The sequence below is a fragment of the Populus nigra genome, chromosome 7 (assembly GCF_951802175.1).
Source record: "Populus nigra chromosome 7, ddPopNigr1.1, whole genome shotgun sequence".
In the NCBI taxonomy this organism is placed as follows: domain Eukaryota; kingdom Viridiplantae; phylum Streptophyta; class Magnoliopsida; order Malpighiales; family Salicaceae; genus Populus; species Populus nigra.
In genome coordinates, this window is record NC_084858.1 from 16,904,151 (window position 1) to 16,976,239 (window position 72,089).

The 72,089-nt window shown below is 34.1% G+C and overlaps 5 protein-coding genes and 1 pseudogene across 8 annotated transcripts; all 6 read left to right on the forward strand.

Annotated features, from left to right (window-relative positions):
* Positions 1-2,929: 2,929 nt before the first annotated feature.
* Positions 2,930-6,867, forward strand: LOC133699654 (DELLA protein GAIP-like). Of its 4 annotated transcripts, XM_062122999.1 has the most exons (8): positions 2,932-4,846; positions 4,962-5,182; positions 5,348-5,430; positions 5,518-5,638; positions 5,739-5,831; positions 5,919-5,999; positions 6,088-6,311; positions 6,395-6,867. In XM_062122999.1, the coding sequence occupies exons 1-8, from the start codon at positions 3,730-3,732 to the stop codon at positions 6,576-6,578; spliced, it is 2,124 nt and encodes a 707-aa protein (XP_061978983.1). In that variant the 5' UTR covers positions 2,932-3,729; the 3' UTR covers positions 6,579-6,867. The 4 variants fall into 4 exon arrangements, with proteins under 4 accessions (XP_061978982.1, XP_061978981.1, XP_061978980.1 ...); XM_062122998.1 differs by having other exon boundaries at positions 2,930-4,846; positions 4,980-5,182; positions 5,739-5,999; XM_062122997.1 differs by having other exon boundaries at positions 2,930-4,843; positions 5,739-5,999.
* A 14,740-nt stretch (positions 6,868-21,607) lies between these two features.
* On the forward strand, positions 21,608-24,143 carry LOC133700127 (uncharacterized). Its single transcript, XM_062123681.1, has 5 exons — positions 21,608-21,788; positions 22,146-22,237; positions 22,435-22,593; positions 23,125-23,593; positions 23,747-24,143. The coding sequence occupies exons 1-5, from the start codon at positions 21,608-21,610 to the stop codon at positions 23,971-23,973; spliced, it is 1,128 nt and encodes a 375-aa protein (XP_061979665.1). The 3' UTR covers positions 23,974-24,143.
* A 2,272-nt stretch (positions 24,144-26,415) lies between these two features.
* Positions 26,416-30,094, forward strand: LOC133700003 (protein SGT1 homolog). The gene is made up of 10 exons (XM_062123554.1): positions 26,416-26,703; positions 27,012-27,081; positions 27,503-27,627; positions 27,784-27,904; positions 28,096-28,192; positions 28,286-28,351; positions 28,584-28,725; positions 29,317-29,399; positions 29,478-29,582; positions 29,683-30,094. The coding sequence occupies exons 1-10, from the start codon at positions 26,547-26,549 to the stop codon at positions 29,788-29,790; spliced, it is 1,074 nt and encodes a 357-aa protein (XP_061979538.1). The 5' UTR covers positions 26,416-26,546; the 3' UTR covers positions 29,791-30,094.
* A 14,848-nt stretch (positions 30,095-44,942) lies between these two features.
* On the forward strand, positions 44,943-46,899 carry LOC133698871 (UDP-glycosyltransferase 88A1-like). Its single transcript, XM_062121970.1, has one exon. The coding sequence runs from the start codon at positions 45,106-45,108 to the stop codon at positions 46,549-46,551; it is 1,446 nt and encodes a 481-aa protein (XP_061977954.1). The 5' UTR covers positions 44,943-45,105; the 3' UTR covers positions 46,552-46,899.
* Positions 46,900-55,258: 8,359 nt separating this feature from the next.
* On the forward strand, positions 55,259-57,263 carry LOC133699039 (UDP-glycosyltransferase 88A1-like). Its single transcript, XM_062122164.1, has one exon. The coding sequence runs from the start codon at positions 55,376-55,378 to the stop codon at positions 56,804-56,806; it is 1,431 nt and encodes a 476-aa protein (XP_061978148.1). The 5' UTR covers positions 55,259-55,375; the 3' UTR covers positions 56,807-57,263.
* Positions 57,264-69,679: 12,416 nt separating this feature from the next.
* On the forward strand, positions 69,680-71,552 carry LOC133698290 (UDP-glycosyltransferase 88A1-like; annotated as a pseudogene).
* Positions 71,553-72,089: the final 537 nt, after the last annotated feature.

The following is a 72,089-nucleotide window of genomic DNA, read 5'->3' on the forward strand; positions in this document are numbered from 1 at the left end:
TTTTAATTTTATTCTCATTCAACTTTTTAATTTGTAAGATATGTTTCTCATTATTTTAATAAACTTGACAAAAATATTAACAATTTATTTTTCAGCTCATTTTTCATGATATAGTTAAACATTGAAAAATATTTTTCAACTTATTTTTCATAATAGTGTCAAACATAAAAAAATAATCACTTTTCAAGAATTTATTTTTCAACAGAATTATTTTTTAAAAAAAACTACTTTTCAACAAATAAATGGGATCTAAATTTGTATATTTAATATTATGTGGATTTGGGTTTGCATGTGTATGGGCTTACTTTGGTTGGACCATCTATGATAGGCTGCTGTCACATGGGCTATGTTCTTGATAGTTGGGTTGTGTTTGCATTGGGTTAGTTTTTGTGTGCTTCAATATACATTGTGCTGGTCTTAGACTTTCGTTAATAAAAATTAATTGGTTTTGGGTTATGGCTTTATTAACATGGGTTAAATTCTTTGGGTTGTATTTATTGGGTTTGATGGGTTTGGGTTAAATATATCCATATTCCATGCACAAGAATTAAAAAAAATAAAAAAATAGAAATAACATCAAATTTATGTGAATATATATTTTGTGCGCATTAGGACGGGGTCTTTCTAAAAAAAAATCATTTTTGCATATATATGTGTGTGTGTGTGTGTGTGTATATATATATATATATACACATATATATGAAAGTCAATAATTTAGAAAGCTAACTTGAAAAATAACACAGCAATTGTTTTTATAATAGTTAAATTGTCTTAATCTATAGGAAGAAATAAACCGAAACTTGCTAGGGAAAATAAAGAAGAAAATAAAAAAAAAAATTAACTAAACAAATTAAAAAAAATTAAAATGACATCTTCTAATTTGAATTTGGACATGAAAATGACTGTAATTGATTATGAAAAAGTAACAAAACACTAAAAGAGATTATGCTTTTATTGTAAATCACCTATCAAAATACCATTCATTTTAATAATATTTTTTTGTTTGTTTTTTCAATTTCATTTTATATTATTTGGTTTACTGTGGATTGAATACCATAATTTATTTCAATTTTTTTTATGAGGTCATCTCAGCCTCATGAATCAAATCGTAAATTTAACGAGTTAACATGGCTGACTCGTTTTTTTTTTTCAATTTCATCATTTGATGTTTTATTGATCATGAATTAGGCTTCACAGTTTGTTTTGATTTATTTTTTATGAGGTTATTCCTGTCTCATGACCTGAGTTATAGGTTTAGTGGGTTAACCTAAGTTAACTCAGAGCGAGTTTTTTGGTTTTTTCTTTTAATTTTTTTTTTAATTTTATCCTTCAATCTTATGTTAATTGATATTTGTGCTTCATAATTTTTTTATGTCATCTTTCAATATTAGGTTGATTGAAAATAATGCTTTATAATTTATTTCAGTTTGCTTTCTATGGGGTTATTCTAGTTTTATGACCTAGATCACAGATTTGGCAGGTTAACCTGAGTTATCTCGGGTTATTTTGTATGAATTCATACCAGTCTCATGACCCAACATATGAATTTAACGTGTTAACCCGTGTTGACGCGATTATTTTTTTATATTATTTTTTTAATTTATTTTTTTAAAAATTTTATCCTTCAACATTGAGTTGATTGAGAATTGAGTTTTATAATTTATTTTTTATTTGCTTTTTATAAGATTATCTTGATCTCATGTCCCGAGTCACAATTTTTATAGGTTAACCTAAATTAACTCAAATTGTCTTTTTGTCTTTTTTTTAACCAATTTGTTTTTTTAATTTCATCTTTTAACATAAGATTGATTAAAAATTGTGCTTCATAATTTATTTTGATTTGTTTTTCATTGGGTTATCTCAACTTCATGACTTAGATTATAGATTTGACAGGTTAACTTAGGTTATTTTTTGGTTTGCTTTCTATGAGATGATTTTAGTTTCATGATTAAGGTCACAAGTTTGACATATTAACTCAAGTTGACTCATATTGTTTTTTATGTCTTTATTTTATTTTATTTTTAAAAAATTTCATCATTTAATATTTGGTTGATTATGAATTGAGTTTTATAATTTTTTTTATTTTTTTCTCGAGAATTATCCTGATTTCATGACCCGAGTCACTAGTTTGACAAGTTAACTTAGGTTGATTATGAAATTTTCTTAATCTATTTTGTAATCTATTTTTTTTTCATTTTCATTCTTTAATATTAGGTTAATTGAGAATTATACTTTATAATTTATTTAAATTTGCTTTTGTAAAGTTATCATAGTGTTATGACCATGGTTGTAAATTTGATAAGTTAACATGGGTTGTTTTAGTCGATCTAATATGTTGTCATTTCAATATATATATTTTAAAAAATATCGTCTTGAATTTTTATTTAATAAAACTATATTTTTACTAGTTGTTCGGGTTGTCTTCGTACCCACCGAGTTTATCAGGTCATATCGGATTAACCTCTACATGGTTTTATTTTTTTTGCTAGAAAAAAACCTTAGCAATGTCTGAATTTTTTTTATTTTAAGTGAAATATTTTTTTTAATTCAATCCGCAATAATATAAGTAAACCATCTAGTTAACTCTATAAAAAACATGACACATAAAACATTTAATAAAATTTTAATTTAATCTAATGATAAAAAAAATATAAAGTTTTTCATTAAAAAAATTAATTGATGCGTCTCAACTTCTTCTTTTTATAAACATACATACTAGACATTCCATGTAAAAAAAGACCAAGTTGTTAACGAATTTGAAATTATAAGAATAAAATATGAAATACTTGGAAATAAAGGGATTAATTATTTGTTCTGTAAGAATATAGGGATGGGGTTGAAATTGACTAAAAGAAAATTCAACGAAAACTACGCACGTGTAGTGATGAACAGAACACTGATTGAAGTACTTATCTTGTCCAAATAAACTATATCCTTTTTCTAATTAATTTTGTTTCGTCTTTTTCAAAAGACACTGCCCTCTCTCTTGTTCATATCAGATCATATTCCAATTTCTTGAATCTTTTCATAGAATTTCTTTCTTGAATCTTGATATATAAATTTAGAGATTATAGCTTCCTCCATCTTTCTGTCTTTCTGTTCATTCTTGATTTGAAACAGGTGAAGCCAGTGCTGTAAATTATCTCAAGAAAATCTGAAGCTTCGATAAGAAATCCAGGTTAGAGCTAGTGACAATTTTTTAATGCCCTAATGACAGATTTCTTAATGGCATCACATCTTTCATGAGTTGCAACTAGCTTAACATGGATTCCTCACATGATCTTTATTCGAATTCAAACAAGCTGAACGAACACAACACTTTATGCATCGGCATGGCATGTGGGGCTGCCTGGATCTTGAGGAATAAAGGGTCAGGCACCTGTTGCTGGAAAAATATCAGCTCTTTAATTAATCAACTTGTCATGTTGGTATGCTGCAACTTAGATTTTCTTGCTTTGAATGGTTCAGTTGTTGAGGTTTTAAGGGTAGAAGTTTGTTGAAGGAGTGAAAAGAAAACTCTTCAAAAAAAATTAGGATGACAGGGAAATATAGGATAGGACCTACTTAGTCATTGACGTTGTTGAAAGAAAATGTCAAAAATGTAAAGGAAGAAACAAGGAAAGAGGTAGAAAAAATGAGAGTGCATGTGAGATAGATCTTAACAGTTGGTGCTAAAGAAAGGGTTTGTATATAAGATCACAGACCTTCATTTGCCAGCTAATTCCAGGAATGGGCTCTCCTCTTGTCATAAAATTGATGGATTGTGCTAAGGCAATTGCAGATGGTGACCTGAAATTTGCAGATCAGCTTTTTAGCGATATGGAAGCCCTGTCAGCTGCGGAAACCAACCGAGTGACGAAAAAAGTCGTCGAGTATTTTGCTGAAGCTCTAGCCCGGAGAGTCCATGGAGTGCATCCTCGAAATCCTTTCCCATTACTTCCTTCCTCAAATTTAAAGAAGATCAGCTATGAACCTTCTCCTCTTGAATGGTTTGCTTGCATGTCCACCGACTATGCCATTCGTGATGTCTTAAATGTTAAAAAAAATAAGCTCCACCTTATTGAGATTTCCAGCTTGGTAGACTGCTGGCAGCGGCATAGTTTGGAGGAGTACCTCTTACACGGGCAGCATGGCATGCCCTTGTCATTCCAGTACACCAGTATTAGACCAAAACTGTCAAAAAATGATGATTATCTTCAAGAAAACCGACGGATGATCACTGAAGTAGCCCAGAGGTCTCCGGTTGATTTCAAGTATAGAGCATTGTTTGCTGATAGTGTACCTGATATAGTAGAGTCTGTGTTGAGACTTGAAAGAACAAGCGAGGATGAGATAATAATTGTGAGATGGGTGTTTCAACTCCACAAATTGCTTGCACTTGAAGGAGCAGTTGATACAGTGCTGTCAAAACTGAAAGACCTAAAGCCAGATATCATGGTAATTGTTGAACAGGAAGCTGACAATAACACTGACGATTTCTTTTACCGCTTTGCCTCATCATTCAAATACTACCTCAACCTTTTTGAATCTCTAGAGCTCTATGCAACCAACTTAAGCTCCCTGATTTGGGAAAGACATTTGAGGTGGCAAATATGCAATGTGGTTGCAAGTGAAGGCATTGACCGGATTGAACGGCATGAGACATTGGCTCGCTGGCAACAACGACTGTATGGTGCTAGGTTCTGTTCAGTTTCCTTATGTTCCGACCACTTTGCTGATTTTTTATATGATTTCTCAGCTTATAAAATAGAAGAAAATAGCGGATTTCCTGTGCTGTTGGCAGCAGGTCAACCGCTAATCTTCGCATCAGTTTGGAAACCTGCTAATGCAACTCATTCAAGTGGTGGTGAATGATCTCATTTCACTCCCTCTTCTTTTGCTATATATTCAATCACCAAGCATATGTTCATTTGTGTTTTCTTGTTTTCTGAACTCTCAATCACATGGGTCAATGAGCACAGAAAATATTGGCAATTCAGATGACACAATGAGAGGGACTGACCTTAATCATCCTATCACAATACTAGAAGAAAGTACATCTCCAGTAGTTGAGACAGAGGCAGTAAGCTCTTCAGAGTTCGCTGAGCCAGAGGTAGTGAGCTCTTCAGAGTCTGATGACGACAATGAGTATGTTTATAATAGAATAAGGAGATTGACTCACGGAAAGATATGGTCTGTAGAGGTAACGTTCTATATTTGTGAGATTTTGGTCAATTTGTTGATTCATTCCTTATGGTTAGTCTAAAGATGAACGCCCAAACCCTCAATTTCCTAAATATTTATCCTCGTTTTATCGCCTTACTGATGACAAACTATAATGTAGCTTACAATGTGATAATATTTCTAGGAGGTACGAGAATATTTGGTTTCTCCTTTTACAGAGAAGGAATCAAAAAGACTCAGCAGGTGGAAGTCTCGTAAACTTACCAGGTATCTGCACGAAAATCATGCTTGATCTTAACAATTACATGGCCCATCAAGTAGGTCAATTATGAAAATTGACCTGAAAGCTTATAGGAATGTTGCTGGACGGGATAAGCAATTGAATGTTCCCGATACATCACTAGCAAGTCTGCTTAGGATTCCTCCATCAAGCACCCCAATCCTCGAGGAGAAACAATATTATGTTGACGATTCGGTATGTATAGTTCTGTTTCTCCTTCCCCTCTTATTTTCAACTTCGGTTTTGCAATTAAAAATGCATAAACTATTGTTTATATATGTGTCTTTATAACAAGGTTATAAATGCATTTTTCGACTTGCTGAAGAAGAGACAGGAGAAGTTTCCAGACTGGTACAAGAGGAACTCCTCATTGCCAACCTGGACAATGGTAAGGAAGATTAAAACTTGGCCGTCTTTTGCTTCTCTTTATTCATTGTCGTTAACCTGTGTTCAATGTAATGGCCAAATTTACAAGACCTTCTTGCTTTCTGGAAAATGGACCATGACAAAACTACTATCTTGCATAAACATTGAAGAGATAGCAGGCACAGCAAAGGTATCCCTGAATGTTTTAGCTCCCATAGTTATTTCAATGGCTGCATGCAACTTGTTTAACTCTTTCTCTAACTCGCCTTCATATTTAGTTGTTCATACCGTTGTGCTTGGAAAATCATTGGATCCTCATTTGCGTTGACATGGAGAAACGGGAATTTCTTTGGTTAGATTCATTAAATTCTCCTCCTGATGCTCATCATACGGAAAAGACAACAATTTCGGAGTGGCTTGAAAAGCACCTACTACCAGTGTTGGGCTATCGTAATTCACAGCAATTGAAATTAATGCAACTCAATATTCCATACCAAACAAAGTAAGTAGCTAACGATATTGATATGAACATGTTTCAAAATGATACCGACTCTAAAAAGTTTTAACTTTTTGTTGCACAAACAGTCGAATAGACTGTGGCATATTTGTGATGAAGTATGCTGATTGTCTTGCACATTGCGATCACTTCCCTTTTACACAACAAGACATGCCTCACTTTCGGCTTCGAGTCTTTCTTGACATATATCGTGGGAGACTACCTGTGCCACCCAGCCATGTTAGATTCTTAAGAGCCTTGTATAACATATAGGATTCTCTGTTGATGGATGATCCTTCCACTTGTTATGTGGAGAGAGATGCAGGAAGCTGTATTATAACAAAGGTACTAACGCAGGGCCTTTTTGCCATTGTTCCTACTTGTGTGATAGAAGGCTGAGGGAGTGGGGGTGAAATGGAGCAAGTTGTTTCAATCAAGATAGTCATGGATTAATATTTAATAAGAACAAATAATAAATTATGTTTCTCTATCAGAATTTCTATCTGGTGGAAATCTGTAATTGACTTGAGTGAACAAAATTCCAATTTCCAGATTTTGAAAATCCTTTATGGGGAATCAGTTTGTTCTGCCTGCATGCGGGGAAATCACAAAAAAGTTATTTTTGAGTTGAATTCATGACTTTAAACAGTGTGGGTATGGATATGAAAAACAATTGGGGTGAAGTTGAAAATAAAACAACAATTGAAAGAGTGGATACATAATTAAAAAATCTTGAGGGTGCGAAATACATATCTCTACAGAAAAAGATTTTAATTTTAAGGGTATGATTAGAAATTTGTTAAGATTTCATGGTCCATTGAGGGAAAAGATATGACTCATTGTCGCACGCAAATCAAGCACCAATAAGAGATTGTGATGATCAACAATTACTAGGATTTCATTGGCGCACACAAATCAAGTACTCAATAAGAGATTTTTAATTTTTAACATCAATATATTAAAAAATCAATTAGATATATGTTTTTTTTTTTAAAATTCTTCTAACGAAATAAATGTCTTTGTTAAAAGAAAAGGAAATACATTAATAAAGAAATATAATTTAGATTGAAGAGATACATCTTTTTTCTACTTATTTTAAATTTTACAAAAAAATATTTTAATTTCTTTTATTATGTATTCAAGAAACATGCTACTAATAAGAAAGAATAATTTATTTAATAAAGTATTTTAAATTGTAACATTTTATATAGATATCTATTTCAATTACAAAAAAATTAAATAAAAAGAACTATCTAGCGCGGGTAAAACACTAGTTTTCTACAAAAGATAAATATGTGCATGGTGGCCCGAAATGGATTAATTAAGACTTCAGCAAGTGGGGAGGATCTCATGGTCTTTAAGGTACGCATGATTTGATTACAACAACGTTGAAAGTGTCAACCACTTTTTCGTAGCTTAAAGACCATGAGATCTTCCGGTTTCTCTCTCATTTCCACGAAAATCGCTTTGGCCTATTTTTTTTATTTGTTTATTATATTAAATTTAATTATTATTTTTTTAATTTCCCAAGTAACATTTGATTTTTATATTATATTTGATTTTTAATTTTTTGATTGATATTTATTTTTCTATTATTTTATTAAATGAATTTATTTTTCAATTTCATCCCCCAACATTTTATTTCATTTTATTTTTATGTTAAATTTGATCCTTATTCTTTTTAATTGATATTTTTTTTGCTTTAGATCTTTTTTTAAATTAAATTAATTTTTTTTATTTTATCTTTTAACATTGGGTTAGTTAGAAATTACTCTTCATAATTTTTTTAATGCGGTGATGTTAGTCTCATGATCCAGATCACGAGTATAAAACATTAACTCGGATTGATATCAATCTTGCTTTTAGATGTTATTAATGATTTTTTCAGTGATTTATTAACGCGTATTTGTAGTTTCTATTCACTGAACTAGGAGCATTATATGTGCTGCAAAAACCCTGTGGCAACCACACAAAGACTCCTAGAAAGGGTAATTAATTACGTCAATTGTTGTTCAACTCTCTACTGTAACCTTATCAACCTACAATTTTATCAACAACATAAGCCTTATCTAGGAGTTCAAAAGCAATTGTATATACATGGACACTGCTTACACTGCCTAGCAACGCATGGAGGGATGAAAGCAAAACAAAAGGTATCCAACTACCTTTTGTTTTGAACGCATAGAGGGATATTGAAAGCAAAACAAAAGGTAGTTGGATAGCACCTTTAGTATTTGCATTTGCTAATTTTCATCCCTCGATATATATTTTTATTTGTATTCACTAATTTTTTAATAGTGTCTGTTCATTAAATTATATTTGAGTCATTAACTACTTCTTAACTAGCAAAGTACCACTACAGATTGAATATGGAAACATTGCTTCAAAATAGTACTATAGTGTTGATTCTGGATTAGAGAAGGCAAAAATCCACTTAACTTAATCGGGTAGAGCTTTGTGGCCCGCTTGTGGGATTAAATCAGATGGAGAGACCCAGCATGGAATGAATTTTTTGCACTATACAAAATTAAACTCGTAGTTCAAGTGGAAAATATCCTTATCCTTTACCTCCATTAACAAATTTCATGTCCATAATGGCATTTTTTACTTGCTTAATGGTACTACGGAAATGGGCATATATGATTCTTTGATCTCTTCATTACATCACCCAGTTAGTTCCAAGGAAATATGCAAATGAGAGGATTAGATTATGTGCACTTTATACCCCTCGTTAATTCACTCAAATACCTAGCACCATTAATTGAAAAAAAAAAAATAGTAGATATATTCGAATTTTTACTCTTTCCTTTACATGAACATGGGATCTTGTATATATCATGGAAATTATTCATAAATCTTACTTTTTATTTGAGAGAAAGAAGTACAAATTCAGATGTATTAATTCCTCCCATGCGTATGCCATAACCAAGTTAAGCACTAGTTGAAGGGATTTGACCAACAAAACAAGGAAGTTTAATGAAGGATAAAATCACTACGAATGTTTAACAATATCATCGTACAAATTCTTATTCATGACCAAGTTCATCAAGTGACGTACATAACAAGGTACACCATTATATATTTATCCCCAATGGCCATTGCCTAAAACACCATCATCATCACTCTTTCTTTTGCATACATAAGACGACATTGGACGCAATACTAACATACAGATCACTATAGGGAGCTAGTAGAGATCTGGAATAGGTACGTATCCTTGCTAGGTAGCATAGTTGAGCTGGCTCATGGTCATCAATGGAGATGCGATGATGATGAAAAACGAAGTGACACCAAGGCCGACGGCAACTTTCCCTAACATTCTGGATGCAACAGGGAACTTTTTGCTAATAAGCTGTGAAACAATGAGAGAAACAAAGGTAAGTGTGATACAGACAAAGCGCAAGCAGAACTTAAGATTGGGTTTTGAATGTTGATTATTTTTTTCATATGCAAGATCAATTTCCAGAGCTGAAGCGAAACAGAAAGCCACGAGTATCTTTTCCCATGGCACCCTCTTATTAACACCACTCTCTGTATTGGTTGGTTGCTCGTTGATTGTAATGGAAAGCTCTTGCTCTTGCGGTTGCTGTTGCTGTGCACCCTCTTGGTTGACGGCAGGAGAGAGTACTTGTGGTTGTGTACTTTCTGGTAACTGCGACTCCGGACTCGTAGCCGGAGAAGAAGGCTGTAAATTTGATGTTTGTGATGTTTCTTGGTTGACGGTAAGAGAGAGTATTGGCGGTTGTATTTCTGCTAGCTGCGAATTCAAAGTAACCACCGAAGAAGAAGAAGTTAGTGGAGCATCTCTACCACATACCAGCTGGGACAGGTATGTTGCTGCTGAAACATAGATACTTTGTGCTATGCCCATGACTGTGTCCTAGAATATGTTTCAAATAGGATCGGAGCAAGCCAATGCAGATGTTATAGTGATCCGTGGTTTGGCGTTACAGTCTCTGTTTTTTTTTTGTTCCTGGACAAAGTAGTTGTCTGTTCCCTCTTCTACCACTTGCTTGCTAACTAGGATTTCTCTTTTCCCGCTTCTACTACCACTTTGGCACTTGCTTTTGTGCCAGCAAGGATGTTCTCTTTTGCTACTTCTACTACTTTTGTGCTAGAATGCTCATAGTAATTTAACCTCTTTTTTTTTTTTTTTTTTTTTTTATCCTTATAACAAGAATAGTTTAACCTTTTGTGCTAGAATTCTCATTGTAGTTTAAACTTTTGTGCTAGAATGTAGGTATTTATATAAGACGGTATTGGATTCATCAGACTAAGCCAACGAACTCTTTTTTTTTTCTTATAACAAGAATAGTTTTGGATTAACTTATTATAAGTCAACTAAAATTAAATCTTTTCCGGATAATTTGAAAGATGCCAACACTTATATCTAAATAATCTATATATAATGGTTGGTTAGTTATTTTTTCTTTCAGCCAGTTTCTATGAAGACTTTCTTTTAAGACTTTTCCATCCGATTGTCAATTACGAATTAACTTATTAAAGAATTATTAAGGCCCTGAAGTCCTGGGAAAAGAGGTAAATTATAGTCAATCTATCTCTAAATATTTAATTGCATCCATTTATCTTTTATATATTTTCAATCTATACCTTCATCCAAACTAATAAACTATAATATTCGACTTGCAACTATTTATAAAGTTAAGTTTTTATGCGTGCAAAATACCTCTCACCTTGAACTCATTACAATAAGTTGTCTGCATTCCGGTAATGGTATGAATTTAAGGTGTTATGAACAGATTTGTGAGTTTTTTTTTTGTAAACAAATAATGTAAACCTATAAACTATAAGGTTGAACCGATCGAAACCGTACGATAAAAAAAATATTATAACTCGATGATGTTTAAATTCCATCGATCATGAAAAAAAAAAGTTTGTGGCATGGAGCTCATTGACAGTGTAAGAAAATCAAGGCCAGCGACTGAGCCTTGAAAAACCTCAATCCGATTTTGATGATTTAAACATTAGGGAAGCTGCTTGGTATACGAATGATTCGTCGATGCAAGATTATGTCATAGCATGCATAAGAAATCCTCTCAAGAAAGGACAAAATGTTGCAGGCAAAACATATTGAATTCTGTGTGTGAGTTTCATAACTTGGGCTTCGAGCTGCTATGGCAGTCAGGCTAAGGTGTAAGTCTGTTGGTGAAATTGAGTATGTGGCAGAAGTTTTTCAAAACTTGAAAGATAGTGTGGAACAGAATAATTTGATCAATGACATCATATCGAGTTTGCATTCGAAGTGCGAGAATTCAGGGACCGTGGAGTTGCAGATACAGGTGTGCCTCTTTATTTGTGTCGTGCTCTTTCTTATGAAAGCACTCCTGTACTAAAATTTGGCCTGCTAGAAGAACTTCAGTGACCTTTGTGTTTTGTACGCTGCCTGTGCTTTAGCATTTGGTCCAGGTTCAATCTGCAGGTGGATTCATCTTCATTTCTAAATTCTTATATTGGTGTGATTACTTTGTTGTAATTCAGGCGGATCCAAAGCTCAACCTGTCTGAGGAAGTTGAAGCATCACAAATTCCATCAGTGGCTTTTTCTAAGAGCTCCTTTTCAGCCTTTACAAATGTTGGTTTAAATTTAAAAGAAAAGATCCAAAATAACAGGGTAGAAACAGATGAGCCTCATGAACAGGTATGCTTCGTCACTGCATCTTTGTTGTTTTGGTGCTAAAATAATTCTCGTTCTTTCAGAAATCAGTTTGTAATTTGTCAGCTCTCCATCATTTCGTTTCTGGTTCGTTAGGCAACAGTGACGGAATGTTTATTATTTGAACCTGAGACCCTGTCCTCTGTAGGGTCTCATGAAGCAGAGTTGCCAAACATCTCACCTTTGGCTGTTTTTGAGAGCCCTTCACCATATTCAAACAGAATGATAACAAATGAGCCTAATGAACACTTTAGAAATCAGTTTGTGAAAAATTGTGACATATGTGCGGATCTCTGGCTCTAGCTAATAACTATACTCAATTGACTCTTGATTGCTACTGGGAAAATGTGCAGAGAAGTTAACATGGCTTCTAACACATTTGTTCTCGGTCATAATTCTACCAATTATGGGATGTTTTGCTTTAACATGGGAAGATGTCCTCTGCCTTATCTACATCTCTACTGCCTGTTCCGCGATGGTGTATACATTCCACGAAGCTTGCATGAACTATCACTTGATTGTTTCTTGATAGGAAGTCAGGGAAAAAAATGCTACAGTAGAATTTGATGTTGATGGCAACAAGCAGGTGGGAGAAACGGACGATACGCAGCAGAGCAAGAGGATTAATAAAACAAGAAAAAATGAATCTTCAGCTTGGGAGTTTTACATTAAGGTTTCAGAAAATGGTAAGACATCATATGCCATATGCCCAGTTTGCAACATAAAGCTCGGTGCCAAAGTAAGGAATGGAACTACAACCCTACTCATACACGGTTGTTTTAAAGAATGGAAGAAAAATGAAAAACAACAGTCAGTTTCTAATGTCAAGTCTAGTGCTAAAGCAAACCCAAAAAACAAGGCTTCACAAAAGATTGGAGCTGGTGCTCCTCCACAAGCAAAGAGGAGAAAGCTGGTTGCAAAAGTAGGAGAGGAAAGAGGAAGAAGAAACTTCTAGTGCTTGTATGTTACGTTATCTGTAAATTGTCAATAGTCTTTATCTTGTCTTTCTTAGTCTTACTATGCCCTTTATGAATTACTTTATGTTCTGTATCTTCTTGTTGATGAAGCTACAAATGCTATTGTTATGGCTGAGGAGCAATATCCTATTGTTTCAGGCATCGGTCAAGCAGCAGTTTCTGGTCTCGCTCATGACCAAGAACAAGAAGATTGTACTGCAAAAGAAACACCTGGAAGAGGTCTCAATGATCAGGAGCATCATCTCGTATCTAGCAGTAATATTGAGGTATTGTTGATACCATCTTTCTCTTTCAACTTTGTTTATGTTTTTTTTCTTGCGATAGTGGTTGTTGAAGCAATCTTTCTGTAGCCGCTACCATCTGAAACTCTGAGTTCTCGCCAACAAGCCAATAATATGGCCATTGATGGTACTGGAGGTGTTCCTCAAGTTGAATGCACTAATATGGAGCTTACTGCAGAAGGTAACTCCATCCAGCACAAGCCTTGTACAACTCTTCTTTCAAACTGGTACCATGTTAAAGTTTCTTCTGTTTTCCATGTTCCAGATGGTAATCTGGCTACAAGCACAACTTCTTCTATCAACTACTTCTGATTTTGCAGTTATTTCTGCTGCATCTGAACTTCAGAGCTTTTTGTCTCAGTCACCCCGAGTGTTGCTTTCTCCTACTGAAAATGATAGGTTCTGCTCCCTTTTAAATGCTGAAATCAAGGCCGCCAGTTACGAATGGGAGAAGCATCCCATGAGAGAGCTCTTGGCTGAAGTACATAGGCTCAAGGAGGCAATTTCTAGTTGCCCTTTTAGTTCACGACCAGAAACAGTGCCCCTGCAAGGACACGAGAATTTGGACTGAGAAATCTCCCAATCTGCTATATTACGCTCTAACTTAGAAGCGGAAATTACCTCAATGAAAGATCAAGCTGCCCAACTGGAAGAGCAACTGAAGGCCATAAATGAACAGAGAACACAAAAAGAACTAGAGCTTTCTACATTAGAAAAAGATGATGCTGTTATGCAGACTCGTGCACTGCAAAGCTGTCAAGCCACTACTCAGAGGCTTAATATTGACAATATAGTAGCTGGAATGACTGGTTTGTTTGATTTTGTAAAATCAGTACTTCCGAAGCCCTGATTTTACATTTGCACTCCACGACTTTATGTTAATAACAAATTCACTTGAGACCATTTGTAAGCAAATCTTCATTTGATCTTGAGTTGAGTTTACCAAGATATGATCGACTGCTAGATGAACACATTCTTGATCGATGGAATATTTATTGATAAGTAGTAAATGTTATGCTATTATGTTGTTCAGTCGACTCCTGTGAGATGCTAAGCTGACTGGTGATCTACTGATAGCATGTTAACTGGAGAGCTAGTGATGTAGCAGGCAGCTAAAGACAACCAAGATTCGTTATGAGTCAAATAACGAATAATTACCAGCAAAAGTGACCACCTAAACTTCAGTTTTTTAAAAGTAGAGTGGGACAACTTAGAAGTGAGAGTTTTTTTGGAAAAATTGGATCATTGAGACATATTAAACACAATAAAAACAATGCTGCTTTTACCTATAGAATTTCTCAGAAATAATTTCTTAAATTATGACATGACACCCGTCTTTCAGGAAAATTAGTAATGATTTTGCATATTTTGCTTGGAATCAAAGACAAGAAATGTTGTAAGAAATGCACAAAAGAAAATTGAAATTAAAAATGTAGGGAGAGATCAACGCATTACAAAGCTACTGACTTGCTGGTTGGCTTCTTTCACCCAGCAAGAAAACTTCCTTCTGGCTCGATCTCCTACTATCGCAGGTAGTGAATTTCTCTTACAGTTTTTCAAAGTTTCTCGTAAGAATTCCTTTATTGGCTTTAGCTCCTCCATTATTGCTGCTGGTTAAGGGTTTGATCATTAGAATGGATGAGGCAGCTCTGAAATAAGAGATATACAGCATGCTAGAAAACATATGGCATGTTTCATTTTAACATGGATGGATGCCTCTCTTATCCTACCTTACCTTTCTAAGTGTATATGAGACAGCAATCAAATATAATTTTCTCTTAAAAACAACAACTATCACAATACAAATCGCTACCTGTCTCCGAGGAGTTCTGCTCAAGCCTCCAAAGTTAGACGGAGCCTATATTTTAAAAAATCCGCCATGCAAGTTCCATATTCTACTAATGAAGTTGATTAGCCTCTAAAATGTACTGTTGCCCGGCTATTTCTTTACAGGAAATTGGAAAACAAAATGATGCAATCGAAGTTGCTCAAGATGCTGACATTCAGTTGGCAATGGTGAATGGTTCACGACTAACCGATGGAAATAGTAAACGAAGGAGGAGATCTGCTGAAGTCTAGAAAGCCTTCAATAAAGCTCGAGAAGATGGATGGATGCCGCTTGGCCTGTGTAAAGTTTGTAAAATGAAGTATCCTGGAGGAAGTAAGAACGGGGACTTCAAATCTTCGCAAACATATGAGAAATTGTTTCAGAGATAGGCAGCATACAGAACAACAGCCTGATTTTGTTGACATAAATAATCTAATGCCTCGTGTGGTCGGCTGCAATTCTGCATTTAACCAAGAAAGGCTTTTTTAAAATAAAAAATATTTTAATATATTTTTAATTAAAAAATATTTTAAAAAAACACCATCCAGCGTATCACTAAGTACAATAATTATGAACATGATGAGAGATTATTTTTTCATTTTTAATTTTGTGATTTTGTGCATGTCCCATCAATGGTGTCATGAAAAATCAAATTTAGGATACACATGAAAAAAAAAAAGTTTAATAATTATTTCCTTCTTAGTATCATTGTAGTTTTTGTTTTTTTATTTTATTTTATAAAGTTTAACAAGATCTTAACAACCAGAAAAATAGCTTTAAACGAATTATCAATCGGAGACATTAAAAACAATATTAAGATTGTGATAATAGAATTTATTTTTAAAAATATTTTTTAAATTATTTTTTATTTGATTGAATAAATTAAAGAGTTTATTTGTTATCAAATCAATTGATTGAATAAATTTTTAATTTTGGAAAATAGTACCTAACTGATCGAATTGATAACAAAGAGGTTTTTGTGGTTAATAACAGGCTTTAGCTATATTTTATTCTAATATTTTAGTCAAAGTAAAATGATCCTAGTCAACAAGGGAACCATGGATGACATCATCAATTTCCTGTCTAGGACTAAGAGCGTGTTTGACAATGTGGTTGCAGGTATTTTTCAAATAATTTTTCGTGCTAAAATGCATGTCAATAATATTTTTTTATTTTTTAAAAATTATTTTTGATATTAGCACATTAAAACAATTCAAAACATACAAACCATATTAAATTTTAACAAAAAAAATTTAAATATTTTAAAAACACAGCCGCGTTTCCAAACAAACCTAAAGCACAAATTAATTTGTTCTCGCTCATTAATACATGTTTAGATTCTATCACAAGTCTAAACAAAAGCAAAATAAAAGAAATACTGAGACAAGACTAATTGTAATGCAAAAAGACACGATTATTTATTTGAATAATTTTACATGACTTTCCAGCTTATAAAATAAATAATCACCAGTCTTGTCTTATAAATATGATATTGTAATGCAAACAGACATGATAAAATAATTTATTTAATAGGCAATATCATAAAATAAATAATTCCATCGTTAATTCCTTCAGTATATATAGCATATCACCAACATAATAACCATATATAATTTCATTAGTGAGTTGCAGTAGCTTTTGCATTAATTCTTTTCAAACTCTTTGAAATATACCGCTATACTTATTCTGTTAGGTAGTTAATAGTTGCATTGATATTTGTCATAATTCTTTTCTATCTCTCTAGAATATATTAATGGAATAAGTCCGTCGGTAATCCCGTCAGTAATAATTTAAAGATATATATTTTTTTAAAAAATCTATTAAACAAAAATATAAAATAATTTAAAAAATTACATTGATATAAAATTCAAAAATTTATTAAAAATAAATTATCTTAATATAAAAATCAAATATTTATTAAAAATTTTTATATTCAAATACAATGAAACTAGAATAGAGACGGCGCTGGAGGAGGGGGCTGGTCGTCCTTGGGATCGTGGGGCCAATAAAAGGATGCACATGTATCATCTATCTGTGATCTTGAAACCCGGTCTAGCCCAGCGGGTCGACCCGGGGTTAAAACCGGGCCGGGTTGAAGAAAAAATAGAGGAAGGAAAAACCCAATGTGACTCGGCTAACTTGGCGGGTTGACCCGGCGACCTGGTTGACCCGGCAAGACCCGGTTAAAAACTCGGTTGCAACTTATTAACCTTTTTTTTTTTACTAAAACAATGTCATTTTGATTAAAAAAAATTAACCTATACAACCTGGTTAAAATCTAAAACCCGGGTCTTAAACTGGATCGGGTCTATAAACTATGATTTGAACCGGTCAATTAAGGCATCACGTACATGTAAATGCATTGGTCTTAACATTGGTAAATATTTATGCATTCACAGGTAGCTTTATCAAACCCCACTCTTTGTTAACTTCAAACAAAAGTACGAATGGTGGAATAGTCTAGTATTTGAAGTTGATTAAGGAAATACTCAAAGTCTAGCAATCATTTGGAAGCCCCACTCCCAGCTATTAAAATTAACGCACATGACTAATTCCTATTTACGAGGCTACAATTCTTTAGCGTGTGCAATAGTTGGATATGGCACAGTTCAAACCTCTTTCATTTTAGTTTATGTACTTAGTATGTTGATCTGTGCTTCGCAACAGAAAAAATATTAAATTTTTTATTCCATTGACTTGGTATTGTTTTTTAACCCTATGTTTTATTTTCTTTTCTGTTTTTTCTTTTAAAGCAAGGTAGAAAGCAACACCAAACGGCCTTCAAAACAAGATTAGTCGTTACGCCTGTGCGCTGCTGTGGGCTTATGGTATATTTGTGTGTTGTCATAAATTTATAGAAAAAATCATAAAAAAAATTAAAAAATTATATGGAGAAACACTATTGCAATCCATAATGTTTTTTAAAAAAATTAAACTATAAAGCTAAATTTTTAACCAGCTTAATATTAAAAAAATAAAATAGACAAAGATAATTTTGAAAAAAATCATAAAAAAACAAAAGGAAAAAAAATCATGTAGGAAAACACTACAGCAATCTATAGTGTTTTGTGAGAAAATATACAATTGTAATTCTCAACTAAATCAATATTAAAAAAATAAAATCAATAAAGATAATTTTGAAAAAAATCATAAAAAAACAAAAGGAAAAAAAACTATATAGGAAAACACTGTAGCAATCGAGTGTTTCATGAGAAAATCTACAGTTGTAATTGTCAACCAGCTCAATATTAAAAACAATAAAATCGATAAAGATAATTTTGAAAAAAATAATAACAAAAAAATAATGTGGGAAACACTTTAGCAATCAACAGTGTTTTAAAGAAAAAAACTACAAAGCTAAATTTTCAACTAACTCAATATGCACGTCACGATCACAAGATCACTACTAGTTCTTCTAGCAGCGATAATGATAACCACAAGTCATTAGGTACCGATCAAGAAGAGACACATGCATTGACTCATGATGTTGCCTTATCGAGTGTGATGCCGCAATGTAAAGGAGGGACCATTCACAACGGGATCCATTCATCCACAAATATAAGACACATTGGAAGGATGACCTTTCAATGTAAGTTTGTTTTGTTTTGAGTTGGTTTATGTTTAATAATATATGAACAAAAAATATTTCATTAAATTTATCAAATTTCAAGTTCACAAACATTGAGACTGCCCGAATAATAACATCAACATCGTTGATGGAAATTCCATTGTTTTAATGGAGTTAGGTTTCCAAACATCCAGAATAAAAACCACAAGTCGATACATTATTTTCAAGGTTGAAGTTTAGTATTAACTTAAAAAAATTATGTTAATTTGTTTACTTTATTGATATTACTGAAATTCTCCTTTTTATAATTTTTTACTACAAGACAAAATTTGAGTGAGATAAAACAAATGATAATGTTGCGAGGAGGGTTTGGGAAAATCACGTTGCAATTAGGTAACATCGAAATCATAATAAATTTTTTATTCCAAATATTAAAAATTTATTTATCATTTACTTATAGATAATTCATTTGTACCATATAAGTTGTATGCTTTTTTATATGAGACACAAAAAATATCTATAAAATACGTTAAAGAAAGCACTCTACTAGGCTGGAATAACATGACAATTTGAAAGGATTTTAGGTTGCTATATATCCCAGAGACTATATGGGTGGAATACATTCAACATGTGACATTGACTTTCACGCGACGATCACAGTTTGTTGCGGGGAATTGTAGCCAACAAATTCATGGTTTTGTTACAACGTACACTAACAGCTTTGTTCGTTTTGCATGTGAAGCGGATAGTAGGTTTTTTTTTAATTGCATCCATTTTTTTAATTTGTTGTTTTTTATAAATATATTAGTTACAACATTTGTATCTTGTATGCTACAGTTTTTGGATGTGAGCTAAGCCCAATAAAGCTTTTTTGTGAAAACGCACGTGTGGAGTAATGGTTGTCAAAAAGGGATGCAACAGTTCGTTGATAGCTGAGATAAACACTTTGTGGTATATTGGTTTTCAACAATGTTTTTATTAAGTTATTATTTACTTGAATTTGATGATTTTATCATTTTATTTTCAAGAGACATATAACAGTTGGTTGAATGAGAGATACAAGGACGATCCTTCGACCCACCTGGATTTCAATCCGAATTTGTGGTTAAAGGCAGGATCATCTGATGGACCTAATAGAATTTAGGTATATGGACTTTCTAACACTATAACAGAAAACTTGTGGATGACTCATATTGTTTAAATCATTGGGTGCTCATAATCAGTCTCAAGCACTCAGTCTCTAGAGTTCACGGCCTTGTTAGATCAAGAAGTACAAGAACATACAACTCATCCAAAAGAAAAATATGAACAACTTTATGTGGGTTATAAAGAACTCCACCGAATGATCATAGATATGAATTCTTATTCATTCAGCAATTCTGTCGTAACCAGGCTCACTCAATCCATGTCCTGACTTAATGGTGACCACGTGCAACGACCGATGATTTATTGTGATTTGTGCAACCATCCCATAATGGTTAGTCAGAATCTTTTAAAAAATCAATAAACCTGGTTGCATCTACATTAAGCTCTTTATCTATGTTTGAGCATTGATTTGCATTACCCTGATTCATTCTTATCACTTCCATAACCATATTACTATAAGGATTACTATTGTCATGTACAACTCCATGTACTTTGCTAGTACTAGAAGTTGACACAATCATCCTCTCTATCATGGTTTAATGAGGAACATATGATTTTCCATGTGTGTACACATGTATTACTCAATGAATCTTTTTGTAGAAAATGTATTGTTACAACATCTGGATTGAGAAACTTTTTATTTTTACACCTCTTGCATGAAAATCTAATATTACCTCCACTAATATTTCTCGGATTATATATTGCGTGATTTATAAAACCCTGAACCCTATTATAATAATTCATCCCTTGTAATTTTTGGGGTGATTCTTGATATATCCATGAATGATCATCCCTCATTTCTATCAAACCTATAGAAATGCAAATTTATACAAAAAATGATGATAACATATATTAATTAATTATGGTGATTAAATAAATTTATAAAAATATTGATTTAGCTTAAATATATTTAATCTATTTTAATAATTTATTATTAATTATCTAAATAAATACAAATTTATATATATTTATCAGAAATTACAACAATAAAATTAATAAAATATAAAATGTACGTTATATCCCCATTGGGCATTGCCTAAAACACCATCATCATCCCTCTTTCTTTTGCATGTATAAGACGACATATTGGAAGCAATACTAATCACTGTAGGGAGTAGGGATTTGGAGTAGGTACATATCCTTGCTAGGTAGCATCGTTGAGCTGGCTCATGGTCATCAATGGAGATGCGATGATGATGAAGAACGCAGTGACACCAAGGCCGATGGCAACTTTCCCTAACATTCTGGATGCAACAGGGAACTTTTTTCGCATAAGCTGCGAAACAATGAGAGAAACAAAGGTAAGTGTGATACTGACAAGGCGCAAGCAGAACTTAAGATTGGGTTTTGAATGTTGATTATTTTTTTCATATGCAAGATCAATTTCCAGAGCTGCAGCCAAACAGAAAGCCAGGAGTATCTTTTCCCATGGCACCCTCTTATTAACAACACTCTCTGTATTGGTTGGTTTCTCGTTGATTGCAATGGAAAGCTCTTGCTCTTGCGGTTGCTGTGTACCTTCTTGGTTGACAGCAGGAGAGAGTACTTGTGGTGGTGTTTCTGGTAACTGCGACTCCGGATCCGTAGCCGGAGAAGAAGGCTGTAAATTTGATGGTTGTGAGGTTTCTTGGTTGACGGTAACAGAGAGTTGTATTTCTGCTAGCTGCGAATTCAAAGTAACCACCGAAGAAGAAAATGGCGGTGCATGTCTACCACGTACCAGCTGGGACAGATATGTTGCTGCTGAAGCATAGATACTTTGTGCTGTGCCCATGACTGTGTACTAGAAAATATGTTTGGCAGAATCATGTAGTGTTTAATTTATAGAGATGTGTACTGTTTGGACTTGGAAGGGGGGCGGGGCTTGGAAACGCGGGTTGTTGTGGGTCGGGACGGGACGGGACGGGACGGAACGGGACGAGACGGGACGGGGCCGGGGACGGGACGGGACGGGACGAGACGGGACCGGGGACGGGACGGGACGGGACGGAACGGGGGACTGGGAATCATGTAGGTATTTTATATAAGACCGTATTGGAATCATCAGACTAAGCCAACGAACTCTTTTTTTTTTTTTTTCCTTATAAGAAGAATAGTTTTGGATTAACTTATTATAAGTCAACTAAAATTAAAACTTTTTCCGGATAATTTGAAAGATGCTAACACTTATATCTAAATAATCTATATATAATGGTTAGTTATTTTTTCTTTCAGCCAGTTTCCATGAAGACTTTCTTTTAAGACTTTTCCATCCGATTGTCAATTATGAATTTACTTAATAAAGAATTATTAAGGCCCTGAAGTCCTGGGAAAGTAGATAAATTATTAATGAATTTACTTCTTTAAGACTTTTTCAAAACTTGAAAGATACTGTGGAACAGAATAATTTGATCAATGACATCTTATCGAGTTTGCGTACGAAGTGCGAGAATTCTGGGACCGTGGAGTTGCAGATACAGGTGTGCCTCTTTATTTGTGTCATGCTCTTTCTTATGAAAGCACTCTTGTACTAAAATTTAGCCTGCTAGAAGAACTTCAGTGACATTTGTGTTTGTATGCTGCCTGTGCTTTAGCATTTGGTCCAGGTTCAATCTGCGGGTGAATTCATCTTCATTCTAAAATCTTATATTGGTGTGATTACTTTGCTGTAATTCAGGCGGATCCAAAGCTCAACCTGTCTGAGGAAGTTGAAGCATCACAAATTCCATCAGTGGCTTTTTCGAAGAGCTCCTTTTCAGCCTTTACAAATGTTGGTTTAAATTTAAAAGAAAAGATCCAAAATAACAGGGTAGAAACAGATGAGCCTCATGAACAGGTATGCTTCGTCACTGCATCTTTGTTGTTTTGGTGCTAAAATAATTCTCGTTCTTTCAGAAATCAGTTTGTAATTTGTCAGCTCTCCATCATTTCGTTTCTGGTTCGTTAGGCAACAGTGACGGAATGTTTATTATTTGAACCTGAAACCCTGTCCTCTGTTGGGTCTCATGAAGCAGAGTTGCCAAACATCTCACCTTTGGCTGTTTTTGAGGGCCCCTCACCATATTCAAACAGAATGACAAACACTTTAGAAATCAGTTTATGCAAAATTGTGACATATGTGCGGATCTCTGGCTCTAGCTAATAACTATACTCAATTGACTCTTGATTGCTGTTGGGAAAATGTGCAGATAAGTTAACATGGCTTCTAACACATTTGTTCTCGGTCATAATTCTACCAATTACGGCATGTTTTGCTTTAACATGGGAAGATGTCCTCTGCCTTATCTACATGTCTACTGCCTGTTCTGTGATGGTGTATACATTCCACGAAGCTTGCTTGAACTATCACTTGATTATTTCTTGATAGGAAGTCAGGGAACAAAATGCTACAGTTGAACTTGATGTTGATGGCAACAAGCAGGTGGGAGAAACGCACGATACGCAGCAGAGCAAGAGGATTAATAAACGAAAAAAGAATGATACTCAACAGACTAAGTATACTCCTAAACCAAGAAAAACTACATCTGTAGTTTGGGAGTTTTTCATTAAGGCTCAAAAAAATGGTGAGGTACATGCCAAATGCCAGGTTTGCAACAAAGTGCTCTGTGCTAAAAGCAGGAATGGAACTACAAGCCTACACAGACACGGTTGTTTTAAAGATTGGAAGAAAGATGGAAAACAACAGTCATTTTCTAATGTCGAGTCCAGTGCTAAAGCGAACCCAAAAAACAAGGCTTCATCAAAGATTGGAGCTGGTGCTCCTCCACAAGCAAAGAGGAGAAAGCTAGTAGCAAATGTAGGAGAGGAAAGAGTGGAAGAAGAAACTTCTAGTGCTTGTATGTTACGTTATCTGTAATTTGTCAATATTCTTTATCTTGTCTTTCTTAGTCTTACCATGCCCTTTATGAATTTACTATATGTTCATCTTCTTGTTGATGAAGCTACAAATGCCATTGTTATGGCTGAGGAGCAATATCCTATTGTTTCAGGCATCGGTCAAGCAGCAGTTTCTGGTCTAGCTCATGACCAAGTACAAGAATTAACAGTACAAGAAGATTATACTGCAAAAGAAACACCTGGAAGAGGTCTCCAGGATCAGGAGCATCATCTCGTATCTGGCTGTATTATTGGGGTATTGTTGATACCATCTTTCTCTTTCAACTTTGTTTATGTTTTTTTTCTTGCGATAGTGGTTGTAGAAGCAATCTTTCTGTAGCCGCTACCATCTGAAACTCTGAGTTCTGGCCAACAAGCCAATAATATGGCCATTGATGGTACTGGAGGTGTTCCTCAAGTTGAATGCACTAATATGGAGCTTACTGCAGAAGGTAACTCCATCCAGCACAAGCCTTGTACAACTCTTCTTTCAAACTGGTACCATGTTAAAGTTTCTTCTGTTTTCCATGTTCCAGATGGTAATCTGGCTACAAGCACAACTTCTTCTATCACAACTACTTCTGGTTTTGCAGTTATTTCTGCTGCATCTGAACTTAGGATCTTTTTGTCTCAGTCACCCCAAGTGTTGCTTTCTCCTACTGAAAATGATAGGTTCTGCTCCCTTCTAAATGCTGATATCAATGCCGCCAGTAACGAATGTAAGAAGCTCCGCATGGGAGTGCTCTTGGCTAAAGTACGTCGGCTCAAGGGGGCAATTGCTACTTGCCCCCTTAGTTTCCCCCTTAGTTCACGACCAGAAACACTGCCTCTGCAAGGATACGAGATTTTGGACTTAGCAATCTCCTAATCTGCTAGATCACGCTCTAACTTAAAAGCACGAATTACCTCACTGCAAAATCAAGCTGCCCAAATGGAAGAGCACCTGAAGGCCACATATGAACAGGTAAAACAAATCGAACTAGAGCTTTCTACATTAGAAGAACGTGAAGCTGTTATGCAGACTCGTGCCCTGCAAATCAGTAAAGCCACGACTGATAGGCTTGAGATTGACAATATAGTAGCTGGAATGCCTGCTTTGTTTGATTTTGTAAAACAACTACTTCCAAAGCCCTGATTTTACATGTTAATAACAAATTCACATGACACCATTTTAGGCCAGCAACAAAATTTCATTTGATCTTGAGTTAAGATTACTACTGCTAGATTAGCACATTCTTGATCGATAGAATATTTGCTGATAAGTTACAATATGAAATTCTTGAGTTAAGTTACAATATGAAATTCTTGTTAATTTAAAGTTCTGGATGGTTTTTGAACATTACGTGATTCTCTTGTTCATGCTCAGATTACTAGGGAAACGATCCTATGGCAAATGAGTGTAGTAAAAACTACATGCTACAGTAATAGCTAATTGGACCTCCATTGATGAGTGAGATTCAGGGGCACCCAGTGAGCATGAATGATGAGTTCTCTTTCTGCTTTAAACGTGCGACTTAATTGGACATGACAGGATAATTTCTCTTTCAGGCTGTAACTGATACTGGAAAGTGGTAGGAAGACAGATGAATTGGATGGTTAGCTGTTGACCCCATGGTTTTGGTAGGAACTTTCCTGGTTAGTGGTTTTAATTTTCATGGAAATTTCCCCTAGCGCAGTGGTCATAGAGGAGATCCTTTTCTTGGTGTATCAGGCTTCAGGAAATTTAATGGAAAAGAGATTCCTTTCTATTGTAATACTGCTCAAGCAATCGTCACTCTCTCTCTCTCTTCTTGAGCATCTGTGCATTGTTTTTTCCTCACGCGTTCCTTGAAGGAGCCAAAACAAGGAGAAAGCGTGTCTGCTCGCCGATTTGATTTTTATTTTTATTTTGTTTCTAATTCCTTTATAGATTTTTTTTTTAAATTTAATTTAGGACTTCAACTTGGCACTTATTTGCCTGGAAACAAGGAAAAAAAACCCCATAAACTCACCCAATAAGCCAAGAAAATTCAGTAATAACTTTCACATTTTATATTATTATCTTTACCAAAAACAAAATCCCCTAATAATAGTTACACATCTCCCATGTTATTAAATACAAACCCCCATGTGAAAGTAGGGCAGTAAACTATTCATTTTTTTTATATTTAAAAAGTATTTTTTAAAAAAATTATTTTATTTATTTATTCACTTTAAATTAATAATTTTTTAATATTTTTATACCATTTTAATGCACTGATATTAAAAATAATTTTTAAAATAAAAAATTATCATTTTAATGTATTTTCGAATGAAAAAACTTTAAAAAATAACCGTAACTAAATTTTTAAATAAATTTTAAATCAATTTAAATATTATAAAATAAATTTATAAATATTAAATTATTTTCCAATTGAGCTCTAAGATTATAACAAGCTCTAGAATAATATTCAAGCCATGTTTGTTGTTTTTTCAATCAAGCTCGAGTTTGCTTGGAAACAAAAACAATACAAACATTTTACAACGATTATTATAAAAAAAAAAAAATTCTTTTATCTCAATATTATATGTATTAAACTTCATTTGAAAGTTAAAATCATTTAGTACTTCATCTTACATATATTTTATAATTAATTTGCACTTGTTGTATGATAAATTACTGTGTTTTAATAATCTTTTTAAAATATATTTTATATTCATAAATATTTAAAGCCGAGTAGAAAATTACTCAATATTATTCATGAAAATAACTTTTTAGTAATTTTGCTTTTTTTTTTTCCCAATCCTATATAAAACATAAGAGTGACTAGTAGAGAATAGACTCGTATTAGCAACTCAACTCCCAAGTCAATCAAATTCTCATCCTCTCTCTCCATTCTAGACTCTGCGTCTCCGTCTCCGTCTCTCTGAATCGATTTTTGTTGAATTCAATCGATGGCGGATCTGGAGAAGAAAGCCAAAGAAGCATTCATCGACGATCACTTCGAGTTAGCCGTCGATCTCTACACCCAAGCCATCGCTCTCAACCCTACCAATCCTGACCTCCTCGCTGACCGTGCTCAGGCCAATATCAAACTCAACAGTCTCACCGGTATGCTTAACTAACCCTCGCTCCACCACCACCACAACATCAACCCCTCTCTCTCCTTTATATCGCTTCACTTTCTCTCGCTTGCTCTCTGTTTTTTTAATCCTAGTTTTACGATTTCTTGTTCATATTCTGTGTTAATTAGTTATTAATAAATCGTAACAGAATTGTGAATTTTTTTAATATGTAATTGTGAATTAATGAAGGTTTGATTAATTTATTGATTTTAATAATGAGAAACTATTTATCAAAAATAAAGTAAAATAATAATGAGACTGAAAGTTTGTTTGTATTTTGGTATGTTTTTGTAGAGGCTGTTGCGGATGCAAGCAAAGCGATTGAGTTGGATCCTTCCATGGCTAAAGCTTACTTGCGGAAAGGGTTAGTTTGCGAATTCGTTTGCTTATTGTTGGATTTGATTTTCGGTTTTTGAGTTAATGAATTTGTGCTTGGGGTTTAGTGGAATTATGAGCGTGGAGTTTGTGGTTTCTTTGTGTTTTGGTGTATAATTGGTGGTGCTTTTGTGTGTGTGTGATTGAATTGAAATGTGAGTTTATGATAATTCTGAAGAAAAATTGGGTTTCTTGTGGTAGTAAAATCGAGATCACAAAGCAAGAAGTGACGACTCTGTCTTGAATTCTATTTTGGTTATTCATTATTTCACGGTGTAAGGATTCTGTGTCTTATAAGTAGTGCCCTTGGTTGTACCTCATGCATTTGTACACCTTTCTTCTCATGAATTATCTGATTCTGTTCACTGGATTTTCTGATTGATTTTCCCTTGCCACTATCTCTGTTGCAGTATTGCATGCATGAAACTTGAGGAGTATCAGACAGCTAAGGCAGCGTTGGAATTAGGAGCGTCTTTGGCAACAGAAGAGTCTAGATTCGCTAACTTTATCAAAGAATGTGATGAGCGCATTGCAGGTATGTAGTTCTCTTTTATCATTATCAATGTGAATACTTGGTCCAATTGTTCATATTTTATTAATCTAAACAAAATTGTTGAGGATGGTATTAGTGTTTTTAGGAACATTGTTGCTTTATCATGATCTTGTGAACAAACTTTTCATGTCCTTTCAGAGGAAACTGGTGAGACAAAGCAAGCAGTGGAGGCCCCAGTAAACACTCCTTCCCTAAAAGAAGAGCCAGAAGACGTTTCTTGTCAGGCTCCAATGGTAACACCTTCCAAGCCAAAGTACAGGTTAGTGCAAATTTGCGCTTGTGTATCCTTGTGGACACCTCCTATCTCATGGTTTTGATTTTCAAAGGCAATGCTGGTGAAGGATTGCTTTTATCCTGAAACTTTCTAGTATTGTTTCCGATTCTGACTGGATACTAGTATTTTTATGTTTTTCTCATGCGAATACGTAATGGGTCTACTGAACTGTACAGGCATGAATTCTACCAAAAGCCAGAAGAGGTGGTTGTGACTATATTTGCAAAGGGCATACCAGCCGACAGTGTTACTGTTGATTTTGGTGAACAGATTGTATGCATGTCAATTAGAAGTCTTTCTCTGTATATTTTTCTGGATACAAGGGGTTGAACTTCTAGATTCTAATGTGCGATGATTGCTTTGCAGTTAAGTGTTCACATTAATGTTCCCGGTGAAGATGCGTACTATTTTCAAACTCGCTTATTTGGGAAGGTATTGATTGAGATTAACGTTCTGGAATGTACTTCTCTTTTGAGCAGGCTATAATTGTTTGATTCTATAGCATTTACTTGTTTGAAATGAGAGGAATGAAGGGTTATCATAAAATAATCAGCATCTTCTACTACTGCTATTCTTTGAGTCCTTTCCTCTTCTACTTTTGTGTAATACTGTAGGGGAAGCTTTTTCTTGCTACTTATTCTGGATGCAAATTTTGTGCCAACAGATTATACTTGACAAGTGCAAATTTAACGTCTTGTCCACCAAAGTTGAAATCCGTCTCACAAAAGCTGAACCAGGTCTGCACTGGGCATCTCTTGAATACAAGAAGGAGACAGCGGTGGTAAAAAGGATTACTGTTTCCTCTGGTATGTCAAATTGCTAGTAATACATGTGTATCATCTCATAAGTTAAATAAGAGGCTAGCAATACATATCTATATCATCTGATATGTTAAACAAGAGTAAAAGACAACTGTTTATCAATATTAACTGGAGGCTGAACTGATTGTGAAATCCATGCTTCTGAAACATTTTCTTTAACCCCCTTCCTCTTGCCCATTGTTGTTTTCAAGGTGATATATTATACATGTTACATCTTGCATCATCAAGCTTTAATTGTTATGAATTATAATATTTAATTTAGTACATTTTCTCAGGTAACTTGGTGCTTTATTTAGTGTAGTAAAATTTTTTATACCCAGTATAGGTGAAATTCTCGCAACTAATATTGCAGTTCATTTGTGTATCTAACATCCAAAAGAACCGATGACTTATTATGGGAATGTGCCATGTGTGATGAGATGCATTTCCCAAGGGGTCAGGGCTTGTTTTGGAAATGTTTATGTTAGAATTGTGTCGGTAGGATCAGGGATGCTTTAAGCCTCTAAGTGGTAGCTTGAACTTGTGCATGCTGCATGGCCTTGCTAAATTGCTTGCTTTTCATGATGAATGTTGCAGAGATTGCTCAAAGGCCTACCTATCCCTCATCAAAACCAAAAAGAGTTGATTGGGACAAGATTGAAGCTGAAGTGAAGAAGGAGGTAATATTTGTTGATTCTGCGCTCATGTTTTGTGCTCATTTCATAACCAAAGCATGAGATATCATTTATCGATTTCAGGAGAAAGAGGAGAAGCTAGATGGGGATGCTGCTTTGAACAAATTTTTCCGAGAAATTTACCAAGATGCTGATGAAGACACAAGAAGAGCCATGCAAAAGTCTTTTGTAAGGCCTTTGAATTAATTATGTTATACATATGTTTGATGGGGTGAAGGAACAGCTTCCTGATGTTTGTTTGTGCGTTCTGCTGTTTTCGTAACAACAGGTGGAGTCCAACGGGACGGTGCTGTCGACAAACTGGAAAGAAGTGGGTACTAAGACGGTGGAGGGAAGCCCTCCTGATGGCATGGAGATGAGGAAATGGGAGTACTGAGCCCCGAGCCGCATGCTGGTTCCGGTAAATGGAAATGTATTGTAACCAAAACAGTGCTCTATTTTGTTAGTCGGTGTTATTTGTTTTAAAGAAAAACTGTGCAAAATAGAATAGGTTGACAGCTTGTGTTCCTTTCTTTCTTCACCGCTGCTGTTCAGTACTCCAGAAAACAAACTGTTTCGGTTGTAAAATGTCTCCCTTGCCATCCAGTTTTCATATTGTTTAGTCTACTTGTACTGGTCTTTTTGCCCCTTTGATTGTTCAATGCTCAAATCCATGGAGTGTCAACATCTCCTTATTTTTATTTTTGTAGCCTTGATTTAAAAAAAAGTCAGCCAAGGGTTGATTTTTAAAATATTATTTGATATAGAAATATGTTAAAATAATATATATATTTTTTATTTTTTAAAATTTATTATTAATATAATAAATATAATAGTAGTTGATTGGGGTGTGCTGAAGAGGTGTATATTGAACATGCAGTAAAAATAAATAAATAATAAAAAACAATCCATGACACGTCGTTTACAAAGCGCAATGCCCAAAAACGACCTCCCTCTCCCACTTCCCTCTCCCTCTTTGATGATTATTATCTCATCTCTTATAGTGTCTCCCTTACATTTTTTGAATGAGGGTCAGTGACATTCAATCTTAAAACCCAAAAGCATGCATTTTTTCTGGAGGGTCAGGCATAAGTTCATCACCACCACCACCAATTAACATCAGGGAACAATGCACACATGATGTATGTCTTTAATAGGAATGGAGTTTTGTTTGCTTTATAGAAAATGGAGTTAACATCGACTAATTCTACGAATCCTGAAGTTAATGATCATACAAGCTTCTAACGACTCTGAGATTTGTTAAACTCGAACTAATGACTTTTAAGGATCAAACCTATAACCTAATCAGTTAAACTATATCTTTGGATTGAGCAACTCTAATTTTAAGAAACATGGTGTGGTGATGTTGCAAAAGTGGAGTTGTTGCTCCTTAGGACTTGTAATATTTGGGATGCTCATTTTGATACTAGGTTTCTGTGATTTGTGTTTTTAGAGACATGCAATTGTTATTGGGTATGAATTAAGTGAATGATTGTGGAATGCGGTGTTGTTTACTTTGTTTGGAAAGAGAGAAATGCCATAATTTTCACAGCACCCAGCTCTCAACTCTCATTCTCTGAAGTGATTCCTCATATTATACAGTCAGTCCAGTTCAGATTGTACAAGACTAAACTGCTCTTAGAATCCCAAATTAATTCTAGTTTTGCTGATCTCTGTAGTTGGCAGAATTTCACTTGATCCACCATTGCTTTTCTTATTGATGGTTATGAGTGGTATCATGGGGAAATTACTTGTGGAATTTGAGATTATTCTGATTTTTTTTGGTTAAAGAAAGTTCATTTTTGGTTGTGCCGTGCTGATAAAAAACCTGTTTTATTTTTTTGTGTTTAAAAAATGTTTTTAAAAAGATTAAAAAAATTTTATTTACTTCAAATTAATATTTTTTAGGCTTTCAGATTATTTTGATTTGATGATATTAAAAATAATTTTTAAAAAATTAAAAAAATATTTATTTTGATGTATTTCCGAATAAAAAACATTTAAAAAAATAACTGCAACCACAATTCCAAACATCCTTGAAGAAAACCTTAAAGAAAACCTATGAGTGGATCCTGGAACAATTAGAAATTAATTATTTTTGAAAAGATCATATGTCACTGATGATACCACTGAAATTTAAATTATTCTTGATTTTATTGAAAGCTCAATCTCTTCTTTCAGTTTGAATGAATAACTGATGTGTAATATATCCCTTAAATATTGCAATGTTTCCCAAGTAAAATGATTTGGTTTCCAGTATGGCGGATGGTGTAGTGGGAAAGCTCCGTTTAGTTTGTACATCGATCTCTAGAATAGCATAATATTGTTGAGAGATCATAGAACCTGCCCATAAATCAGGTACAAGGTGGTTAAAATACTTAAAGGAAATTTGATGTGCTTAAGGTTATATTTGTTTTTTGGAATTTATTTTTTGAAAAATTATTTTTTAAATTTTTTTGTATTTGTTTGTTATTAGAAAAGTTGTTCAATGAAAAACACTTTCCAGTTAAAAGAAAATTTAGCTTGGTTTCCAGGAAAGTGTTTTTCTGAAAAATTTGGGCGGAAAACACTTTCTGGAAGATGAGAAAAATTTAGAAATGTCATATTATTTGTTGATTATATCAAATTTGGTCCTCAAACTTTTGATTGCTATAAATATTTTGTTTTGAATATTTATTTTTCAATTTCATCTCTTAAAATTTAATTTTTATGTTAACTTTGATCCTTATTTTTATAATTGTTATTTACTTTTCTCTTATCATTTTTTTATTGAAATTTTTTATGTATCAAATTTGGTCCTCATTCTTTTGATTGTTACTTATTTTATTTGAAATAATTTATGAAATGTTAATTATTATTATTTTAATTTCTTCATCTTTCATTTTTTTTATTTTTTAAATTTGATCTCTATTATTTTGATTATTATTTATTTTATTTGAGATAATTTATGAAATTATATTTTTTTTCAATTTCATTCTCATTTAACTTTTTAATTTGTAAGATTTGTTCCTCATTATTTTAATAAACTTGAGAAAAATAAAACATTAATAAGTTATTTTCCAGCTCATTTTCCATGACATAACCAAATACTGGAAAATGTTTTCTAATTTATTTTCCATTACACTACCAAACATAAGAAAATTATTCATTTTTTTGGAATTTACTTTCTAAAAAACCTACTTTTCAGTAAACAAACGGAGCCTAAATGTTTTAGATTAACCTTTCAGAACTTGCATTGACTTGTTCTTCTTATAGAGGGCATGTTTAACTGTCGTTCTTCTTATAGTATGCCTGTATACGTGTCATGTTCGGTGAGTAATGTTTGAATTTTTCTTAATTTGTTTCTTTAATTTTTTTTATCATTTTTCTAATTGAATTTTCTTTTCAATTCCATCCATTCATATTTGATTTTGATTTATTTTTAAGTTAAATTTAGTCCTTATTCTTTTTATTGATATTTGTTTTACAATTTCATCCCTTAATATTTTGTGGTTGAGAATTTTACTTTGTTATTTTTTTTGGTTTGTCTTCTATGAATTAGTTCTAGGCTCATGAAAAGGGTCATGAGTTTCTAATATTAATACGGGTTGACTTTGATATATTTTTAGTCTCTTTATAAATTTTATTTTTTTCAATTTTATCCATCAAATGTTTTATTTATTGGGATTTTTTTTTTGTTTTTTCTTCGCTTTCCTGTCATAGGGTTATCCCAATCCTATACACATGGTTGCAGGGTTAACAAGTTAATCTTGATTGATTCATATTTTTTTTCTATTATTTTTTATGAATTATTTTTTTCAGTTGCTCTTCGATATTGGATTGTTAGATAATTGAGATTCATTGTTTTATTCAATTTGTTTTCAATTTGTTTTCAACAGGATTACCTTGGTATTATGATTATGGTGTAAATTTGGCATGCTAACCCGAATGAGCTCAAATTTGTTATTTTATTTTTTTATTAGTTTATTTATTGTTGTTGTATTTTTAGTTATATTATTAAAATTATACAAACTTATTAAACTCACAATTTTTGTTCTTTTCTATTTTTTTCTTCTTTGAGAACACTTATTTTAATATCTTTTTTATGGTGGAAAAAATTTAAGCTAGCCCACCACCGCATACTGCAGACCACCTATGAAGTGGTAGTTACATGTCAAGGAAAGATAAATGCAATTAGCTTCTTTTGCCTTTAAAATTTAGAAGATGTTTAAAACTTGACTCGGCCTGGCAGGTCAACCCGAGGCTGGAACCGGGTCAGGTTAAAAAAATAAAAAAAGTCATGACCCGGACAACCCGGCAAAACCCAGTCAAAAACCCAGTGGCAACCCGTTGACTTTTATTTTTTTGTTTTTTTTTACTAAAACGACGCTATTTTGATTTTTTTAAAAATAGCGATTGATCCTGGTGACCTGGTCAAAACCCGGAACCCGGGTCTTGGACCGGGCCGGGTTTAAAAACTATGATATTGGCTACTAAAAGTCTAAAAGACATGGATTTGGACGTTAGTGCTGCCTATGACATTTTGCTTAAATTATTATTTTTGGTAAGTATGGCTATTAATACAAATATAAGTTGCAATACTTCCAATTCATCTAGGGTATTTTCCTTGTGCATGATATGTAAAATGTTGGGAGAATCCTGGGCATTGATTGATATAACATACATGTGCCTCCTTTATTAGGGAAAAGAGAGGCGATGGGAAACAAGTGACATAATGGATTGGTTTAGGATCATTATTTGAGGGTTTGGGGTTTGAGGTTTGAATTTAGAATTTGTGTTAATTTGTGTTTAGGGTTAGGATAATGTTTAGGGTTTGTATTTGGTGTTAGTTAAGGTTAGGGTTTGGATTTAGGGTTAGTGTTTAAAGTTTAGATTTAAGGTTTCATGTTAGAATTTAAGGATAGGGTAGTGTAGGGTTTGCATTTGAGGTTAGTCAGGGTTTGATTTAGTTAGAGTTAAAGTTTAAGATCAGAGTTAAGATTTTAAAAAACTATATTAATTTCCAAATTTCTATTTCCTACCTATGCTATTTTTCAAATAAATTTTTAACCAATGCTACTTTGTTTAAATATTTTCCAAATGTATACCGCTTTTTACTCTAAACTATCCAGGGACTGCTCAGGCAGCAATTGTAGGGTAAGGGAGTGCCTACAAAAAGGTAGTTGGGACATGGGTGATAAGCTAGTAAGAATTGTTACAGAGATGAACAAGAAGCGAACAGAATTAGAGAAAGATGCTGCAATGCAGAGGAAGAAGAAAATATTTCTGTGTATTATTCACTACTTACATTCCCAGCACTGTTACATTCATTTTATATGAACTAAAGGTGAGAAGCTTGGTTATGTAATCTAATCAACAATAACAGACTTTGTTAACTGTTTAACCATATTAACAAACTTGCTAACCATTATATTCTTTATTCTCTTGATAGGTGGCAGCAGCAGAGCCTTTGATATCTTGACATTCCCCCTCAATCGTAGGCTTGGAGGAGCCAAGCATAAGATTGGAACAGTGACGCCAAAATAAAAGAGTGGACAGACCTTTAGTTAGTATATCAGCAAACTGATCTGCAAAAGAATATGCTATTGAAGACATAGAATCTGGAAACATGGACCCTGCATGTATACTTGAGCAAATTGAGCTTCAAATTGCTAATGTTAAGGAGGAATCTTTTAGCAGGAAAAAAATACTTGAAAAGGTTGAGAAATGGTTGACTGCATGTGAAGAGGAGAGCTGGCTTGAGGAATATATCAGGGATGACAATCGATACAATGTTGGGAGAGATGCTCACCTGACTCTTAAGCATGCTGAGAAAGCTCGTAATTTGGTTAATAAAATGCCAGGTATGGTGGAGGCTTTGGCTTCCAAAACCATGACATGGGAAAGCGAGAGAGGCACTGAATTCTTATATAATGGTATCCGCCTTCTTTCTATGCTTAAAGAGTACACCATATTACGCCAGGAGAAAGAGGAAGAAAGATGGAGGCAGCGGGATCAGAAGGAACATTTTTAGAGTGCAAGAGATAGGAAAGAAAAGAATCAAAGATTGAGAAGGAAGAATCTTGCAGGAAGTTGAAGATTTGAAGAAGAATTTTTCAGTTTGACAATATATCAAACAGATGATAGGCAGATTGATTATTATGAAAGAATTGGTTTAATAAGGCGTAATAATGCCTAAAACAGAGATTAGCAAGATATTAGAAGATTTGAAGTTGAGAAGTAGTCACTATTTTTTAGAGTTCAAGAGACAGAGAGGAAGAGAATAACAGATTTGAGAAGAGAGTTGAAGAAGAATTTTTTCAGTTTGACAATATATCAAACAGATGATAGGCAGATTGATTATTATGAAAGAACTGATTTAAAAATGCGATAATAATGCCAGAAACAGAGATTAGCAAGATATTAGAAGTAGAGAAATCACAGGATCACAAGATATTAACAATTCTAAGCTCTGATACCATGATAAGCTAGTAAGAATTGTTACAGAGATGAACAAGAAGAGAACAGAATTAGAGAAAGATGCTGCAATGCAGAGGAAGAAGAAAATGTTTCTGTGTATTGTTCATTGCTTACATTCCCAGCACTGTTACATTCATTTTATATGAACTAAAGGTGAGAAGTTTGGTTACATAATCTAATCAACAGTAACAGATTTTGTTAACTGTCTAACTATATTAACAAACTTTGCTAACCATTATATTCTTTATTTTCTTGACAGGCGGCAGCAACATAGCCTTTCAAAACTCGCAGGTGAAAACTATATTTCTTACCAAATTTCTATTTCCCACCTATGCTATTTTTCAAATAAATTTTTAACCAATGCTACTTTGTTTAAATATTTTTCCAAATGTGTACCGCTTTTTACTCTAAACTGTCAAGGGACTGCTTAGGCAGTAATTGTAGGGTAAGGGAGTGCCTACAAGAAGGTAGTTGGGACATGGGAGAGACTAATATGTGCAGATAAAAGCATATCTTACAGCTGCCAAAAATCATCATTCCTTGATCTCTAGATCCTCTGTCAGGTTCTCAAATTTCCCAACTGAACCAACTAGGGAAAAAAGATAGCTTGAATCAACTTGATCATGGAACCTCTGCTTGCTCCAGTACCAATATGTTGGAATATTGCCAATTATGTAGCTGCCATTGTCAAAGAAGATGACTACCATGTGAGAGTCAAAGAGGACTGTTGGTGCAACATTTGCAGCCCCTTGACATTGTCAAAGAAGGAGGCTACAATGGTGGGTTGTTGGTGGCAGCTAACAACCATTGTCTAATGTCAAAGTTGGTAAGTTTGACAACCACCATTATTGACAAAGGAGCAAGAGGAGCTGTCATTGAAGTCTATAAATAGACACCAAGAGTGTAGCACAAAATGAGAGAGTATGAGAAAAAGCAAGAACAAAAGAGAGAAAGAAAGAGAAGGGCTGTCACCAGCAGCCCTGCTGCCTTATGCAGCTGCTACCCTATGTAGCAATGAGAGATGGAAGTTGAGTGAATGTGATCCTCCTCCATGTGTTGTATTCTTTCTCTATCTCTAATAATATCGATCTCTCCCGTGGATGTAGGCGATTTACCGAACCACGTTAAATATTGTGTCAGTGTGCTTAGTCTCCTTTGAGCAATGATCATGAACACCACCGTTCCGCAAAGGGGGAGCAGAACCCCCAACAATTGGTATCAGAACACATGGTGTAAAGGGGTGTTTGATTTTTGCTCAAAAATGAAAGTTCTCAAGGACAGAAAGAGAGAAAGAGAGGGGTGTTGTAAGCCTTGGTGTAAGGCTTGATGAATCATTCTGGACCGAGCATGGTTGATACGCTCGAAGGGGAATGCAGTGTGTCCTAGAGACAAGCGTTAACACTCTTCAGATGTGAAGTGGCAGACCATCTGGTTGTAGTGATCCTTTTGTGTGAGAAAAGGTGTGAGAAAAGGTGTGTTTTGGTAACTCTGGTGATTGAAAGGTTTGGTGAGTACCTATAAACTCAGCCACAGATGCTCTCAAAATGGTAAGCTTGGAAGAGCTGCAAGATGCAAACCTGTGGTGAAGAAGCAAGAGGACAGTTGCCCCACATGAATGGCAAATGGGGTGATTGTTAGGTTGTTGCCATTGCATGTGCAGAAAATAGACAGCACCAACCATTGACTATTGGCGGCCACCATTGTTGAAAAAGAGCTGGAGTTGGCAGCCACCTTTATTGAAAAAGAGTAGGAGTTGGTGGCCACCATTATTGATAAAAGAACAAGTGGAGCAGCACCATGGATGCCTATAAAAAAGGCATGATTTTAGAGAGCAAAATGTGAGAGAGAACGTGAGTGTGTGCAAGAGAGTGGAGAGAAAGAGAGCTGCAATGGCAGCAGCTGCAATGGCAGCAGCTGCAAGTGCAGCAAGAGAGCTGGGAGTAGAGTTGAGTGAATGTGATCCTCCTCTGTGTGTTGTATTCTTTCTCTATCTCTAATAATATCGATCTCTCCCGTGGATGTAGGCGATTTGCCAAACCACGTTAAATATTGTGTGCTAGTGTGCTTAGCCTCCTTTGAGCAATGATCTTGAACACCACCATTCTGCAAGGGGAGCAAAAATCCCCAACAATTGGTATCAGAGCACATGGTTTAAAGGGGTGTTTGATTTTTGCTCAAAAATAAAAGTTTTCAAAATGGTGTTTTGACCATACCACTGTGTAGAGGAGGCCGAGACGAAGCCACTGGTGCAAACGGCGTCAAAAACGGACATCGAACGCGCCCCCACGCGCCGACGAGGTGGTAGTCTACAGTAAGCATGCAAAGGATGACGTCAACATGACATAATTGTGATGTCAGCATGCACAGCAGGCATGCCAGGGATGACATCAGCATGATGTAATTGTGATGTCAGTATGCACAGTTGCCATGCCATGTCAGTGACCAGTCATCTGCCACGTCATCACAACGGGACCCATTTGCCACGTCATCACACTTAGCCGAGATGAACCGAGCTGTTTATGGAGCCGAGCCGAGCTGCGAGCCGAGGGATAAGATTCTGTGCAGCACAGTCTACGTGCAACCAGATCTGAGATTGAATCTGGGCCGTTTATCAGGCTAGAATTGTTTTGATCAAATCTTAGCCGTCTGAAATGCGATTTGGACGATTTTAGACTTGTTTCCAACTAATTTAATCGTTTCGGATGCAATGGTATGGTCCGATCATTGAGATTTGAGACCGAAAGTGGCGGTGGTGAATTAACAAAAGAGATTGCCTGATCAGGAGGCATTCGATGGTCTTCATGGTGGACGTTGGAGATGAAGAAGAAGAAATCACACATGTTTACCCAATGGCATGTGCTGAACTGCTAAGTGGGGAGAATTTTAATTGCCTTGAGGGAAGGCAAAATTGGGACACTCTGGACACCCGATCAAGTGGACAATTTGAGGTGAAGAGTGAAAACTGACGAAGACCAATCTTGATGAATCTAAGCACTGGTAGTCTCGCCAAATGTTGAGAAATCATGTATTAAACCAGTATATTCCAGATCATTTGTAAAGGAAAGCCGCAACAAAGCTAGCAAATGGTTGTATATACGGAAAGACAGTACAATGGATAGATATGGCTTGAAAAGTTCTGTATAGGAGATTGAGTTTTAAGCGGGACCAGTGTGACCCCTCTAATCTTTCCTGGGAACTTGCTTAGTTGAAGGATTATCCATACATTACTATTTTCGTATATATAGCAATTTGAAATGAAATGGTTGAAGACTAGCAAGACGACAGCACAAAGGAACAGTTGGGTTCCTTAAATTCAAGGATCTGATAGAGTAGTGATTTCTCCAAAGAAGTTAGATTCGGTGACTGTGATTTCTCGAGGGTAGAATTGATGAAGACCCTGATAATGGAAGAGAAATATAGCAAGGAGATAAAGATTGGCACCCTATTTTGACTTGAACAGGTGTTGTGACAGGATGAGTTGTTGTCAAACATAAGCAAGGAATATGGAGAAATCTGGAGAATAGAAATTGCACGAGGGCACACAAAGATTGTGCAGGAGTACCCATAGGAGGTACTGTAATTAGACAATAAGTGCAAGGAGAAGAATAGTTCCCAGATGAAGCTCGGAGCAGAGACTATGTAGAAGTTGTACAACAGGAAGTCTCTTGTGCTTTTGATGAAGACAACAGGTGAAGACCTTTCCAATGCATGCAAGGATGGAAAGAGAACTGTTGTAGAAGCACCTAATTGAGGGGGTGCAAACGCCTGTGATGAAAGGCAACCGCCTATGATGGAAGACGAAGACACCAAAGAGAGTTGGTGTAGGTGGAGCTGTCAAGCAGAAAGGCACAGAAGCTCCAAACATAGAAATCGAGGTGAAGGATTGCGAGGAGTATACCGCAACTTTCTCTTTCTATGTAATCAGTGGCAGTGATCTCTCCCATAGACCACATGGTGGTAGAGACTTTTGGAGCCACTTTGAACCATCTCAGAAGAAGGAGGATGCGACCGCCTATGAAAGGCGAAGACACCTTAGAGAGAAGGTGTGCAGGCCACAATATGAGCCCAATTTCAGACTGTCGCATGACGACAAGCGGAGACACCTCAAACAGAAGATGTGAGGGCCATGAAAAGAGCCCAGTTCAGAACACCCCAAAGCCAATATAATGGTTAGATATGAATGGATATATGTATAGCCAATAAAGTGGCTATGATGAGTATGGATACAAATGCAGGATTGACTTTCATGCCCCTAGGCTAAAGATCAATAAGCTAGATAACATTTGCCTTGGACAATAAGTGGATGACTTGTGGAGCATTAAGACGCGATTGCTAGGAATGAGCAGAAGACATGCGCAGGTTCCAAGAACAAGTTGACTCTTGTCAAGGTAGTGAGCTTGGTAATGGCATTGTAATACTCAGAGTATGAAGACAGATATGGATCAACTTTTAATGGGCTGCCCCCATGGTTAAAGGTGGAGAGCTACCTAGACTCTTAGGACTAAGAGCGGGAGACTCACGGAGAAGTAAGGCGTGGTTCCTAGAGTGGAAGAGAGGGCAGATGCAACTCCGGGATGAATAGACTCTTGGAAGAGTGGTGAGCTTGTGATCATATTGAGATACTCAGATAATGACTGTCGCACTTGGAAATAGAAATTTTCGTTTGAGGGGGTGTTGTAAGCCTTGATGTGAGGCTTGATAAATCATTCCGGAACAAGCATGGATGATAAGCTCGAAGGGGAATATTGTTCCAGAGACAAGCGTTAACACTCTTCAGATGTAATGTGACAGATCATCTGGTTGTAGTGATCCTTTTGTGTGAGAAAAGGTATGCTTTGGTAACTCTGGTGATTGAAAGGTTTGGCAAGTACCTGTAAACTTGGCCAAAGATGCTCTCAGAATGGTAAGCTTGGAAGAGCTGCAAGATGTAAGCATGTGCTGAAGAAGCAAGAGGACAATTACCCACATAAATGACAAAGGGGGTGATTGTTAGAATATTGCCAATTATATAGCTGCCATTGTCAAAGAAGATGGCTGCCATGTGAGAGTCAAAGAGGATTGTTGGTGCAGCATTTGCAGCCCCTTGACATTGTCAAAGAAAGAGGTTACAATGGTGGGTTGTTGGTAGCAGCCAACAACCATTGTCTAATGTCAAAGTTTGGTAAGTTTGGCAACCACCATTGTTGACAAAGGAGCAAGAGGAGCTGCCATTGAAGTCTATAAATAGACACCAAGAGTGCAGCATAAAATGAGAGAGTGTGAGAAAGAGCAAGAACAAAAGAGAGAAGAAGAGAGAAAGAAAGAGAAGGGCTGCCACCAGCAGCCCTGCTGCCTTATACAGCTGCTACCCTATGTAGCAATGAGAGATGAAAGTTGAGTGAATGTGATTCTCTTCCGTGTGTTGTATTCTTTCTCTATCTCTAATAATGTCGATCTCTTCCATGTGTTGTATTCTTTCTCTATCTCTAATAATGTCGATCTCTCCCGTGGATGTAGGCGATTTGCCGAACCACGTTAAATATTGTGTCAGTGTGCTTAGTCTCCTTTGAGCAATGATCATAAACACCACCGTTCCGCAAAGGGGGAGCAGAACCCCCAGCACAATAATCGCCAAGATCCTCTCTAGTTTCTCAAGCCTCTGAATTACAGCCCCAAGAAAACCAGTAAAATTGAATCAATTTGGTGATTTAGACTCTGCCAGCTCTTTTAAAAGTGTGACAACATCATCTGATGACTGAAGGAGATATCGAGCCGGGAAAAAGTACAAGAGAAGAAATTCTCGGCCTTGAGATCAAGTACAGATGAGCCCTCTGGCAATGACATTCTATCATGAACTATAGGCCGCCAAGCAGCACTTCGATAATTGCTCCTTTCCAAAGTTGACAATGAGCGTTGTTTCCTTAAGTACTGATGAGCCTTGGCTTGGTTTGTACTGTCTGGAATCATTGAAATAGATGTCCTCACAGGATCTAGTGACCTGGTTCGTTCTAAGGCTAGTGATTCACAAGGAGGCTCTGGCTCAAAAAATGTATAGACATCTTCATCCTGAAGCAATGAATTCCAAAAAAAGAAGAAGAAAACAACATTAATTTCTGATATTTGTATTTCAGTAGAAGTAGCGTGTTTATATGCATCCATGCATCTGAATAGAACAGACAATGCAATGTTTTGGTATAGTCTTGAGAGGAGGAAATTCCACAAAATAGTTAATGCGACTTCGATATATCTGAGACCAGATTATATTGAACGGCAGCTGGTAGAACATGCTTCAAGGTTGAAAAGAAAAGAAAAGAAAAGGGAGCACTGTGTGTGGAACTGGATTATAAACTTTCAAAAGATGTATACAAGTTCAATTACAGTAGAGCATGCAAGCGACACTTACATTGTATCTAGCAATTTATGTGCACAGTACTATCACTGAACATGGAAAAGAACTGCGAGCTGAGGCAAGAGAAAAAATGGCAATGTTTCATTAATGCAAGTTGTAAATGCTACTGCCACTATTCCCAGGGCAGTGGCTTCATTGTTCAAACTTTTTATTTTATAATTATTCATTAACAAATTCCTATAGATTATTATCACTCAAATCAGAGTCTAGCCAAAAAGAACTTTGAAAACCAAAAAGCCTTTGCTGAGCAAGTTTTATTTTGTCCATAGCTAAATGCTGGGTCCAATGTGAAAACAGATTGCACGAGGTGTTTGATGGGGGATGAAGGACAACGATGGGAATTAATATTTATTTATTGAGGAATTTTATAATTGTGCCATTATTTTATTTTTTATTACATGGAATATTAGTATTTATTATTTATTAGTTAAAGATAAATTAGGATTTTAGCTTCCAATTTTGTTTGGCGTGTTGCATATAAACAATCTCCTAGACATATTATTATTATTATTATTGAAATAAAGACTTTGAATATTCTTCAAGATTGAGTGTCCCTCTTGTCTTGAGTTTCCGAGATCAACTGTGTCTCTCTTGGTTTGGTCTTTCAAGAACAAATGTGTCTCTCTTGGATTTGAAGGTGGTACTCTAGATTAGACACATTCTGGTTGTTTACCTACTTGCTTTCTAAAAGATCCAACGTCTAGCTAATGTGAGCTAGTCAAATTTTGCAATAAATAACGCTCAAAAAAATGTTAAACACACAATAATAGAAATAGCAAGCCCGATGTAAGTAATACATGGGCTGTTCTGGTGGGTTAATTTGGTGTAAACGGCACCATCCTGTGGTGCCATGAAGAAGACAATCGTGTGCATCACAAGACCCATTATTGCAAGATTTGTTACAAGAGAAAACAAAGCCAGCCCAACCATCAAAATCTACATCACATGCAGGATCATATCATAAAATGAATAATAACAATAAAAATTAAAAACAAAACTGTTACTAAAAACTCAAGCAAAGTGCATTATAGACAGGGGTGTTCAAAAAAATCAAAAAACTGATTAAACTGAGAAAACTGGAAAAATATAACCGAAAAAATCGAACCGTGAAAAAAAACCGATTAAACCAATTAAAATTTTGAAGAAACCGACCCGTTCGGTTTCGATATTTTAAGTCTGGAATCGAAAAAACCGAACCGAACCGAACCTGAATCGAAAAAAATTGGATAAAAAACCGAGCCAAACAAAAAACCGATCCAAACCGGAAAAAAACCGAGCTAAACCGAAAAAACCGAGCTAAATCGAAAAAAACCGAGCCAAACCAGTTTGAACTGGTTTTTACTCTAAAAAACCGAACCGAACCAAAACCGTTCAGTTTGAACCGAACCGAACTGAAAATGAACACTCCTAATTATAGATGATTAATGCAATGCTTAACTTGAAGGCAATTTTATGTGCATTTAATTTTTGGGGTTATTTTAATTCATGGGGTTAAAGATTATTTATATTTCTTCTCTCATCTCTAATTATTTCAATGAAAAATGAGAAGATAAATATGAGAGTGTTTTTGCAAGTGCATGTCTACTTCACTTTCAACCCAAAACTCACCAACAAGACACCACTCAAAACAATATTGGCCGAACAGTTGAGATGAGAAAGAGATCAGAAAGGCTTGATTTTTGTACAAAGCCTAGTGATATTGGAGGATTATAAGAAAAAAAAGTTTTTTAATAATTATTATTATTTTTACTTAATTTAGGATAATTTGTTTCATTTATGATTTTTTTTCTTTCATTTAGTTTAGAAATCAAGTATTGATGAAATTGTTAATTTTATTTTTCTTAGTTTAATTATAAATTATTATTTTTATTATTTTTTTTAATTTTCTAGTTTGTTTAAGTTGGTTTTTAAATTTATTTAAGATATTGTAAAATTTTTTAAAAAGTAAATTGTAATAAATTTTTCATCTTCATGACCTAAGATTCTTATGTTCTACCCTATTTCAACCATTGTAATCTCTTATTATTATTATTATTTGCTATTGTCGTGTTACTTGTCTTATCAGCAAGTAAATTATTGGTACATTTTTTTTAAAATAAATAATAAACGCTTTCCTTACCTTACAAAACTTTGTAGCCTGCTTAATTCTCTCCCACGCTCCATCCTCTACTTATATAGTGCTTGTTTTTGTTCTCTCTCTCAAGAGGGGGAGCAATGGAGGAGGCAGTGGTTCTGTACCCATCACCACATCGATGGGCTCGAATCGGTTTTCTTTATCTTTTTTTAGTTAATTTTTTTATTATCATTTCATTTTTTATTTGTATTATTAAAATTATACTAACTTATTAAATCCAATTAAATTAATGACTCGGTCTCGATTTTTTTCTTCTCCGAGAAGACTTGTGAAGTGGTAGTCCGCGGCATATTGCATACCACCCATGAAGTAGTAGCTACGTGTCAAGGAAAGATAAATGCAATTGTCTTCTTTTGCCTTGAAAATTTAGAAGATGCATCTTGCGTACTAAAACACATGGATTCTGACGTCCTACTATATCTTGCTTAAATTATTATTTTCACTGTCTTTGATTTTGTCCTGCTCTAAGAATTTTAGGTTTGACTGGTAGGTTGCTACGATTTTATTGTTCTGGCAGAGCACGTGTTCACCAAGATGAAAGACTTTGAGAACGATTATCTAGTAGGTATATGAACAATCATTGAAAACTTTGGTGGAACAACATGTATCTGACCCTATTTCATGCTCAGATACTGTTTGTGACCTTATTCCTTTCTTTTTGCAAACTGCTCCGCACAGATTGCTTGCTCTCTCTCTTTCTGTCTCTCCAAGTACACACAAAGGTATAGGAAATGGTACGAGCAGCCATGGAGGAGGCCATAGTTCTGTACCCATCACCACCTATTGGCCATTTGATATCTATGGTGGAGCTAGGGAAACTCTTATTGACCCAAAAATCTTCCCTTTCTATTCACATACTCATCACTTCTGTGCCCTATGATTCTGGCTCCACTGCCCCTTACATTGCCAACGTTGCTGCCACCATTCCCTCGATCAAATTCCACCATCTTCCTACTGTAACCCTCCCTTCTACAAAAACCACCCATCATGAAGAACTCACTTTTGAGGTCCTTCGCCTCAGCAATCCTCACGTTCGTGAACAACTATTGTCCATTTCCAAAAACTACACCATTCATGGACTTGTTGTGGACTTCTTTTGCTGTGCTGCTCTCTCTGTTTCCAAGGAACTCAATATCCCTGGCTACCACTTCTCCTCTTCTGGTGCTGGTGTTCTCGCTCTTTTCCTTTATTTCCCAACCATTCATAGCACCACCACAAAAAGTCTGAAAGATCTCAAGTCCCTTCTTCATATTCCCGGTATTCCACCAATTCCATCGTCTGACATGCCAATACCGGTACTTGATCGCGACGATAAGTCCTATGAGAACTTTTTAGATTCCTCAAGAAGCTTTCCCGAATCAGCAGGTATTGTCGTAAACACTTTTGCCTCACTTGAAGCCAGAGCTGTGAAAACATTATCAGAGGGATTATGTGTACCCAACAACCGCACACCGCCAATTTACTGTATCGGACCATTGATAGCCACTGAAGGTCCTAAAGATGATGCAGGCACTCGCAATGGCACTACGCTGGAGTGTCTAACATGGCTGGACTCGCAACCAGTTGGAAGTGTTGTTTTTCTATGTTTTGGTAGTTTGGGGCTGTTCTCCAAGGAACAGTTAAGAGAAATAGCTTTCGGGTTGGAGAGAAGTGGTCACAGGTTCTTGTGGGTGATTCGGAATCCACCTTCTGATAAGAAAAGCGTGGCACTCTCGGCAAGTCCAAACATTGATTTAGACTCATTGCTCCCTGAAGGTTTCTTGGATCGAACCAAGGAGAGGGGACTCGTGCTGAAGTCGTGGGCCCCGCAAGTAGCAGTGCTGAACCATCCATCGGTAGGCGGGTTCGTAAGTCATTGTGGATGGAACTCGGTGCTGGAAGCAGTTTGCGCAGGTGTGCCATTGGTGGCTTGGCCACTATACGCAGAGCAGAGGCTCAATAGGATCTTCTTGGTGGAGGAAATGAAACTTGCATTGCCGATGAATGAATCTGACAACGGGTTTGTGAGTTCGGCCGAGGTGGAGGAGCGAGTTCTAGGGTTGATGGAGTCGGAGGAAGGTAAGTTGATTAGGGAGAGAGCCATAGCCATGAAAATTGCAGCACAGGCCGCATTGAATGAGTGTGGTTCTTCTCGGGTGGCTTTGTCTAAACTTGTTGAGTCATGGAAAGACAAATGATTTTATTATTCCACATGTTTAGAGGCTGGAAACCACTAAGAAACACGATGCACCATATAAGGAATTAACCGCAACTCCCGCTAATGCGTGGTAGGCGTGAAGGTGGCGCCATAGGCTGGGTCACCAAGTTCCAAACTTTATCTTCTTTTTTTCACAGTTATAACTTTCTTGTGTCCCCCCTTTTAAGTCTTTATTGTCCTGCGTGCAATAAATCGCATAAATTGTTTTTTAGTGTCATTTTCCTTAAGAGTCATGACTTCTCTTGAATATTTGTACATGGGGACGATTCTCAGCTCCCTCTATTGATGGCTACCGCTACTATATATTTTTTATTGATCATTTCACCAAGTACTGCTAGTTCTTTTTTATGCATAACAAGTTGGATGTATCTTTGATTTTTGTCCCTTTATCACTATAGTTGACAATCAATTTTCTAGGAAAATTAAAAATTTTTATTCCGATAACTATAATGAATTTATCAAACTAAGACCTATTCTTGATGCTAGTGGTATTAGCCAATTTACCACTGCATAGCATACTGCCCATCAAAATGTCACCATTGAACGTTGCCATCGATATATTATCAAAACAGGTATGACCCTTTTATATCATACCTCAGCTCCTTTCACTTATTGGTCATATGTCTTGGCTATGATAGTTTATCTTATTAATCATCTCTCCACTGTCTTACACTCACGTCAAAGTCCCTTTAAAGTATTATTTGGATGAGTTCTTGACTATCATACGTTGTGCACATTTGGTTGTCAATGCTACCCTTGGCTTGTTCCGTATCATGCAAATAAATTTCAATCTAAATCCCAACCTTGTGTCTTTCTGGGGTACTTCCTAACTCAAAATGCTTTTCAATATTTGAACCTTTACACAGGTAAGATTGATCTCTCTCATCATGTCATTTTTTATTAAAAAAAATTTCCCTTCACAAAGGCAACGCCTTCTGCACCTTAGTCTATTATTACATCGTGTCTTGCTCCTTCCCCTCCTTCTCTTGTTGCTCCATTATGCATGGTTACATTGGATAATCTTACCATCACATCTTCAGTGCCTGATGCTACAACAACCGTGACTTTGTCCCCTATACTTGGTATGGCTTCCTCTTCACCCACTAATAATTCATCAAGCTCTGTGTCTCCTCTGCCTGTAACACTCGCACGACCTACCCGCACTCATCCCATATGTCGCACGTGTGTAGCGTCGCGATGATCGTCCTTCCTCATATTTACGTATCTCTATTTACTTGGAAAATATAGGGAGACAAGGAATTCTTGTCTTTTATCAGTGGAAAATAGGAATGAGAGTCATCACCTAGTATTTTGGGCATTAGGAACCCTAACTGGTCTCAGAGATTGAGCACGGAGACTGGTTACGTAAAGGAAAGGTATTAGCACCCCAAATACACTATACCTAAGGTAAGCTGCATTGTTTTATTGTCTGATATATGCTAAGGCTTCATTGTCTTTCTACTTGTTGGTCTGTCTATGGTTTAAGAAAAGTCATCTTCAGTAAGGAGATCCTTATCTTATCGAATAAAACCTAACCGTTCTAACATCTGTAAAAAACTATATTTTTTTTTAATATCGGGAATACGCTTTACGTATAAATTCATAATCTCAGACCTAAAAGAAAACAAAATATTTTTTGGGTATTTTTGAAATATTGACCTAGTTCTCGTGACTTTAATAAATTGGTTATTAAATACAAAATGCATGCTAACACATATTTTTTGAATTTTTGTTGAATAAAATTATGATTTTTTTAGATACTTGGTCGTATGCATAAAAGCAAGATATTTTTTGTTTTTTTGTAATTTTTGCAATGTTTCGGCTAAACTGGGTGCTTTAATATCAGATATGTATCTTTATAGTATAAAATACAAACCAATATTAAGTAAAATTCAGTTGAAAAATACGCGGGAAAATCACAAAATTTTCGAAATGTTTTTTTTTTATTTTTTTTGAACTGTTCATCAGACGAACAGTGGAGACGAGAGGTGGCGAAGTAGAAGGAGGAAAAGAGGGGCGGGGGAACTGACCTGCGATGGCTGCTGTGGAGGCTCATGATAGTACCCGCTGGTGGCGGCGGCGGCGTTGTAGTTGTGAACTGAGGAGTTGAGAGCGGCCGACCGACTTTTCTTCTTTTTTTTTGCTTCTTTGTTTTATTCTCTTTTTTTCGTTCCCTCCTCTTCTTTGATTCTTCTTCTATTTCTGTGGTGGCTACTTCTAACGACGAAGAGAGACAGGCTGGAGAAAGAGGTTACTATTTTTCTCTTCTCCTCTATTATCTGGTTTTTTTTCTATTCTTTCCCTTTGTTCTCTCGTCGGCTTTAATCTTCCACTCTCTCTCCCTAGTTCTAGTGGCAGTTGCTCACGGTGTTGCTGGTGGCGGTGGAGAGGAAAAAACAACGATGGTGCCTAGGGGATGAGGAACGGTTCTTCTTGTTCTTTGTGCAGAGACCCCCAGTCTCTGTTCTTCTCTCCCTCACGTCTGTTTTCGCTTTTTCTCCTGTCTCTCAAACAAATCGATGTTTTGCCCAAACATGTTTTTTTTTAGGGAAAAAAACAACAATGGCTTTTTTCTCTCTATTTTTTTTTTATAAATAGTACATGAAACAACATTGTTTTGCCCAAACATGTCGTTTCCTTTAAAAGGAAATGGCGCTAAAATGTGTCAATTCCGAATCAGTCCTTCAATTTGCGTGTTTTTTCTATTTTGGTCATTGGTTTCGGATTTCTTCAATCAAGTCTCTCATCGGCCATCAAACTTCAATATTTATACAGTTACGCCCTTGATTTGATCCAATCAACTTTTAAAAAATATAATTTGACTCCAGAACTTTAATTTCTTCCTAGTAAAGCCCAAATTGACTTAAAAATCAATTTTTCTTGTAATCAAACCCTCCATAAATTCAATTAAATCTTCAATAAAATTTAATTAAATCCATAAACATCTGATTTTGGGCTTTTCTTCCTCAAAATTGAATATTCTTAGTCAATATGGCTCTCATCAATCAATGATATACTGCCAAATTTCAAACCCTCTATAAATTCAATTAAATCTTCAATAAAATTTAATTGAGTCCATAAACATCTGATTTTGGACTTTTCTTCCTCAAAATTGAATTTTCTTGGTCAACATGGCTCTTATCAATCAACAATATAGTGTCAAATTCTAATCTTTATATTTTTGAACTTCCTCAACCATTTTTTAATCATTTTCTGGGCGCTTTAACATCTTTTTTTCACTATTATTATTTTTTTATTTATTCCAAATATAATTTTTTGAATTTTTTTTATATTCTCTTTTTTTGTGCGAGGACCCACAAATGAGTTACAACACCATGGTCACCCTGGCCTAAAATAATATTTTCTGTCCTAAACAGCTCTCAATTACCACCAAGCACCCTCTTGCCCCACCATTGGAACCAACCTGTGTCTTAGGCTTTCAAGGACCCTAGGTGGGGTAAGGCCATGACAGATGAATTTGTCGCACCCTTACGAGAGCGCGACGTTGCGAAAACCCTTTTCGGAGCAGGGAAATGATGTTGAGATCTTTGTTTTGTGAAAAATAGAGTCGTCTTCTAGTATTATGGTCACTAGAAACCCTAACTGGTCCTTAAATATTCTAAGGTAAGAGACTGGATACATAAATGGACGGTTTTAACACCTCTAGTGCGCCTTACTTAAAGTAAGCTGCTTGGTGTTTAGTTTGCCTTATAATTACTATGGTGTTGGTGTTCTTTAATCAGTTTTCTTGGGACGAGTTTGCTATGATGAATGGATTTTATTTCAAAGTCTAAAAAAAAGAACCCTAAGCCAATATGGATCATACATTTAGATATGCCTATAGAGTGCTAAGGAGAACCAATGCAAATCTCTTGAAATTTATGTGTGATTTGAACCAAATTTACAACCTATGAATTAAGAGACATCTAAGATAGAAATTTAAGGAGATTCAATATACTTAAAAGTTTATTTTTCCCTTAGTATTTCAAGTGTTCGCGACTTGTAAATCAGTTTTCCTAGGACGAGTTTGCTACGATGAATGAACTTGGGTTCAAAGTCTAAAAAAAAGAACCCTTGGCCAATATGGATCATACCTTTAGATATGTCTATAGAGTGCCAAGGAGAACCGATACGAATCTCTTGAAATCTGTGTTTGATTTGAACTAAATTTACAACTTATGAATTAAGAGACAGCTAAGATAGAAATCTAAGGAGATTCAATGTGCTTAAAAGTTCATTTTTCCTTTAGTATTTCAAGTGTACGTAACTCGTAAATCACAAGGAAGAGAAAAAAAAACTAAGTTAGAAATCTAAGGAAATTCAAGGTGCTTTAAAAGCCCCCTTTTACCTTAGTATTTCACACTTTCACAACTCATAAACTGTGAAATTAAAATTGGAAATGTCCCCAATTATAATTGAGGCTTCTTTTAAGGATGGGCAATTAAATTCTTCTAAATAACATTTTGGGTATAAACCTACCATTATGTTAAAAATGAACAAGTTGGATTACTCAACAATATTTCTGACTTTTACATTTCATAGGTGTCTTTGCCCTTATATTATTAAGAGATAATGATTTATTATTTCTAAAAAAATATTTTGGATATTAACCAGTTGGGGTTTCTTTATCCAAATATTATCAGTGAATAATAATAAATTAGTCCCAATAATATTTTGGATATTAACCCATTTTGGGATTTCTTGTTCCAAATATTAATAGTAAATAAAGACGAATTTCCCTAAAAAATAAAATTTTATATTTTTGAAATATTGGCCAACACCCTTTGGAATTTACAAACATGTTATAAAATCCAAAATGTAAGAAAATAATTTGTGTGTTTAAGAAATACATGCTAAAACATATTTTTGAAATCTTGAATATTTATTTTTTCAGAAAAAAAAGAATGTTCAAAATATTTTTAGAGTATTGGCCGTATGCAGCATACAAGAAAATATTTTTTTTTGGTCAAAACACATGTATCACAGTTAATCGCAATTAAAAATAACAAACCATGCACATATATTCTCAAAATTTACAAGAAAACTGAACAGTTAAAAAAAAAATCAAAGATGGCCCCTCGAAGCCAACTCTCCTCAAATAAAATTCGATCCATCAATTTATACTCAAAATCTTATAACTGCACCCTTGAAGGAAAAAACTTGAAGAGCATGCCTTTGTACCACATATATCACAGGCTACAACAAAAACAACACGACCAATATTTCCTCTTTATCATTCCTGGAATCATTCAACATTTTCATTTTGTGTCTTGTTTTACCTCACGAGCACATTTAATTCGTTATAATATCTACTGTATGATTTCTCTCTCTCTTATTCTCTATCTCTTTATATCAATTTCAATCCCAACATCTATTATACCTATTATGGCTTTTCCATATAAATCATCAAACTCGTCATGTTTTCGGTCCAATTTTGGTTTATAAATATATTCAACTTGCATATTTCTTATACTCATTTCGGTATGTTCCAATGTTTCTTTAGATTTTGAGTAAAATCTGCCCTTTTCATGAAACCTGCCATCATTTTCAGAATATTCATATCCTATCCATTTTCAAATAATATGCATACATACATCAATCTATTTAATTCATCAACCTAATCTCATTTGGCCACTATAATTAAGGCCAAATGTCATTATCTATCACTATTATTGGCATTTCATTACACTATTATAATTACCATCAAATTCTTATCATGTCAACAATAACACAAAACCTCAATACAACATATTTACATTATTAGTCATAATTTCTTTGATATCCTCCATGTGCATAGTACACAATTCTCAAATTATACGTATCAATTAAAATTCATCAATTAATTCAATATATATATATTGAATTAATTGATGAATTGTATCATTGCATTTCTCAAGTGTATAACACTTACCATGTTTAATAAACTTCTATTTTCACGTCTCAAGCGATTTGATATTTGCCTTCATCCTTCACAAGGATTAGATCTTCATCATTTTATTTCTTTATTATTTATTTCTTCAATAATCCATAACAAGAACACAATTTATCATTTTTGTTTAACAGTAAGGTATAATCCAACATCCTATTTATAATCTGACAAGTCAGTCATCCCGATAATATTAACACCACACAAGTAAGTTGTTTCAAGCTCTCGTGTATTTGCTCCACAATGTACAGGAATTGTAATAAAGCATGTACTAATTAATTCGACGACGGATAGAGCCAGCATATGCTTTAGACATAAGGAGTCGTTTTGTCAAAAAGAAGGATTTTGACTTGCGTGTTCAGCTCATGAATGTACTTTTTGAGAAATAAAATAAGCGATAAACGCTTGGTAACAAGATGGTAGACGTGGATCCTAAGCATAAAATATTAACCTTAATCATAAAAAATTAGGTTCCCTGATCTTAACCCTCGTTGCCCCTCAAAAATATCTGGCAGTGACGACCCAGATGACGAAAGAATCGCTTGTATTATAGACGTTGTACCTATCTATTATATCTTAATGACTTGGATATTAATCTTGAATCATTGGACTAATCAAATGGGGATACTTTATGTAGCTGCTCTGGGTTCTTCATGGCATTTTTTTTACTCAATATATTCAAAAGTCTGGCCGCAGTTCCTCCGTACGCTTATTCCTGCAATTTTAAGATTTGGGAATCCTTTCGAAACCGTGGACACACATTTTATGTAAGAAAAATTACTTTTAAGTATTGAGATGCTTAGTATTTTTCTTCCCTTTTTTTTAATTTAATAAAAAGGCTCAATAAACATTGAGTTGAACAAAAGGAATAATATAAGAACCTCAATTGATTTTTAATGTCGATATGTGGATTCCCTCACATTGTCTCGGATTTCAAAAAAAATCTCTTATTTATTGTAAAAAAGGTCTCTAATATAAGAATTATTGGCAAGAGACATGGCAAGTGGCGTAACTTGACTGAGCAGCCAGTATACCATTTAGCTCAATTGATATTTATTTATTTTTTCTGTGTCAATTCTTCTCTTTTTTTTAAGAATACTTTACTTTTCCACTAGAAAAAAAAAATACAAAAATTAGGAAAAGATATGTATCCTTGCTAAAATCCAACAACAACAAAGGATATGAAAATGATTACTTTGTAAGATTGCCACGATCATGATAATTTCTGTGAAGATACAATATATGTAGAATCGTACAATATATGTAGAATCATACGTATATATTCTTTTAATCCCCTTTGCTTTTTTCTTTTATGTTTTAAAAGTGTTTTAAAAAAATTAAATATTTTTATTTTTATTTTTTAAAAATTAATATTTTTTTAGTGTTTTGAGATCATTTTGATGTATTATATCAAAAATAAATTTTAAAAAATAAAACATAATTTTAATATATTTCCAAACAAAAAATACTTTAAAAAACAACATACTACCATTTTCCCATCCTCTTCATCATTGAACATTTTCCACACTGCTTGGCTTGCTCGTCTCTTTCTTACCTTCCACATCAATGGTCGAACAGTTGAGATGAGAAAGAGAGGAAGGCTTGATTTTTGTACAAAGCCTAGTGAAGAAGGCTTGCTTTGTACATTTTTGTACATAGCCTAGTGAGGAAGGCTTGATTTTTGTACAAAGCCTGGTGATATTGGAGGATTATAAGAAAAACGTTTTTTAATAATTATTATTATTTTTACTTAATTTAGAATAATTTGTTTCTTTTATGATTTTTTCTTTTATTTAGTTTAGAAAATCAAGTATTGACGAAATTAATAATTTTATTTTTCTTAGTGTATTTATAAATTTTATTATTTTTTTGGATTTTCTAGTTTGTTTAAAGTTTGTTTAAGTTGGTTTTTAAATTTATTTAAGATATTGTAAATTTTTTTAAAAAAGTAAATTGTAATAAAGTTTTCACTTCATGACCTCAGATTCTTGTGTTCTACCCTATTTCAACCATTGTAATCTATTATTATTATTATTATTATTATTATTATTATTATTATTATTTGCTATTGTCGTGTTACTTGTGTTCTCAGCCAGTAAATTATTGGTGCATTTCTTTAAAAGAAAAAATAAATAATAAACGCTTGCCTTACCTTACAAATCTTTGTAGCCTGCTTAATTCTCTCCCACACTCCATCCTCTACTTATACAGTGCTTGATTTTGTTGTATCTCTCAAGAGGGAGATCAATGGAGGAGACAGTAGTTCTGTACCCATCACCACATGGATGGGCTCGAATCGGTTTTCTTTTTTTTTTTTGATGATTTTTTTATTAATTTATTCATTATCATTGTATTTTTTATTTGTATTATTAAAATTATACTAACTTATTAAATCCAATTAAATTAATGACTCGGTCTCGATTTTTTCTTCTCCGAGAATACTTACGAAGTGGTAGTCCGCGGGATATTGCATACCACCTGTGAAGTGGTAGCTACTTGTCAAGGAAAGATAAACGCAATCGTCTTCTTTTGCCTTGAAAATTTAGAAGATGGATCTTGCGTACTAAAACACATGGATTCTGACGTCCTACTATATATTTAGGTTTAACTGGTAGCTAGGTTGCTACGATTTTACTGTTCTGGTAGAGTACAAGAAACCAAGATGAAAGACTTTGAGAACGATTATATATGTAGTAGGTATATAGACAAATCATTGAAAACTTTGGTACAACATCTTGTTTCCGACCCTATTTCATGCTCAGATGCTGTTTGTGACATCGTTCCTTTCTTTTTGAAACTGCTCCACACAGATTGCTTGCTCTCTCTCTTTCTGTCTCTCCAAGTACACACAAAGGTATAGGAAAGGGTACGAGCAGCCATGGAGGAGGCCATAGTTCTGTACCCATCACCACCTATTGGCCATTTGATATCTATGGTGGAGCTAGGGAAACTCTTATTGACCCAAAAACCTTCCCTTTCTATTCACATACTCGTCACTTCTGTGCCCTATGATTCTGGCTCCACTGCCCCTTACATTGCCAACGTTGCTGCCACCATTCCCTCGATCAAATTCCACCATCTGCCTACTGTAACCCTTCCTTCTACAAAAACCACCCATCATGAAGAACTCACTTTTGAGGTCCTTCGCCTCAGCAATCCTCACGTTCGTGAACAGCTATTGTCCATTTCCAAAAACTACACCATTCATGGACTTGTTGTGGACGTCTTTTGCTGTGCTGCTCTCTCTGTTTCCAAGGAACTCAATATCCCTGGCTACCACTTCTCCACTTCTGGTGCTGGTGTTCTCGCTCTTTTCCTTTATTTCCCAACCATTCATAGCACCACCACAAAAAGTCTGAAAGATCTCAAGTCCCTTCTTCATATTCCCGGTATTCCACCAATTCCATCGTCTGACATGCCAATACCGGTACTTGATCGCGACGATAAGTCCTATGAGAACTTTTTAGATTCCTCAAGAAGCTTTCCCGAATCAGCAGGTATTGTCGTAAACACTTTTGCCTCACTTGAAGCCAGAGCTGTGAAAACATTATCAGAGGGATTATGTGTACCCAACAACCGCACACCGCCAATTTACTGTATCGGACCATTGATAGCCACTGAAGGTCCTAAAGATGATGCAGGCACTCGCAATGGCACTACGCTGGAGTGTCTAACATGGCTGGACTCGCAACCAGTTGGAAGTGTTGTTTTTCTATGTTTTGGTAGTTTGGGGCTGTTCTCCAAGGAACAGTTAAGAGAAATAGCTTTCGGGTTGGAGAGAAGTGGTCACAGGTTCTTGTGGGTGGTTCGGAATCCGCCATCTGATAAGAAAAGCGTGGCACTCTCGGCACGTCCAAACATTGATTTAGACGCATTGCTCCCTGAAGGTTTCTTGGATCGAACCAAGGAGAGGGGACTCGTGCTGAAGTCGTGGGCCCCGCAAGTAGCAGTGCTGAACCATCCATCGGTAGGCGGGTTCGTAAGTCATTGTGGATGGAACTCGGTGCTGGAAGCAGTTTGCGCAGGTGTGCCATTGGTGGCTTGGCCACTATACGCAGAGCAGAGGGTCACTAGGATCTTGTTGGTGGAGGAAATGAAACTTGCATTGCCGATGAATGAATCTGACAACGGATTTGTGAGTTCGGCCGAGGTGGAGGAGCGAGTTCTAGGGTTGATGGAGTCGGAGGAAGGTAAGTTGATTAGGGAGAGAGCCATAGCCATGAAAATTGCAGCACAGGCCGCATTGAATGAGGGTGGTTCTTCTCGGGTGGCTTTGTCTAAACTTGTTGAGTCATGGAAAGACAAATGATTTTATTATTCCACATGTTTAGAGGCTGGAATCCACTAAGAAACACGATGCACCATATAAGGAAATAACCACAACTCCCGCTCATGCGCGGTAGGTGTGAAGATGGTGTTTATTCTGTGAAACTATGTCCTTCCTCATCTCAAGCTCATGCCATTACCTTTGCAGGCACTCGTGTCTCGTATGACATATTTTTACACAAACTATGTCCTTCCTCATCTCAACCCAGTTCCAAACTTCTGTCTTCTTTTTTTCATAGTTATAACTTATCTGTGTCGTCCTCTTATTTTTTATTTTCCTGCGTTTCGTGTCAGTGCAGTCTTTATTGTCATGCGTTTCATGTGGATGTAATAGGTCGCACAATAGTCATGCTCCTCTTGAATATTTGTATCATTTCGTCAAGTACTGCTGATTTTTCTCTTATGCATAATAAGTTGGATGTGTGTTTTATTCTTGTTCACTTTACGACTATGGATGAAAATCATTTTTTTAGAAAAATTAAAAACATTTATTCCGACAAAGATGATGAATGTATCAAACTTAAATCTATTGTTGCTGCTTGTGGTATTAGCTATTTTACCATTGTACCATGACACGATTAAAAGATTGAAATCTTATTCCAAATGCAAGAGTATCGAAGTAATAAATAACCTGACAAGACCGAGGTCGAATCACAGAGAGGTGAACTATATAAATTACAAATAATATATATATTTAATAAAACAAAGAGTTTATGAGAATTTTATTGGATATTGATGTAAGAATTAAACAAAGATAAAACAATTATCAAGGATAAAGGATCTATTAATGGTATTTCAAATAAGTATAGTATAAACTCTTTTTATTACTCAACCGGAAACCACATACAGAGGAGGTTCCAATCGGATTATAAATTGTTAACATGATTACATTAGTTATCTTATTTGAATAATGTTAATACTTGTAAATGTTGTCAGGTATTCATGATGTTAATTTATGTCAACAACAAATCAAGTTCCTTTCATAGCACATGTATCAGTTATACCATACAGTTGGGCTATGAAAATGCCAAGTATTTGTTGTACCAGGGGTTATACAATATAAATCTAGATTAACCATTTAACAAGCAAAGTATTAAGAGTGAATAAAATAACAAATACAAAACATGTTAGTATCAAACATTAAAGTCCATGTTGAGTTTATATTACACTTATTCTTACACCATTAGTGTACCCGTTTCACCTTGACATGATAAACTTAGCTAAACATAATGAAAGAGAGGAACATAAATAAATAAGAGGAGAACATGATTATATAAGTATAGCAAAGGAAATGAAAGACATAAACAAGAGATTAATGAAAGCAAAACTTAAACATTACAAAAATATAAAGAAAGAGAGCAAGAATATGATCTTGATCTGAAAACCAAGATGTCTAAATGCATGACAAATGCCTCCTTTTATAGGCCAAAATTCAGAACTATTGATTTGATGACTAATTGTTGAATGGGTGGCCACATCTTGACTTTGTGACAATCATTATCTTCTTGTCTAAACAAAACGTCATTGTTAACATTAGAATTTGAATAGATAGTCTTCATGAAAGTTTTGGGCAAATGTCTTAACTTTCCAACAAAATAAGAATCGGTGCATTTAGACTTCTAAAACTCGAGATATGGGCTGAACACTGAACTGTGTCTGGGCTGCAGGATACAGATTCCAACTTCTCCGTTGTTGCTACCATTTGAACTCGAAAATGGCACTTTTAAATCTTGGACTCTTCATGAAAGTTTTAGGCATATGTCTTAGCTTTCCATACATATAAACCATACCTAAATCTAAGTTCTACAGCTCTAGTTATGATTCAATAACCAAATGATGTTCCGGTTTGGACTGAATCAGCATCTCTTTTATAAGCTTAGCCCTCTCTGTCTTCTTAATTTCAGTAGTTAAACTCATCAATCAATCATTTGATTTATGTGATAGGTCTGCATTTAAAATGAACCTTTACCATAAATTAAAGGTATCTTATATTATTAGACATGTTATTATAAAGCATGCTCTAGTTAAGGAGTTATTGATACTTCAAGTGCAAAATGATGATATAAAACCTTGATAAAAATGCACTTTTAAGTATTAATCACACCACATACTACTTAGCAAAATGCCTCCGTTGAACGTCACAATTAATATATTGTCAAAACAGTTATGACCTTTTTACATCATGCTTAAGCTCCTTCCACTTATTGGTCATATGTCTTGGCTATGATAATTTATCTTATTAATCATCTGCCCATTGTCTTACACTTACATCAAAGTCCCTTTAAAGTATTATTTGGATGAGTTCCTGACTATCATCATATGTTGCACATATTTAGTTGTCAATGCTACCCTTGGCTTATTCCGTATCGTGCAAATAAATTTCAATCTAAATCCCAACCTTGTGTCTCTCTAGGGTACTCCCTAACTCAACATGCCTTCAATGTTTGAACCTTCACACATGTAAGATTTATCTCTCTCATCATGTCACTTTTGATGAAAATACTTTTCCCTTCACAAAGGCAACGCCTTATGCTCCTCAATCTACAGGTACATCGTGTCCTGCTCCTTCCTCTCATTCTCTTGTTCCTCCAGTCTGCATGGTTCCAATGGATAATCTTACCATCACATCTTCAGTGCCTAATGCCACGACAATCGTGACTCTGTCCCCTACACCAGGTATGACTTCCTCTTCTCTTATTAATAATTCATCCTACTATGTGTCTCCTTTACCTGTAGCACTCGCACTGCCTACCCGCATTCATCCCATGGTTATTCGAGCTTAAAATAATATATTTTTATCCTCAACAACTCTCGGTTACCACCAAACACCCTCTTGCCCCACCATTGGAACCAACATGTATCTCTTAGGCTTTCAAGGACCCTAGGTGGCGTAAAGCCATGGTAGATGAATTGACTGTTGTAATCTCATATGACACTTGGAATCTAGTCCCTCGACCCTCTGCTTCCAATTTAATTGGCTGTAAATAGGTGTTTCGGATTAAACATCATCCAGACAGTACAATAGATCGATTTAAGGCATGTCTTGTAGCTAAAGGGTTAAATCAGCGCCCGGGTGTCGATTATACTGAGACCTTCAGTCCAGTCATCAAACCAACCACCATTTGTCTCATCTTCTCACTAGCTTTATCAAATAACTGGGCTCTTAAGCAACTCGATATTAATAATGTATTTCTTCATGGCCAGTTAACTAAGCAAGTGTTTATGCATCAACATGCTGGCTTTATTGATCAGTCCCATCCTCATCAAGTTTGTTCTCTTCAGAAGTCTATTTATGGTCTCAAGCAGGCGCCTAGAGCTTGGTATAATACATTATACTCAAGCCTTTTTGCATTGGGTTTCGTTAATACGAAGTCTGACCATTCCTTATTTATTTTCGATCAAGATGGCATTCTACTTTATGTGTTGGTGTACATTAATGATTTAATTATCTAAAGCAATAATAGCACATTTTTGCAGCATGTTGTCACATCTTTAGGTGAAATATTTTCTCTAAAAGAACTCAGTGATCTGCATTATTTTCTTGGGGTAGAGGTTAATCTAGTTCAACAAGGTTTGTTTCTTTCTCAAAACTTATATATTCATGATCTCCTTACCAGGTTGAACATGGTTGGTGCTAAGGCAATTCAAATACCTATGTCTAATTCTACTAATGTAACACCACGTAATTTAATACATTTGTAAAAGAACTTTAAGCCTTAACTTAAAAAAATGGGTATTTCTTTTTCTTCCGCCTAACTTATTGGTGACTTGCCAAAATTTCCACCGAAATTTTAGTAAAGTTTCCCTTATACCTTGAGGTCCCAAGTTATCGACAATCATCCTATACAGTTATACTCATTTCTCAATCATATCATAATCATGTAGAACCTTAACAACACATCATTCATGGTACATGCATAACATTTCGCATGTTCATTTCTTTCTCATTAATGCACATTATTCATAATAATTAGAAGTAAACAAACATTAAGATTACATGACGAGTTAAGTTGAATATATTTATTAACCAAAATTGGATCGAAAACATAGCGAGTTTGATGATTTATATGGAAAAGTTATAATGGGTATAATAGATATTGGGATTGAAATTGATATAAAGAGATAGAGAGTAAGAGAGAGAGAAATCACATGGTAGATACTATAACGAATTAAATGCGCTCGTGAGGTGAAACAAGACATAAAATGAAAATGTTGAATGATTCCAGAAATGAAGAATAGAGATGTAATAATGGAAGGTTAAATGAGAATTTCAAGGAACTATGATTGCATATCATTGAATATATATTTAATTACCTGTGCATGTATTATTTGATTTTTCTTTTATGCTATATTTGATTTTTACTATATTTATTCTATACATTATAAAATTGCAGGTCGTTCAGATTCATGTTAGGAGTAGTGTTTTAGGTCATATAGTCTCCTTTTGTATGATTAAATAAGAAAATGAACATTAATGTATTTTATCTTTAAGAAACTAAATGACTTAATATGTAATAGTACTCCGTTTACATTAAGTGTCGGGACATAAAAATATACTATTTTGTATTTGTAATCTTAATGTTTATTTACTTCCAATTATTATGAATTATGTGTGTTAATAGGAAAGAAATGAACATGCAAAATGTTATGCTGTTGAGGTTCTACATGATTATGATATGATTGAGAAATGAGTATAAGTGTACATGATGATAATCGATAACTTGGGACCTTCAGGTATAAGGAAAACTCTGTTGAAATTGCAGCAGAAATTTCAGCAAGTCTCTGATAAGTTAGGCGGAAGAAAAAAAATAATACCTATTTTTTTTAAGTTAAAGCTCAAAGTTTCTTTACGAATGTATTAAATTATGAGGTGATACAATTGGTATCAGAGCTACTTGATAAGATTCATTTGACTATGATATGAGAAATGATGAAAGTTAAAATATTATCTAGTATTAGATATGTGTCAAAACAAGAATGATTGATGAACGAGATAAAGAAGGTTTCTAGAAATACATGAAGAACATAACGAGTTGACATAGTTGAGTATGAATGCTACAACCATAGTTTGAATATTACATGTGAATGGAAGGAAGTTAATGTTTCTATAGGATGGAGAACTATTTGAAATACAATGCTTAGTGAAATTATTTTCGATGTATTTGTTTTCTTGTACATCCCATAAATTTACCAAAATGCCTTTATTAATGCTCTTTGTGTCATCTTCTTCAATTTACCTGATTTTCAGTACTCTCGTAAAGTTTTTCCAAACTCTGATTGATATAAAATTTTAACCTAAGATAAAAAAAACTAAATTTGAAGATTCCTTATAAAATTTCAGCCCAATCCACCGATCAAATTGAGATATATCATTGATACTGTAAAATTATACAATCAGTGTCTTTTATGCTAAAATATGAATTTCATGTATTACTTTATTTACTTGGATTCTCATGACATTTCCCCTTAATTTATATTCAATAAATTCAATATTATCGTATTTATCACTAATTTGTCAAAATAAGTTTTTTGACTGGGGTTTACATATCTTCTCTTTTTTCTTTTTCTTTTATCCATTGAAACTTGTCATTGGTTTCGCCAACGTTACAAGTTTTAAACTAAAAATCATGACTCATTTTTTACTTTAAAAATACCTTTAAATTTGTTTATGGAGATCATTCTCTCTCTCACATGACACATTTATTATCATTTCTACTATTTATTCATTTCTTTCATACTGAATCTCCATTACTCATCGAGACCTCCTTAATTACTTCGATCCTATATGTTTTTTTTTTGTTTTTACTATTATTATTATTATTATTATTATTATTATTATTATTATTATTATTATTATTATTATTATTATTATTATTTACGGGGGTTTACAGCTTATGCTTGATGATGATTCAGCTAGTTGTGATGCCACTAAATACAGACACATCATTGGATCTCTCCAATACCTCTCGCTCACTCGTCCAAACCTGGATTTTGTAGTCAATTGTCTTGCTCAGTTCATGCACAAACCAACGATAAACACACTGGCAACATGTTAAATGGCTCTTGCGCTATATCAAACAAACCATTCATTTTGATTTCTTGCTGCCTCTCACAAATCAAACCCAGTGCTTCAGGAGTTCTCAGATGCTGACTGGGGTGGTGATCTTTATGATCACAAGTCCACCATGGCTTATATAATTTTTATTGGTAATAACCCTATCAGTTGGCATACTAGAAAGCAAAATGTTGTGGCTCATTCCTCTACGAACGCCGAGTATAGGGCACTGGCTACAACTATTACAAATATTGTGTGAATAAAGTCTCTTCTTGATGTACTTGGTCTCACGTTACGTGAATCACCGCTCCTATTTTGTGATAACGTTAGTGCCACTCAACTTAGTCTCAATCCTGTTATGCATTCCAAGATGAAACATATCGCTATTGATCTTCACTTTGTCCGTGACTTTGTTCATCGTGGCAAACTGCGTGTTATTGATACAAATTCAATCAATCGAAACACTTTGACAGAAATTCAATCCATGTAAAGGGAATGGTATTTTTGTATTATTTAGGGCATCTGTTTCAAATTTAGTCCCTATAAATGACTTATGTTTACTTTGGTCCTTGTATATAAATCGCGTACTCCCCTACAGTTTCTTGGGAAGAGACATGAAGAAATCAAAAGAAAGAAAGTAACTATATATCTACTTGTTTTTGTATTTTAAAAGCGTTTTTGAAAAATTAATTTATTTTTTATTTTTTTTCTTTACTTTAAATTAATATTTTTTTATGTTTTCATATAATTTTGATGTGCCGAGGTTAAAAATAATTTTTAAAAAATAAAAAATATTTTGAAAAACAACCGCTATCATACTCTCATATACCTCGTATATCAATTTGTTGATTAGAATTGCTGGTTGGCCATGCCAAATACCTTCTTAATTTGCTGCAAAATGGAGATACATGACTGGATTTAAAAAACAAATTAGAAACTTGGATTTGATTTTTAAAGATCTTAAGGTGATTTACTATAAATTTTTTGCTTGGAATTAACTTCGTTTTTCTCCTCAAATGTTAGTTTTTAAAGACCCGGGGGTGCGCAATGGCATAGGCTTGCAAAGCCCAGCCATGCGTCATTTGAATGCTAGCCTGGTTTTTTTTTTTTTAATTATTTTTATAAATATATCAATTTTTTATGTATTTTTTTTTATAAAATTATAAATTCATTTAAGACTTAATTTTCTCCCCGAGATTCGCATCATTGAATTATATTGGGTTTTTATTCCAACATTTGAATATAATAGTGAACATTAAAAAACTAGGATCTAGAAAGTATATAAATAGAGTTTATTATTTTTTTATATCTCAACTGAGTTTAATAAAAATAAAAAAAATTAATTTCAAAATACATATAAGATATTATATATTTTGATAAATACTTTTTGAAATAAGTGTGAATATTAAGGTTTTAAAATTAACCGCTCTAAGAACATAATTTAATTATATATCATTATTATATGCATAATTTATAAAATAATTTTTAATCATTGTTTATATATTATTAAAAACGATCCAACCCAATAAATTTAAGGTGTGTGACGTGATTCATATATCAATTTCAATAAATATATGGAAATATTATGGGAACCTTTCTCATAATGGTAAAAAAAAAAAATCAAAATTACATGACAAATCATATAATAAATTTACTTTACTGGTTGTCTCAGATTTCAAAAAATCTCTTATCTATTGTAAAAGGAGTCTCTAATATAAGAATTATTGGCAAGAAACATGGCAAGTGGCGTAACTTAGCTGAGCAGCCAGCATATCATTTAGCTCAATTGATATTTATGTTTTTTTTTTTTCTGTGTCCATTCTTCTTTCTTATTTTTTTTAAGAATACTTTACTTATACCTTAGTAAAAAACAAATATAGGAAGAGATATGTATCCTTTCTAAAATCCGACAACAACAAATCATATGAAAATGATTACTTTGTAAGATTGCCAATAATTTTGCCAAGATACAATATCTATGGAATTATATATAGGTTTTTAATTCTATTTGTTTTTATATTTTAAAAATATTTTAAAAAAATTATTTTTATTTTTTTAGAACTAATTATTTTTATATTTGTAAATTATTTTGATGTACTATATCAAAAATAATTTTTAAAAAATAAATAATTTTATTTTAATATATTGATAAGAAAAAACATTTTAAAAAACAAGTACTATCTCTTTCAGACATTCTCTTCATCATTGAACATTCCTGGCATGGAGAGTTCCACATTGCTTAGAGGAAGGCTTGATTTTTGTACAAAGCCTAGTGATATTGGAGGATTATAAGAAAAAAAGTTTTTAATTATTATTATTGTTATTACTTAATTTAGGATAATTTTTTATTTTGTTTATCTCTCAAGACGGAGAGCAATGGAAGAGGCAGTGGTTCTGTACCCCATCACCACATCGATGGGCTCGAATCGGTTTTCTTTATTTTTTTTATTAATTTATTCATTATCATTGTATTTTTTATTTGTATTATTAAAATGATACTAACTTATTAAATCCAATTAAATTAATGACTCGGTCTCGATTTTTTTCTTCTCCGAAAATACTTACGAAGTGGTTGGTAGTCCGCGGGATATTGCATACCACCTGTGAAGTGGTAGCTACGTGTCAAGGAAAGATAAACGTAATTGTCTTCGTTTGCCTTGAAAATTTAGAAGATGGATCTAGCGTCCTAAAACACATGGATTCTGACGTCCTCCTATATTTTGCTTAAATTATTATTTTCACTGTCTTTGATTCTGTCCTGCTCTACTAATACGTTTGGAAACGCGGGAAAAATTATATTTTTAAAAAATTTAAAATTTATTTTATTAAAATTTAATATGTTTTGTATATTTTATATCGTTTTTAATGTGTTGATATTAAAAATAATTTTTAAAAAATAAAAAAATATCATTAACATATATTTTAGTACAAAAAATTATTTAAAAAACAACCATAACTATATTATCAAATACATTCTTAAAATAAAATTTAGGTTTAACTGGTAGGTTGCTACGATTTTATTGTGGTGGCAGAGTACGAGAAAGGAAGATGAAAGACTTTGAGAACGATTATGTAGTTGGTATATAGACAAATCATTGAAAACTGCGTTGACAAAAGTCAGCACCAGGAGACAAATTCAATCAATTAGAACACTTCGAAAGAAATTCAATCCATGTACGGCGAATGGTATTTTCGTTTCATTTGGGGCATCTGTTTCAAATTTAGTCCCCTATAATTGACTTATGTTTACTTTGGTCCTTGTATAAAAATCGCTTTCTCCCCCACGGTTTCCTGGGAAGAGACATCAAGAAATAGAAAGAAACAAAGTGTTGGGTTTTAAAAGTTTTTTTTGAAAAAATAATTTTTTTTGTTTTAAATTAATATTTTTTTATTTTTTCATATTATTTAGATGTGTTAAGGTTAAAAAGATTTTTAAAAAATTAAAAACATATTATTTTAATATATTTTCAAACAAAAAAATATTTTAAAAATTATCTGCAGACACACTCTCAAATACATTCTATATTAATTTGTTAAATTGATTAAAATTATTGGATGGCCATGCCAAATACCTTCTTAATTTGCAGCAAAATGGAGATACATGACTGGATTTGTTTTTTAACTTGTTTAATTATTTTCATAAATATATAGATTTTTATGTATTCTTTTTATAAAATTATAAATTCATTTAAGACTTAATTTTCTCCCCTTTTAGAGATTCACATCATTGAATTATATTGGGTTTTTATTCCAACATTTGTATATAATAGTGAACATCTAGAAATTATATAAATAAAGTTTATTATTTTTTATCTCACAACTGCCTTTAATAAAAATGAAAAATATCAAAATACATACAAGATATTATATATAGATAAATACTTTTTGAAATAAGTGTGGATATTAAGGTTTTTAAATTAACTGCTCTAAGAGCATAATTTAATTATATATCATTATTATGTGTATAATTTATAAAATAATTTGTAATCGTTGTTTATTACAACATACTCTAAATGGTGCGGGGGAATCACTGTTCCCCCACACACATTTCATTGTGGATTACAACTGTAATCCACAGTGATTCTTCCCCAATTTTATTTTTATTTTTATTTTGTTTTACCTTTCCCTTTTTTTTAGTTTTTTTTTTCAAATTTTTTTTTCAAAATTACTTTTGTTTTTTCAACTTTCCTAATTTTTCTTTTTTTCATTTATTTTTTCTTTTGTTTTTTCCAAAATTATTTTTGTTGATTTTACTTTTTAAATATTGACCTGGTTAAAATTTTTGCTTTGTAATTTTTTTCTTGAAAATACTGTGGATTGCTGCGATGTTTTTCCATATAGTTTTTCTATTTTATTTCTTTATTTTTCAAAATTATATTTTTTGATTTTTTTTAATATGAAGCTGATTGAGAATTTAGTTTTGTAATTTTTTTCTTTAAAACATTGTTTATTGCTTCAGTGTTTCTCCGCATGATTTTTTTTATGATTTTCTCTGAAATTATCTTTTTTTATTTTATTTTTTAATATTGAGCTGGTTAAAAATTATAGTTACAATATGTGAGGAAATCACTTTAACTTTCCTCAAAAATTACTGTTGGTTGCTACAGTGTTTTTTCTCACATGGTTTTTTTTTTCTGTTTTCGTTATGTTTTTTCCTAAAATTATCTTTGTCAATTTTATTTTTTAAATATTAAGCTGGTTAAGAATTGTAATTACAAGTAAATACAAGTTTTCCCTCAAAAAACACTATGGATTGATACAATTTTTCTTCACATAGTTTTTTTCCAGTTTCTTTTGTGTTTTCTTTTTTTGTAATATTTTTTTCCAAAATCATTTTCGTCGATTTTATTTTTTAAAATATTGAGTTGATTAAAATTTAACTTTGTAATAAAGCTTAATCATGTGGGGAAAGTATTATAGCTTTGCTCATAAAACATTGTGGATTGCTACAGTGTCTCTCCGCATAGTTTTTTTTGTTATAATTTTTTTCAAATTATCTTTTTCAGTTTTATTTTTTTTAATATTGAGTTGTTTTTGAATTACAATTACAGATAATTACAAATAAGGCTAAATCATGTGGGGAAGCACTGTACCTTTCATCACAAAACACTGTGAATTGCTACAGTGTTTCCAACATGATTTTTTCCCCTTTTTTTGGTGAATTATCTATGTTGATTTTTTTTTAATATTGAGCCGATTAAGAATTTAGCTTTGTTATTTTTTTTCTTTAAAACACTGTGAATTGTTGCAGTGTTTTCCCATGTGATTTTTTTATGATTTTTTCCAAAATTATCTTTGTCGATTTTTTTTTTAATATTGAGTTGGTTAAGAATTATAATTACAATAAAGCTAAATCATATGAGGAAAGCGTCGTAGTTTTTCTTACAAAACACTATGGATTGTTACAGTATTTCTCTAAATAGTTTTTTAGTTTATTTTATTGGGAAAAACGCTATAGTTTTCCTCACAAAACATTGTCAATTACTGCAACATTTTTTCTCATGGGTTTTTTTCCTTTCAAAATTATCTTTGTTGTTTTTTTTTAATATTAAGTTGGTAGAGAATTTAGCTTTGTATTTTTTTTGCTTTTTATTAACTGAAAAGTTAAATCATGTGGCGAAAACACTGTATCTTTCCTCACAAAACACTGTAGATTGCTACAAATTATTTTGTTCAGTCTCTAAGTTTTTGATCACCAACACAACTTTTTTTTCCGTCGTGAAATATTTACTCCATCATACCTTTAATTTCTATTACGTATCTAGCGCTGGTTTATAATTATAATATTATTAAATGCATTTGTTTTATAAGCCCGCGGCAGCGTGCATGCAAATCATCCGTATATTATTAAAACCGATCCAGGCCAATAGATTTAAGGTGTGTGACGTAATTCATGTATCATGATCTAGCCCATAGTTTCTGTGTCAATTTTTCTTTCTATTTTTTTTCTCAAGAATACTTTACTTTTAACTTCTTTTTTTAAGCAAAGGCTTTCATCATTGAACATTTATGGCATGGAGAGTTCGACACTGCTTTGCTTGCTTGTCTCTTTCTTACCTAGCACATCAATGGCCGAACAGTTGACATGAGAAAGAGAGGAAGGCTTACAAAGCCTAGTGATATTCGAGGATTTTAAGAAAAAAAGTTTTTTTAATTATTATTATTTTTGACGTAATTTAGGATAATTTGTTTCATTGATATATATATATATATATATATATATATATATATATATTTAATTTAGAAAATTAAGGATTGACAAAATTGATAATTTTATTTTTTTAATTTATTTATTTATTTAATTTTTAATTTATTTAAGTTAGTTTTTAAATTTATTTAAAATATTATAAATTTTTTAAATAGATAAATTATAATAAAGTTTTCTCTTCATCACCTAAGATTTTTATGTTTCATCTTAAATTTAACTATTATTACTATTATTATTATTATTATTATTATTAAAATGAATGTTTGGGTTAATATATACATATATTATTGATTAATTTTATAAATTTTTAAGTTAATAATTATATAAGAGATTTGGAATCAAATTAATAAATTTTTTTTAATAAAAAAACCTAAAACCGTACTGGCTAACTAACCGGCTAAGCTACATTTTTATTTGCTATTTTCGTGTTACTTGTGTTATCCAAGTAAATTATTGGCACATCTTTTAATAAATAATAAACGGTCTTGCCTTACTTTACAAAACTTTGTAGCCTGCTTAATTCTCTCCCACACCCCATCCTCTACTTGTATATATAGTGCTTGTTTTTGTTCTATCTCTCAAGAGGGAGAGCAATGAAGGAGGCAGTAGTTCTGTACCCATCACCACATGTTGGCCACTTGGTGTCTATGGTGGAGCTAGGCAAACTATTGCTCACTCATAGACCTGCCCTTTCCATTCACATTCTCATTGCTGCAGCACCCTATATTGCAGGAAGAACCGATAAATATATTTCCACTGTTTCTGCCAGTGTTCCCTCCATCAAATTCCATCATCTCCCCATTGTTACCCCAGCTTCCACAGCTGCAACCCACCTTGAAGTACTCACATTGGAGGTCCTTCACTTCAGCAAACCTCATGTTCATGAATGTTGGTGGGAGGAACCACTGGTGGTAGCTTTAAAACACTCAGAGGGGATAAAACACAAAGTTTTATTACAAGAACACAAGCTTACAGGAGCAAAAATAAATACAACAAGCTTAACAATACACACCCTCTCTTTCTCTCTAGTGTTTCTCTCTATTCTCTCTACTCTCCCACACCTAATAGCATAAGCTCAGCTTGCTATTTATACACGAATTCAAAACAAGATAATTCAACCTTTCCAAGTGTGAAGGCGGCTGTGGACGGTGGTGTGAAGGCGGCTGGTCGGTCATAGCTGGTGGCTGGCTGGCCGGTGGTTGCCTTCCTTGACCTTCTAAATTGAGTTTAGTATTCAACAATGAAGAACTCATCAACATATCCAAAACGTGTAAAATTCATGGTCTTATTATGGACTTCTTTCGCACTTCTGGTCTTTCTGTGGCCAATGAACTTCACATCCCTAGTTACTTTTTTATCACTTCTGGTGCTTGCTTTCTTGCTTTATATCTTCACCTCCCTACCCTTCACCAAAACACCACCAAAAATTTCAAAGATATGAAAGAGCACTTTCTTAATGTTCCTGGCTTGTTACCGGTTCTTGCTACTGACATGCCAAAGCCTTTTCTTGAGCGGGACAATAAGGCCTATCAACAGTTCCTTGATTTTGCCACTCAAGTCCCTCAAGCAGCTGGGATTATGATCAACACATTTGAATTCCTCGAGTCCAAAGTTGTAAGGGCAATATCAGATGGGCTCTGTGTGCCTGATAACCCCACGCCACCGATTTATTGCATAGGTCCCTTGATTTTAGCTGATGATAAAAGAGGTGGTAGCAGCAAGACCAGTCCTGAAGATGCACATAAGTGTATTACTTGGCTTGATTCCCAACCAAACCAAAGCGTTGTGTTTCTTTGTTTTGGTAGCTTAGGGCTATTCACCAAGGAGCAGTTAAGGGAGATAGCTATTGGGTTGGAAAAAAGTGGTCAAAGGTTCTTGTGGGTGGTTCGGGATCCACCTTCTCATAATCTAAGTGTATCCATCAAAGCAAATGGATACCCTGATTTGGATTCTTTGCTTCCTGATGGATTCTTGGAACGAACTAAAGAGAGGGGACTAGTGGTGAAATTATGGGCTCCACAAGTGGAAATCTTGAACCACAGTTCAGTAGGTGGATTTGTGACTCACTGCGGGTGGAATTCTACACTTGAAGCACTGTGTGCTGGTGTGCCATTGGTGGCTTGGCCATTGTATGAAGAGCAAACGCTGAATAGGGCAGTGCTAGTGGAGGAAATGAAGCTTGCTTTGTCAATGAACGAGTCTGAAGATGGATTTGTAAGTGCTGATGAGGTGGAGAAGAATCTTAGAGGATTGATGGAGTCTGATGAAGGTAAATTGATTAGGGAGAGAGCGATTGCTATGAAAAATGCAGCCAAGGCTGCAATGATTGAAGGTGGCTCTTCTCAAGTGGCACTGTCCAAGCTTGTTGAGTCATGGAACTAAGCAGGAAATGTGAGTTAAGTCTGATGGCCTGTGTTTACTGTAAGTGTTTAGTTTGTTACTGGGTCATATTTACTTGGTAAATAAAACAAGGAAAAAATTGCAGCAGCAGCGGCTGCATAAGTAGATTATTATTCCCAATGGGTGGATTATAATTATTATGTAATCTTATTGTTATATATCTGTATTGTAACCTTTGGAGATGTATCAGTGATGTTTGATAATAAATTCATAGTTACTAGAGGTGGATTTGATTTGAATTTTTTTTAATAATATAGTCATATATGAAGTTTTTAATCCATCCATCTACTAAAATACTTTGTCTTTGGCAAGCTCAATCATGATCCCGAACAATTTTATTTTTTTTTCCATTTTCTCTATTCAATTTTGAAGAACTTGACTTCTTTGGTACGTAAATTTGTTTTATATGTTTTAGTTAGGATTTGAATCTTAGATGTCAAAAACTATTTTTATATTAGTGTAATGATTTCGGCATGAACAATATGTTTAACACAATCAATTGATTGAGAGGGGAAAAAACTTATTTTCATTAGATAAAAGCTTGTTAGAGAATATATTTATTATTGCAAGAAAAGTTTAATTTATTTAAATGCATGGTTTTTG

Bases quoted from the DNA above. Each gene is read 5' to 3' on its own strand.
- LOC133699654 (XM_062122996.1), top strand. From the start codon at position 3,730: ATGGGCTCTCCTCTTGTCATAAAATTGATGGATTGTGCTAAGGCAATT. The intron at 4,847-4,961 runs GTGAATGATCTC...CAATGAGCACAG, and splicing joins TGCAACTCATTCAAGTGGTG to AAAATATTGGCAATTCAGAT. The intron at 5,183-5,347 runs GTAACGTTCTAT...TAATATTTCTAG, and splicing joins GAAAGATATGGTCTGTAGAG to GAGGTACGAGAATATTTGGT.
- LOC133700127 (XM_062123681.1), top strand. From the start codon at position 21,608: ATGTGTACTGTTTGGACTTGGAAGGGGGGCGGGGCTTGGAAACGCGGG. The intron at 22,238-22,434 runs GTGTGCCTCTTT...GCTGTAATTCAG, and splicing joins CCGTGGAGTTGCAGATACAG to GCGGATCCAAAGCTCAACCT. The intron at 23,594-23,746 runs GTATGTTACGTT...CTATTGTTTCAG, and splicing joins AGAAGAAACTTCTAGTGCTT to GCATCGGTCAAGCAGCAGTT.
- LOC133700003 (XM_062123554.1), top strand. From the start codon at position 26,547: ATGGCGGATCTGGAGAAGAAAGCCAAAGAAGCATTCATCGACGATCAC. The intron at 27,082-27,502 runs GTTAGTTTGCGA...TCTCTGTTGCAG, and splicing joins AAAGCTTACTTGCGGAAAGG to TATTGCATGCATGAAACTTG. The intron at 28,352-28,583 runs GTATTGATTGAG...TTGTGCCAACAG, and splicing joins AAACTCGCTTATTTGGGAAG to ATTATACTTGACAAGTGCAA.
- LOC133698871 (XM_062121970.1), top strand. From the start codon at position 45,106: ATGGTACGAGCAGCCATGGAGGAGGCCATAGTTCTGTACCCATCACCA.
- LOC133699039 (XM_062122164.1), top strand. From the start codon at position 55,376: ATGGAGGAGGCCATAGTTCTGTACCCATCACCACCTATTGGCCATTTG.